The sequence below is a fragment of the Amblyomma americanum genome, chromosome 8 (genome assembly GCF_052857255.1).
Source record: "Amblyomma americanum isolate KBUSLIRL-KWMA chromosome 8, ASM5285725v1, whole genome shotgun sequence".
Lineage (NCBI taxonomy): Eukaryota > Metazoa > Arthropoda > Arachnida > Ixodida > Ixodidae > Amblyomma > Amblyomma americanum.
In genome coordinates, this window is record NC_135504.1 from 86,051,555 (window position 1) to 86,123,643 (window position 72,089).

At 47.9% G+C, this 72,089-nt stretch overlaps 1 protein-coding gene across 1 annotated transcript; it reads left to right on the forward strand.

Annotated features, from left to right (window-relative positions):
* The first annotated feature begins 26,933 nt into the window (after positions 1-26,933).
* Positions 26,934-33,916, forward strand: LOC144102581 (uncharacterized). The gene is made up of 3 exons (XM_077635814.1): positions 26,934-27,075; positions 27,719-28,148; positions 33,901-33,916. The coding sequence occupies exons 1-3, from the start codon at positions 26,934-26,936 to the stop codon at positions 33,914-33,916; spliced, it is 588 nt and encodes a 195-aa protein (XP_077491940.1).
* The last annotated feature ends 38,173 nt before the right edge of the window (positions 33,917-72,089 follow it).

Below are 72,089 nucleotides of genomic sequence, written 5' to 3' on the forward strand. Positions count from 1 at the left end.
GAAGCTGCTCCTCCTTCTGTGGTAATCAATTCCGCTCCGGGCCAAAAACAATATGAGCAACACAATACCTCTCAGGCCTCTCCTCCGAACAACGTTATGGACGCATCCTCTATGAACTGTGTGGATATGGAGTCTGATCTCCGCGTCCAGAAACGAAGTGGGTCTCCTTTGAATGTTGCCGGTCCATCTTGTCCACAGTCGAAGACAAAGAAAAGTGACGCTGGTCAAAATCCTAAGGCTAGGATTCTAGAAGATAGGGTTCTTAGAAGATAGGGTTTCTAGAAGATAGGGTTCTTAAGTGTACTGCACTGGAATATTCGACCTATATTCTCAGCTTCAACGGATTTAAATTGCCTATGCAATCAGCTTCTACCAAATTTAAATGCATTACAGGAGACAAGGCTAACTGCAAATTTCATTATCATCTCAAGAACTACCGTCCGTTCCGACTTGACCGGTCATCACGAGGGGGAGGGTTGTTAGTGCTCATCTCTACAAAGTTTTGCCACAGGCCATGCATTTCTTTCCAATATGCGGACAATGAATATGAAATCCTTTTGGTTAACCTTAGTGTCTGAGGTCAACCGCCCTTTACGGTAGCTAATGCATATTTCCCGTCTGGTGTGCATGACACGCGGCCCCTTGACTCACTCATGTCTAGTAGCCAATCTCAGGTTTTATTATTTGGAGACTTCAATTCTAACCATGTGACGGGGGCGTTTAAAACAGACAGCTTTGGTTCTAGACTATTTTATTGGGCTTTTGACAGCAACTTGATCTGCAACAATTCCGGATTGCCTACGTTTGTTTGGAGTCAATGCCGTTCTGCCTTGTATTTAACTTTTTTCTCCTCATGAGTCTCTGTTATGTCTTAGGCGCCTGTTGACTGTGCAACAGTGATCATATGCCGATTAGCTTAAAGTTTGCGTGCAAATTAACTCTTTCTGAACGACATCAGCGCATGTTAATAAATTACAGTTCCTTTAAAGACACGCTAAAATCAGCTCTACAAATCACTTCAGACCCTTACGCTGAGACAAGTGCCGAAAGCAAGGCTACACATCTATGTTCAGTACTGGACCATGCAAGGCAAACGTCTGAATTTTTTGTTAAGGAAACCAAGGGTGAAATCGCGAACAATTGGTGGAATGCTGAGTGCACACGTTTATATAGACGACGGAAAGCAGCTTGGAAGAAACTTCTTATCAATCAATGCCCAAAACATTGCTTGCATTATAAGTATGTTGCAGCAACATTCAAACGCACTGTCGCCCGTGCAAAGAAGGAGTATAATACAAATCATTATGATTTCCATTCGCAATCAGGAAATAAACGAGCTTTGTTTAATTTCATGAGGCGCAACAAGGTGAGTCCACCTGCTGTCAACATTGAATCCTCGTTCAGTCCCCTGCTGAGATCGCAAAGGCATTAGAAGACATTTCGTGTGGCCTAAAGCTTCACTTTACATCTGCTCTACCTTCTCCAGCTATATTCACATGCACCTCAAGTGATTTCACTGAGGTCTCTGTGCCTGAGCTGCCGCAAATTGTTCTGCGCATATCGCCAGCGGCTCCTGGCCACGATAAGGTCAATTCTTCTATGATCAAAATTTTGTTCAATGAATCTCCTGAAGACCTGTTGGCTCCAGTTAAGCATTCCAATAAAAGTCCCTGGATACCTCATGAGTGGCGTTTCGCTGAAACAGTTCCATTGCTTAAAAAGCAAGGGGAGGGCTTTACTTTAGGCAACATACGCCTTATTTCATTAATGTCGAACGTAGTGAACATGGTGGAAAGGCTCCTTTTCAGCCGTGTCATGTTATTAATTTCGGAAAATGATCTCGTGAATCCGTGTAAATATGAGTTCTGGCCGAGTTGTTCAATTTAGTGCGCTCATACTGACCTAGAGAGTCGTATTAAATTAGTTCGCAAAAGAAAACAGTTGGCTGCGCTTGTCACTTTGGATGTCAGTAAAGCATACGACAGCGTTGAGCACTACACTCTGTTACTCAGATTACAGGAACTCAACTTCCCAAGCTGTTTTGTAGCCTGGATTTCTGCTTTTTTGGAAAATAGAGAATTTTATGCTGCCAAAATGGTGTTTCCTCAATGAGATTTCAGCAGACAAGAGGTGTACCTCAAAGATCATTTCTCTCACCTGTTCTTTTTAACAATTCCCTAAGCTCAATTTCTGCATTCTGAATGTGAAAAATTATGTGTACGCCGACAATATTGCATTTTTTGCATCAGCAGGTGACATTCACACTCTTTATCGAACCCAGCAAAATTACCTCAACGTTCTTGACAACTGGTTCGGAAGAATTCATCGGTCCCTCGATGTGAAGAATGCGCATTGTTAGTATTTCCGGTGTCCGTTCTTGTAAATACCTGCCTGGCCTACAGAAATAACATAAATCCCCAGGTTTAGACGGTGAAGAATCTTGGAGTAAAATACGACTCTACTCTATCCTGGCGGCCACACATTGAGCAAGTTTCTGCGAAAGGAGTTCGGTCGATTGGCATCCTGCGCAGGCTTTGTAGTGCTAGGTTAGGCATGAGAAGGCATACACTTTTGATGATTTATAAAATGTACATCCGCCTAATTTTGATGTTCGGCTGTGTTTTATTCTCAGGACCTCCTGCTTATAAACTTCGCCCTCTCGTACTCTTGGAGCGTAAGGCGTTGCGCCTCTGTCTGGGGCTTCCAGAATATGTCACCAATGCTGTTCTGGACCTTGCAGCGCGAATCCCGTCGTTATCAGCTAGGTTTCGCCTTTTAACAGTTCAGACATCTTTAAAAATGTGCGACTCACCTCTTCAAGCCTCCAGTATATTATTTTTTAGTCAACCTTCCGCCTTTTTTAGTGCCGCCTGGTTTAGTTTTCATACTCCGCAGATATGTTTCGTGTAGTCCCTCCTTGATCCCATAAACATTCATTTCTCAGACATCCGCAAAATGTATAACAACTCATCTTCTGTCGAGATTGAATTCGATGACATTTTCCCATAGAATGCAAAGCTGCAGCCCTTTCGTCTTTTTCAGGGTTTGTTGCGGGACCACCTAAGGTCCTTCCCTCTCATGTTCTTATTGCTACCGATGCCTCGCAGGATCGCGAAAAGGCCGGTGTGGGAGTTTTTTCGCCTTCACTGGGTTGGTCTTTTTGTGTCCGTATTCCTGACTTAACTCCAATTTGTGTGGCAGAATTATTAGCAGTAATATTAGCTTTACGAAAATTAGAAACTACCGTTACGCAGGTCGTGGTTATGACGGACTCTCTGTCCATTTGGTCTTCATTATCCTCACCCACTGAGTCTCGGGCATTACGCCTCTAAGTTCCTGATTCCGCTCCATCTAAATGCGGTAAGGTTGCTTTGGGTACCAGGTAACATGGGCTTTCACTTAAATGAGGTTGCATATTCCTTAGCAAGGGCCTCTTTCTGCGGCCCAATTATTGTTGTCCTGCCAACTTGTGCATATACAGCTGCGTTGAGGTTTCGCAGCTACACAATATTTCAGGAATTTGCTGCCTCGGCTCTTACATCACATCTAGAATATCAGCATCTTCTGCATCCTTGGAGTAGCAGAAACTGGCGCTCGCGCAGACTAGAGGTCGCGTTGCCGGGTTCCCCTTATAAATTTCTACCTTCGCAGATCTGGCCTGGCGGTTTTCCCATTGTGCTCTTTTTGTGCCGAACCTGAGACAATAGATCACTTCCTGCTGTTCTGCCGCCGCTTCTCTCATTTGAGGAAGCGTCTTTTGCAAATTCCATTTCATCAACTGGGTTTGACTGTGTCCTCTGCGGTTGTTCTTTCCATTGGCTCTTCTTTGCTTGCACGAAGCGACAGGAGTGTGCGCTGTGCTGTGCAAAATTTTCTTCAGGAAACCTCGCAGCGACTCCCATTCTAATTTCTTTTTCCCGCTCTCACTCACTACGGCATTCAAACAGTACAGGCATTGTATACTGTTATGCACATTAAGCCAATGTCCCGTCTTCGATCTCCAAGTTAACAGACCCCTGTCCTTCCGTCTTCCAATCTGCCAGACTACGTACTATTACCACTCCTTTTCCCGTCAAAACTCTCCTGTATCCAGCAATCAACCGCCTGTGTCTTGGCCGCTCCCCCACAGTGGGTATGTGCCAGCATTGTTTGAGGCCTACCTAACTAGCTACACGTGGCTCGCAGATAACTCTTGTTTTTCCTCTTCCACTGAGATGATACTTTGACGCTTGCGCTGTTCTCACTTTCTTGTCTCTTAATGGTACTGCCTTCTGAACAGCCCATGACGCATTCTGCAGAAATTCCAATCCACATTGCGAAAGGAAGTAGGCGAGGATCCTTGAGCTTTTTAATAAATTATATGAAAAGGTGACGGACGAGCAAGCCCAACTCGTAAAAGACAATAAATACCAAATCCGAAAGCACACGTAACTGGCTCAAGCAGTGTCCGAATCGGAGCCATACTCCCGAATCAAAAATGTAGAAGTCAAAGGGGTCCCTCAGGGCGAGAATTGTGTCGGCATCATTGGAAAAGTTGGACAAAAAAAATTGAGTGCCCTCTCACCACTGATGACATTGATGTTGCCCACCGTGTTCAAGCTAAACAAGATAAGAACATTATCGTTCGATTTTTCTCCTGCAGAATGAAAATCGAGTTTGTTAAGAAGGCGAAAAAGCATGCATTACGACAAGTTCCATAGGATTCACAGCACCGATTCTTGACAAGTCCGTTTACGTTAAACACAACCTGACTCCGGAAAACAAGCGCCTGTTTGCAAAATCACTGGCTCTATAGAAGGAAAAAGGTTGTAAATTCATTTGTGTTGATAACTGCTGTATCAAGGCTCGCGAGACCAATGACAGCCGCGTGTACTTAATCTCTGGAGTCGATGACCTCGCTATAGTCACAAAATGTAATTTTCATTGCACGCGGGTCTCGCTCCTCATTGCAATGTATTACGATCTTGAGCAGTTGGAGTACCTTCTTTTAAACTCAGTATCGTAGCACAGATCTATCATTCATTTCAGCTCTCGCAGCCTGCCGAAGCACTATGACGATATGATAAAATTTCTAGCCGTCGTCAACCATACCTTCTTCCTTATTTGTTTGTCGGAAACATAACTGTCAGCGTCACATGACAAAATGTTTTCGAAAGCAAATTATCAAGCTGAATACTACCACCGTTCACCAGACCGCCATGGCAGTTCGGCAATGTTGATATCAAACGCCATCTCGCACAAACGTCGATTTGACAGCAGTTTTAGCACTGGTGCGAGTGAGTTTGAATTGAATTGGATAGAAATTTTTTTCTGTTTCGAGAACACTATCATTGCTTCCATTTATCGTTCACCGTCCTCATCTTACACCGACTTTTGCAGAGAACTGGACAGCATTCAAAATTCTTTAAACAAAGAAAACAAAGAAATAATCATTGTAGGGGACATGAACATAAACATTATTGATACCACTGATAATGCTTGCTCTGAATATATAAACATTCTTCTCGGTCATGGCACTGAATCATTATTAGACGTACCAACTCGCTGTGCATCTGATTCCCATGGTACGCTCATTGATCATGTATTATCTAACGTCCTTTTACATCAAAATTCTGGAGTCAGTAGATTCAATATAACTGATCACTACTCGGTACTCTTGCTTATTGACAGCTCAAATGAAAGCACACCGAAAAATCAAATAAATACTCACTCAGCCAAAATGAATTTATTGAATTGATAGCTTATGTTGACTGGACAGATGTGTTACAAGAAAACTGCGCTTACGCTTCGTGCATTAGTTTTTTTGAAGAAATAAATCGATGTAGTTGACGCATGCACAACAGTAACGTCATTGGTAAAATGTTATTCCCCACCGCGATATCCATGGATGACTAACGGAACACTACTACGCTCTATTAAAGAAGAAGTAATCTTCACAACAAAGTGAAAGCGCCATCATTAAACCTCGGTTTAAAACAAAGGTTCAAAATTTACACAAGTACGCTATTTTCGCTAATTAAACATCGTAAACAGAGTTACAATAAAAACTTAATGCTTAAATTGGAAACAACTCTCATAAGAATTGGCAATTATTTAGGAGTTTTTAAATCGATTGGACCAGAACTGTAATATTACAGAAATTAATGATGGTACGCGAAGTTTAATTAACCCTGCGAACATAGCAAATGCGTTTAACACATTTTTTTCAGTTTTACAAAACGCCTACGGCTGAATTCTCGCGGCCTACTCGTTGTCCTTACTCTTTCTATTTGCGTCCGACATCCCCGGAAGAAGTTATAAACGCAATAACCAGCTTAAAAATACCGGGTGTGGCTTAGATTCTATCATTCTATCTTAAATCAAACTTGTTGCACTCGGACTGTCGCCCGTTCTCACTAATGTTATCAGTCAAATGTTTGAGTCTGGTGATTTTCCAGATGAACTTAAAAACGGCACAGTTATTCCTATATATAAGTGAGGTAATAAATACAGTTTGGATAAATATCCTCCGATAACTATTCTTCTATTTCTCAGCAAAATAATCGAAAAGCTCATTGTTAACATTCTAATGAGCTACCTTTCTAAAATTCAGCCTTTTGATACCTCATCAATTTCGTTTTCACCCAAAATATTCCACTGAGCTCGCTTTGACACAATCTACTGACAGAAATTTACACTTCATTGATAACGGATTTTGGGCGGCAGCTGCATTCATTGATTTTACGAAAGCATTTGATACAATCAATCATCTCTTATTCCTTTCAAAACTAGAAGCACTGGGAATTTGGGGGCCTACTCATAGTTTACTACGTAATTACCTCGCTAACAGAACTCAGTTTGTCCAAATATCGAATACTTTATCCCAACGAATTGCAATCAATCAAGGAGTTCCGCAAGGATCTGTTTTAGGCTCCTTTCTGTTTTTAATTTACATTAATGGTCTACAAAAATGCCTCAACAACACTGCATTTTATATGCTAATGACACTACCATATTTTTCTCTAGTGATAACTTAAGTGACCTAACATCAAAAGATAATTCCGACCATAAAAATGTAATGGACTGCTGCCGCATCAATCTTTTACAAATAAACCCAATTAAAACACAGCAAATGATATTTCACTCAGAAAGCAAACGACTTGTCAGCGGCGTTCATGATGTATATCTAGATATCCACGTCATTCTCCCAACATGTATTGTAACATTTCTTGGTGTGACACTTTATGCACATTTAAAATTTAACCTTCACGCTAAATCTATTAGCAAAAACGTCTTATTTGATATACGAGTACTAATTAGAACGCGTTATTATTTCCAACAGCATATTCTTCGCTCATTTTATTATGCATTCATTCATAGCCACCTCATTTACTGTTTATCATCGTAGGGTAACACTTATTATAGCCATCATTTTTCTTTATGTCACCTTCAAAACCAATCTGTTAGAATTATGACATTCAGCTCATACACCGCATACAGCGCTCCCATTTACCGCTGGCTCAATATCTTACCTCTCCTTTGTTCACTCCAACTGAACCTAGGTTTATTGATTTATCGCGCAAGTTACTATAGCGCCACTATCCCTATCTTTACAGCTTCCTGTTTGTCTAACGTCAATAATGCTAGATTGGTAGAACAACATAATCTCTTGCTTCCAAAAGACAAAACTAAAAATGGCAGAGTCTGCTTTATTTTCAGCAATCACTGTCTGTAACTCGCTACCCGCAATCATCAAATCATTCCGCACCGAAGCAAAATTCCATAAAAAACTTGAAAAGTATGTACTGTGTAATTGCTTTCAATTCCCACGTCAATGAAACCCGTTATTATTGTGTACGACTTCTATTTCCCGAGTGCTTGTACTATGCTCTATTTTTATGTTTGTAAAATGTGTTTTTTAAAATTTAGCATTCTTAAACTGTTTTTTGTGATTATTCATTTCCAATGTACCTGTTTTACGCCATGTGGTTGATATCTGCTATATTTTTTATCTTACTTTATATGTTCAATTAATAACAGGAGGCCTTTCTGACAGTTTGCACTTTGGGACCTCCTTCTGTAATAAATAATTTATGTAAAGCCTTGGTCAAAGGCCTTAAGGCCAATAACTTTTCGCTCCACACTCATAACAGAGCCTTTAAGGCACTAATAAAGACCCAGTCACCTTTAAATGCTAGCAGAAGGTTCCTTCTGGCGGTAGAGAAGCTTCCTGTCTGGCTTGTCTTTTGAATTATTCGCTACACGGAGCAATCTAGGAACACTCATTTCGCTACAACTGAACGCTGTGGCATTAAGACTTTTGACCAAGACTGTACCTCATACCTGTGCTTCTTTTTGCAATAAAACCGTTCAAACCGTTCAAACCAGCTATAGTCACGGCTATTGTTTTGTTACACTCAAGGCTCCTGCAGTATGCAGAGCGGTGTTTCAAGCATTTGTGCGTCCTATTCACTCGATCTATGAAAGAAGGTGTTTTACCGTGTGATTGGAAAACTGCTAGAATTAAACCTTTGAATAAATGTGGAGAGAGGACGCCTATTGAAAATTATCGCGCTATTTCATTAACTTCGACAACGTGCAAAATATTAGAACATATCATGCATAAGCATCTAACTAATTTCCTCGACGAACATAATGCACTGGCAGACATTCAACATGGGTTCAGACGAGGGTATCAAACATGCACTCAGCTGGTCGAAACAATCCATGATTTTGCAACAGCAATCAACGAAGGAAAACAAGCAGATATTATCTTCATGGACTTTAGAAAATCTTTCGATAAGGTTTCACACAAGAAACTACTCCATAAACTTAGTATCGTTATAAATAATAAGCAGATATTAACCTGGATACGATCGTACCTATCTGATAGCCGCCATTCTGTCGAACTACATAAAACTTGTTCCAATCACATTCTTGATTCTGGCGTTCCCCAGGGTTCCGTCCTCGGCAACCTAGTGCTTTTTAATATTTATTAATGATTAATGTCCTGACAATGCGTATTAGGTTTTTCCATACGACTGCGTGCTGTATGATAAAATATGTTTAACTGATGATCAAATCAGGCTGAATAGGGATTTTTTTCATAAATGGTTTCTTGGGGTGAGAGGTGGCAAATCCCAATAATTAAAAAAACGTACTTATGTAAATCTTAGAAAAAAATCCTTCCATATCACTGCACTGCTAGCAATAATTTTCGTCATGAAGATATAGAATATAAGTATCTGCGCATATGGATTTCTGATAACCTCTCTTGGACCAAGCATGTCGACTATGTTTCAACAAACGCTCTCCGAAAGCTTTCTTTCTTATGACACTCGCTTTAAGTTAGCGACCCCTGGTACACGCCTCCTATACTACAACACTATTATTAGACCAATCTCAGAATATGCTGCAATTATCTGGGACCCTTTTACAAAGGTAAATACATACAAATTTGAAAGGATGCAAAAGAAAGCACTAAGGTTTATATCTGACACTTACGGGCGAGCATCAGTCAGTAACCTCCTCAAATAAAGCGGCTTACTTTCTATTCTTAATAGAAATCGCATATCCCGCTTAAATACATTATTTCAGTTAATCAATAGTAATTTCAAAGATGACAACTCAAATATCCATACTTATTCCTCAGGGTACCAAACAAGAAATCGCCATTCTCTTTCCATAACCTCATTAAACTCGCGAGTTAATTGCTTTAAATATTCTTTTTTTCAAAGGACCATCACTGATTGGGATAACCTCACATATGATGTTGTCAGGCAGATATCATTGCATTTGGTTGAAGAGCACTTGAAATGATTGCTGTTGATGACCTTGCCGCAGTAATTTCTTGCTGACTTTCTATGTGCAATTCTGTTCTGTTTCTACGTGTCAGTACTTTCCTATCTTAACACAATGTTACCCACTTACTATGATCATGTGCACAAGATCGCAGTATCCACAAATAAATACAGGTAGACCCATCGCGCTATTCCAAGCAGACAAGGGGAGTGACGGGAGATACAACCGCGAGGGGCGAGGAGGGACATGGCTGTAGGGCCATCATCTTTGCAGCAGCTTATGTCACCCCAGGATGAAGTTTGCAGTGGAAAGGTGGACAAATTGAGATGGGGGGGGGGGGGGGGGGGGGCATGAGCAGGGAGACGCATAGCTGTGGGCCAGGGAAAACGAATCAGGGAAAAACGTACATCTCTTGGAGGGGCTAGCACTCTTAGAATAAGGGCACGGCCGGGATGACAACTAGGCGGGTAGATATGAGAACTGAAAAACAGGGAGTTGGAATTCTTGGAGAATGCATCATGGGCAGTTCAGTTCATTTAGAGACAAGGAAGTAAGAAACGAGCAAGGGTGAAACATTATCCCAGTGTAAGAGGAAATGCAAGAGTTTTTTCCGAGCCACATGATCGGCGCCCGAAACATTTGAAGCGAAAAACGGTGAGCATGGCCATCGATTTCTACAAAATGGTTTCAAATATTGCCGCAATGTGAGGCGCCGTGTTACATGGTTGAGATGGCATAAAAATGTTTCCTTAAATATAACAGAGATATAAAACGAGAATACATTACGCATGCATTATGTATTATTCGCAGACTACGGAAGGCCCCAGATCGAGCGGGCATGTCTTCTGGCACCACCATACTGGCCACAGGCAATACCCGTATGCTCAAGAGAACAGACGAACTTCGTTTGTTTGTTCGATATGTGCGGTTTTTGCACCAGTTAGCGAACTATTTTCAGAATGGAGCACCAGCTATATCCCCCGTTATTGCCTTGTTAGACACAGAACTTGCATAAAGACCCTTTGCGCTATACCACTTGATTTGCTGGAATTCCACAGAAAAGTGCTTTAATTGCGTCACAGTCGCAAATGAAACAATATGCAGTGAATGCATCCTGAGGCCAGTCTGCAAGCATCACTGTACTGCATTTCCACACAAAATCAGCAATCAAGAAAATAACGGAAGTGTTGTAAATGACTGTGTAACATGAGCGTGCTATCGCCGCAGCTGTGGCCTAGTGGTTTGGCCGTTCGCCTTGGCTGCGGGAGGTGGCAGGTGCGAAACCCACCGTCGGCAACCCACTGCACGGGTACAGGCGGCCCCCAACCTAGCGATCGATTTGTTCATGGGGTGCAGTCCTGGGAGAGGCTCCTATGATCCCGCTATGCCGTCGATATGTCGGTGCTGTCAATTGGAGAGATAGAGGAAAGGCATTTGTCCTTCAGTTACCTGCTGCTGCATGATGATGATGATGATGTTGATGCTCTGCAAGAGCTATATGTTGAGCCCTGTCTGGGCGGATGCCCCATGCCATTAACGGTGGACAGAAGTGGGTGGCTACCGGTTAATGAGTGGTGGGGGTATTGGTCACCCCAGTGGAGCCTCTTTTTGTTTCCCCTTTTTTTAAAACCCAAAGCTCTGAAATGAACGAGACTCAGGAACATGACAGCTTCACATGGTTCAAAGACAAAAAACATTTTCTTCGAAAGAGCCTGATTCATATGAATCCAAAATAGCGTCTGACGATAACCTCCTGAAAAATTTCTGGCATCTAACAAGACAAAATCTCAGCAGTTGTGGCTTCTTCTTGCACTGAACAGAAATACTACAATCGGTATCTTTTCGTCTGCTCTTAGAGAGAATTGGTGCGGTTGTCGCCAACAAATTATCCTTTTCGCATTTTTTGCTGTAATTTTATGAAACAAGAATGAGGTTCTGATAGACTTTTTCAGTACCTTAAAACATAGCTTCGACGTAATTACATCCTCGGAAAAAAAGGTTTAAAGCTGATAGTGACATGATCTGAGTTCCTGGTTATTAGTGTGTTTTCCTTCATCTCGAGAGGGGACGTCGACGTGTCGTGCAACTTTATTCTGCAACAAATGTGATCAGTGCAGTACTCCACGAATTTCCTCTTTGTTTGTTAATGAACGTCTTTTTTTCGCACTGGTGTATTGTCCTCCATCTGCAGCTGCATGCGAGTTTCTGAATTTTCTAGATACCTAGCTGCATTTTGTGAAAGCTGCAGACCAGTGGTTGGTGCTCCAGAGTGACTTAAACGTAGTCCTTCTCTCACGTAGTGAATACAGTAGCAATATATCTCACTTGTTCCATCTTCTTGGCTTACATAACGTCATAACATACCTGTGACTGTAGTCGTTAACTTAGCCGTCCACGTTCGTTATTGTAGTCCTTGTTGCAGGTGCCCTCCGATGTATAAGGCAACAAAAATTCTGGCAAAGAGCACCAACCAACTCACTCGGGAGATAACTGAGACAGGTTTCATTAACAAGCAACAAGATGTCTGCGTCAGTCCACCCTCAATAGCCCTCTTGAAAAAGTGTTTCTCTTCGATTCACTTTAAACTCTTGGCGCCGTGGTTCCTTACGCGGCTACATTTCACAACCCATTCTTGTCGCCACTGCTCTCTTTATATATTTTAGGGACGCTACTTCTATTCTTTTCTTCTAGTTCTCATTTCCCTCTTAGCTTTAGCCATCATTGCGCTTTTAGGTCGGTTTTATGGTTAGCCCTCATACCCCCTTTTAAGCCGAGTTCATTGTTGGCTAGCATCGCATCATTTTAGGCCGTGTTCGTCGTTGGCTTTCATCGCTCCCTTTTAGGTTGTCAATTGTTTTCCCATTCCAACCACCGTTTCACTTCATTCTCATTATGCATGTCTTCACGCCGCTTTCCGAGATTTTAATTTCTATTTTGCGTCTTTGCCTTTTGCATTTTATTGGTTTTGTCTTTTTATCCCTGTCATCGCCGGCCCCACAGGTCTGCGTTGCGTGTAGGTATTTATTTTTGCCAAGAGTTATTGCACCCTTTCCCCAGCCCCTTCGCTGCAACGTCTTGTATTCGGCGTGAATGAAGGTGTGATTGATGCCTGGCCAACCGGAGTGGGTCGGACCCCTTTGTGTCTTTTGTTTCTGAATGGTGTGGGTTCAAAATGCGCCTGCGCACTGCCCCTGCTTTCTCGACTTTTTTTTTTTGCTTTGAATTGCGCATGTGCCCTGTAATCACTGACTAATCTTGGGTTACTGTATAAAAACGTGCAGGTCGCCCTCCTTTGGTACTAAAGATGTTAGTTCAGCGCATTGTATGTCTCGTGCTCTCTTCGTCTGTCGTCTGCCAGCGCTTCAGTGTTCAGAAGAGTTTCTTGTGCGCCAAGGTTTGCGCACTGCTCATTTGACGTAAGTTGCTGTGCAGCAACGCCGTTGTACTCCCTAGTGGGCCTCAACGCTGTTGCACTGACTCCCTCCATCCGATCCAGCTGCGGTTTGATCTTCCACTGTGAGCGCAATAAATACTTCGTCTACCCTTTCTTAAGAAACGATTACCAGCACGCGCTATTTTAACACACCATGGAAAATATTGAATGATCTAGGCACGTTTATCTGCGTCATAAACGCCGAACAGTCCGGGCATGCCTAGTCGCTAACACTCTTGAATCTCTGGGCAGTATCGTCTCTACGCCCATACACCATACAGATCCTGTTCGCCAGGAACAAAGCGACGATAAGTTTGTGCAATGTCCGCGACGGAAGATTGTACCTGATCTAAAACAGACACAACAAAGCTCATTGGTGTATAATTTCACTCTTTAATAGAATGAGGAATGAAATGGAGGCACACGCGGTAAAGCAGTACAAACAGTTCACACTGCAAAACCACCTCGGCATAGCTCGAGAGAGCTCCCAAATCTGTTGGCGAGAAAATGCAGTACAGCGTTAACGCATGCCAGCTCAGCACATGAAACTACGCAAAGAATGGAAAGAAGAAACGAGATCGTATGCACTCCGGAGGAATAAGCCCCCTTCGTCAAAAGCTAAAATTACAAGAGCTTTAGTTAGCATATATGGTAAAAGCCAAGTATGACAGAAATGTGCCCGGCGATGTTTAACCACCAGGGCCAAATCTGGATAAGGTCCCGAGACGTGACATGCAATAAATGAGGGAAACATGGTACAGCCACTAGCTCAGTCTGAAAGATGCTGACGCTGACGATCCAACCACACTTCGTACAAAATGAACGCAATAAAATCCGAACGGCGCTGGCAACTGAAATCGCGCATGCGACGAGCGAAGGTGAAGGCATATTGGAATCCCTGCTGTCATGTCTCGTCAGCGATGTAAAGTTGTGCCGAAAGTCAAGAGCAGGGATGTTCACTCTTACATGCAGAATAGTGCTACCTATGCAAACCTGCATGATACTGCTGTACATGTAGTTCAATCCGTTTTTCCCACTGCACGGCTGCAAATTCAATGTGTGGTTTTTTTTTTAGTGACGCGGCTTTTTCAATCCGATGAACGTCGTCATAAGGCAATCTGATGAGCAAGGTGCATTTCGAACAAAGGTACCGTTCTCCATACCACCCCTTTCAGCCGGGCAGCCGAGTCGCCAACTTCGAATCCAAGTTACACGGTGCTCACACTGATCTTCAACCATGTAGTGCGCATGGACAGTTTCTAGCAGCGGTAGTTGCCTTGACAGCTCAGAAATCGATTCCCGAGCGCAGTCACTTGCTTCGACGCCGGAAACGATGCACAGTGTCCGTAGACGGAACACGCCTGTACAGCCGAGTTCGCTGCAAATCGCACTGAGGGCTACCTTATTAGCGCACAGGGTTAGAGAACGCAAGTTTTCACTCGAACTAAACCACGTGATGAACGATCGTCGACCGCAGCTAGTGATGCTTCTCTCAGGCCAGGACAGACGCAGATGCACGAAGTCGCACTCAGTCAAGAATCTGTAGCTCCGGAGACCGTAGACAGAAAACAGAGTAAGCCTCTGCAGCCTTGTTTCACCGTGCAAAGCGGAGACTGTGACTCTGTTTATAGCAGTAAAGGGCAGAGTATGCACAGGGCATTCCGAACAAGCCGAGCCGCGCACGTCAAGCTCTTCCAGCATAGGACAAGAATCGGCGAGGTGTCGCAGAGACGCGTTCGTCTGCAGGCTGCACTGCGGAAGGGCGATGGCTCTCAGTAGAGAGAGGGCTTGTGATGGGAATATCTGGCACAACTCCGTTCCACGCTCGAAATGAACCAAGCTGAGGTTGAGCTCGGTCAGGTTGTTGCATGACCGGAGAAACATGTTCAAAGACGAAGAACACGCCGGGCTGACGTAATGGCTCCGACGGCCAACACATGTCGACCCAAAGGGGGGTAGCAAGACGAGCGTTAGCGACCGCAGCCGCTGCAGCCACGGTCTGTCGGCCACTCCGGCCAGCTGCGTTGGCGCGTAGGGGCAACATTCGGCGCAGAAGATCAGCTCCTCCTCCGGAATTGCTAGCTCTGCCGAATCGATGACGTCTTTCAGGTGTACGAACGTGCAAGAGACAACCGGGTGGACGCGATAAGTGACGTTGCCGAAAACGGCAGATGTGAGGCACAGGCGCGGCAGTGGCGCTCGAAGCTCCAGCGTCATCGCGAGTAACCATTCGCCCTTTTCCGAGAACCCCTGGGCAGTGTAGGTGAAGCTTTCCAGCGTACAGTCGGGATTATTCAGGCTCCAGCAGGCGGATAGCGCATTATACTGGTCAGGGTGGATTGCGTGGACGTGTAGGTGTTTCAGGCTCGCGCAGCGTTTCTGGAATCTCTTTAGCAGGTCACAGCTTGCAGAATCGTCATCGACTTCCACGTACTTGTGGCGTAATTTCGGTACGACGTGATTCTCCGAGGTGCCGATATCGTCGAAGCTTTCTCCGTAGGTTTCCTCATGAAAAAGCGACCATTCCAGTCGGATCAGCCTGGACGTCGATATGTGAAGGATGTAGAAAATGCGCCGGGGACTTACAATGCAGTTCACGCAGTACAGTTCCACCAGATGTTCACATACAGATACTGCCTGGAATACCTTTCGAGGGACAGCCATCAAGCAACCGGTGAGACGCAGAGTCCTGACACAACGTGCATCACAACGCTGTAGATGGCGAAGCAGGACGGACGCATCCGAGTGACGGCTCAACGTAACAGTTCGGCTAAGTGCCGGCATGAGCCAAACATCCCGGTGGACCACACCGCTCTCTTCCAGTGCTTGCAGTGACTCAACATCGAGGTAAACCGCAATGCTCAGCCAAACGTCGATGGGAAAGAAGAAGTATTCCGTCTCGGACGAAGACATGTTTACCCAGAAGCAGCCCGTCAAACGCTGAAGCTATCAGGATGGCCGACCGGATCTCGAACTGGGTCCGCAGCTGGCTAGGGAAACAGGTGCGCTGAGCTTCGACTGCGGGGTGATTCTCAGACAGCAATAGTGCAACACAGGTATTTACGGCCGCGACGACAGCGCCTAGCCTCAGTTGCAGATAATGCGTAGAAGGCAGTGGCCTCTTAATCTGGCAATGATAATTTTTCACTCACATGAAGATACCTCGCCCTACTTGCGAATGAATCTGGTTGTAGCAGCCTTGATAACGTTAACTGACGGCGCTTGCTTAATGGATGCATGCATGACGAAAATAAATCTCAATGACCGCACATTTTGAAAGCAAATGCCACAGTTCGCAAGCATGCTTCAACGCACGGCGGGAGCTGTTGCTCATGCTGACTAACGTCGTTTTCTGTATGTATGTCACACGGTTTCTAGGTGGAGCATGAACACGTGTGCGCTTAAAGCCACACTTGCCGTCCAGCGCTAGCCAACATGCTTTACGGGAACTTTTCCAGGATCCGCTCATACAATACCATGAACTCGCAGCACTTTACAAAGCATTAAGAAGAACACTCCCATCAACCCATAAAAACACTAACCAGACAGCAAAAGGTCATGTGAATGATAGGATAGGACAAACTTTATTTGCTCTAATTACAAGGTCATTCAGCAGTCCGACAGAGTTCTTCCATCTCCCTGATGGTAATGTCTTCTGTCTGGAAGGGTTCGTGCCTCTATTGCAGGTCTCCACTGAGGGTGGCTGCTCGTCGGGCATGCTGTATGGGCACCCGCTGTATACAAGAGTCGCCGCTGGAGAGCACCCTTTCCCACTGTTCTGCACTCGGGTTTTCTATTCTATGGAATGCTATGTTTTTGCTGCATTCCCATGTAATGTGATAAAGGGTGGGCTTTGCGCCACACCATGGGCATGTGTCCCTATGTTGCCCAGGGAACATTTTTCTTAGTATGTTTAAGTTTGGGAAAGTTCTGGTTGGCAGTTTCCGCCAGTGTACTGCGTCATGTTGGTTTAGTATGTTGTGGGGTTGCGAGTATCTTATCCTCGTTCCTCTATGATAATTTAGTAGATCTGAATACGTCGACGTCACCGTCATGTAGTCCTCGGGGGCTCCATCCTAGCCAGCTCGGTTTCCATGCTCTCGAGCGGTCTTGTAGACCCTTTGGTTGCCTTCAATGTCGGTGTGTCCCGGTATCCAAAACAGGGTGTGTCTGACTCGATTTTTGTTCTGGCCAGCGTGGAGGAGGATCTGGAGCGCTTTGCAGCCAATTCTGCCATCTGTATAATTACGGCATGCTTGCTTAGAATCTGTTAGGATTACGAGGAATGTGTGTGCTGTAGCCTTCCGCGGCCGCTAGTCCCGTTCGTCTCTGTCCTTTGTGTTTTTTGTCGCGCTACAAGCATCCCCTCGAGCAAAATGAACCAACTCGCCCAGCAAAATGTTTTAGAGAGCAACAGCAATCCCTTCCCCTTCGGCTACCGTACAATCCCGTGTCGACGCGCAAGTGGTCTCCTTAAAATCCCAGGCTATCACTGTCGCTAAGACCTTTTGCTCTTTCGTTCCTCGTTTCCAAGGATAAACCGCGGCGTGCGTATAGACCATGTTCGCCTTGGTTGCTAGGTATTTCTCTACATATTTTCGTCGGCCTGGCGTTTCGCCTGGCCGTATGTAAATATGGGTCCACGTTTTTTGGTAGCGGTCCTGCTTTGATAGAGCTGCGGAACTCATCCGGTAGGTTCGCCGTTCTTTGCACCCCTCTGATTGATTCCTGATAGCCCAGTCCGGCTAGGACCTTTCTGCCGGTGGCAGTCTGCTGGAGCCTGAGTAGCCGTGATCTCAGTTGCGCCTCCTTCAACTCCTCGAACGTATTGTGTAGCCCGAGGGCCAGCAGTTTTTCCGTTGAGGCATTGTTTGGGCGGTGTAGCGCCGTCTTGTATGCTTTGCGTATGATGGCGTCGATCTGTTCTCTTTCGCCTTTGCTGTTGTTGTAGTAGGGAAAGGAGTACGTGATTCGGCGGATTACGAGGCTTCGAACCAGCTTGAGCGTAGCTTCCTCTCTCATGCCGCTTCGTTTCTGCGACACGCGGGTGACCATGCGAGCCACCTGCGTGGTCGCTTGCTTCAGAAGTTTGATGGTGTGTGTGCATCGCTGGTTGCTTTGCACCCACATTCCCAAGGTTCTGATGACTTCCTTCTCTGGTGTCCGTTGACCCACTAGGGTAACGTTGAAGGTTTCTTCGTTTCGCTTTCCTCGCCTGACTCACAAGAGCTCGGAGTTCTCCGTCGAGCAGGCGAGACCTTTTGCCTTGACATAATCTTCCACGCATTTTCCTGCAGCTTGGAGTTGATCTTCTTTGTGGCCGAGGGAGCCGTGGTCGGTCCAGACGGTGATATCGTCGGCATAGATGGCGTGTTGTATGCCTTCGATCTTCTCCAGCTTCTGGGCCAATTCAATCATTGCTATGTTAAATAGGATTGCTGAGATTACGGATCCCTGCGGTGTTCTTTTGTTGGATGTGTGGAACTTTTCGGAGCGTAGGTCTCCTAATCCCACCGTGGCTGTTCTGTTGAACAGGAACGCTTTTACGTAGCCGTGAATTCGCCGTGAATTCGCCGTTCACAGTCCAGGTTGTCCATTCCTGTGAAGATGGCCGCATGGCTAACGTCGTCAAACGCTCGTTTTATATCCAAAGTCATTATTATGTTTTCTCTGTTGTATGGGATCTTGCCGAGTACTTCTTCTTTGATTTGTAGTAGTATGTCTTGGGTTGATTGTTTGGTGCGGAATCCGAACATGCTGTGGGAGTACAGGTTACCGTCTTCCATATGTTCTGTAGCCTACTTGTCACGACTCGTTCTTTTTAACTTGCCCATGCACGAGGTGAGTGATATCGGTCGCAGGTTTTAAACTTGTAGCTTCTTTCCTGGCTTGGGAATCACCACTACTTCCGCGGGCTTCCACTCCTTCGGCACTGTGACCGCTTCCCAGTGTTTATTGAGGAAGTCTCTCAGCTGCGTGACTGCCTCATCACTCAGGTTGCGGAGTGGTGCCCTCTTGATTTTATCCGCGCCTGCCGCCGTGTTCCGGGCTGCTACCTCGATTGCTGCGAAAACTTCGTCCCTGGTGATGTGTCTGTCCAAGTGTGGGTTTTCCTTGCCTCAGTATCTTCCCGTGTACGCCTCGGGTTAGCCTTGCCCATATCACTTTATGCGGACTTTTTCTAACAGTTCCTCATCTGTTCCTTCGAATTGGTGTAGCAGTTTTTTTATGGCCTTGTTACTTTCTGATTTTGTCTTTGTTGGATCCATCAGGGCCTTGAGAATGCGCCAGGTTTTTGCAGTGCTGAGAGTCACATTTAGCGAGTCGCTAAATTGCTGCCAGCTCTGCCTTGCTAGTTGGGTCGCGTACTCCTCTGCCTCCTTGGTTATCTCTGCTATCTTCTTCTTTAGTTTCTTGTTTAGTTTCTGCTTCTTCCACCTTTCAGTGAGGCCCCATCTTGCCTCCCTAGCTTGAGGAGCCGTGAATCCACTTCCGATGTCTGCTCTGTTCTTTCCACCTGTTTGGTGTATTGCTGCAGAATGTTTTTGAGGTGCCTGCTTCATTCTTCTATGGAGGCTATCACCCCCGCCCCCTCCATTTGCTTGAATTTCTTCCGGAAGGCGCTCCAGTCTGTTATTCGGGCTACTCCTATCTTGCGTGGGATGTTTTCTGCTGACACTTGCGTTTTATTATGTTGTGATCGCTACCCAGGTTCTTAAGCAGGTTCTCCCGCACGACTTGCCTCCCTGCTTTGACGTATGTCAGGTCTGGGCATGTATCGGGGCAAACGCTATTTACTAGGCGCCTCGGTTGGTTTTCGTCTGTCAGGAGGGTGCTGCTGTGTTTTCCGCTGCATTGCTGACCTGCATTCCCATCTTATTGTCTTCTTTGTAACCCCAGCCCTGGCCGCGGGCGTTGAAGTCGCCTACGATTTGTAGGGTGTTGGATTTGGCTAATTTGCTGGCGCCAGTGAATAATTTCTGGAAGTTCCCGTTTTCTTTGTCTTGGCGTGCTGTATAGATTTACTATGAAAATACTTTTCTCTTTCCTTTGCTTTTCTGGCATTATTTCTGTCACGACGTGCTCTGTTCGCGTATCCGGAATTTCGTCGTGTGCTATGGCGACTAATTTTTTTTACTGATTAAGGTAGCCGTGCGTCCTTTTTCTTGGCACGTGTATCGCTTGAGCGTCAGCACGGTGTTTGTCTCCTGAAGCGCGATTATGTCAGGAGAGTTTTACTGTGTGTTTATGAATTGCTGCAGTGGGCCTTGTTTGTTTACGATAGCCTCTGCAGTTCCATTGCCAAACCTCTAGTGTGTCGTGTCTAGCCATGATAATTGGTCATTGGTTTGTATCGTACTTTGGTTTTCTGTACCGAATCTTTTTTCGTGATAGGAGTCTATCTCTATCCTTGTTTCTTATCTTTTGCGTATTTTGATTTTGATGTAACTGAGAAATCTCTGGTCTTGCATTGTCATTCGCTGTTGCATTAGCTTCATTTGTTCCTGTACCTTTTTGCCTGAAGGATTGCATTTGAATTTCAAAGAAACATCGAGAACATACTACGTAGCCTGTAGGCTAGGCTACGTAATGTGACCAGTTTTCCTCGTGCAGGGCTTCAAGAAACTGGAGTGCTGTTTGAGCTCGTTCAAAACTCCGGCAGTAATCATTGTTGTTCAGCGCCATATGCAAGACATGAATGAGACACTTAATCAACAATCTTTTGAGTCCAATATTAAGTTGCTGTCTATGAAGAAGCAGCTGTGTGTCAAGAGGCTGCTTCCTTGGTGCACATCGGAAATCGCACAAGGGCGTCACTTATGACGATGAGTGGATCGTCGAGTGCATTATGATAAGGATGCAGAGTCCCAAGCTCTATGAGCACCTCCGCAACGAAAATATCGTGGTCTTGCCGGGCCGTACTTGACTCCAGAAATATGCGCGGCGCTTCAAAGGTGGCTTCGCCTCGGGCCGAAAATATTCTCTGCTCAAAGCTAGAAGGCGAAGACCATGAACGCCTTCAACCGCCAGGAGGCCTTGTTTTGGATGATATAAAGCTCTCGGAACATCTGCACATGAAAACAGCTACTGAGTGGAAAACGCTGCCACAGCTTGGCAGCACAGAGCATGAAAGAGCTACCTTGTCACAAATGGTGAAGTTTTATGTGCTACTTAAGTTTCGGTTCTTTTCAAACGGCACAAACAAAGAAAGGGACGCTCAGGAGCAGCGGCAGAAATTGAGTATCAAGTTACGCCACTGCCAGTGACTAGCCGCCTCGCGGAGTTGAAACATTGCCTTCGCGATGTGTCCTAAGCCTGCTTTACTTATGTAAATATTAAATATCATTTTCTTCTTTTGTCAACTCTGCTTCTCATTTTTGCCCATTTCGTTATTACTCCATGTGCAAGAAAGCCGCGAACTTTGTTATGCCCAAGAAAAGTAATTTAATTCTTTCACTGGCGGTCTATCGTGATTCCTTCGTCAATTAAAAAAACGTTTAGTAAATTCCGCGGCTGACGACTGGAATCTGCCATCCCATGTATGTGAAATAGCAAGCAGCGCTCGAGGTGAGCTCTTTTTATCCGATAAGCGTGCCGCATGTTTCAGCAAATTTGTGTTCTTTAAGGCACTTTTAATTATAAAACGAAAGCACAAGAGGAAACAAAGAAAGTCAGCAGTTATGATTACGGCTCTGGAGACAGCGAGCAAGGCTCGATTAAAAACTGCTACAGGCCAACACCCTCTAGCATGGCAGCGCCCCGCGCGGCAGCCATCGGCATTCATTGCTTGCGAAGCCTCTCGAGCGCTCGCGAACGACACAGTAGGAAGAAACCTTCTAGGCATTACACCGTTATCGTGACGTCCTCGGGTGTGACGTCACCCTCTCCCGTCGCTTTATCGACGTCCGCGCTATATGGCAGCATTTGGTTATTTTATTTGTTTTCTCGCTTACAATTGGCTATAATTAATTATCTAATCACTATACAGTCATGTAAATCGGCCGTGAGGGTTAAACTACGTCCCCTTTATCTGATGCTACTACTTATTTTCTCCTATCCTGAGTAGTTACTGCGTTATTCTTGGAAGACAGCATTACACCGGACGCACGAGTATGAGCTATTAAAGGTTTTCTCCTTTAAAAAATTCAGAGAAGATTACGTTAGTGGGGAACGCGAGATTTGAGTGTAGCGCTTCTCACGCCACCTGCCACCGCTGGCAGCTGGCCTGTTACGCCGCTGGCCACCCTCACGGATCTTCGCGTGGAAGCCAACTTCCAGGTGGCGCTTAAGTCTCTCTGCTACTTGGGCAACCGGTTACGTCGACACCGCCAGTGACGGCGCGGAATGCTGAACAGACGCTGAAGAGCTGCGCTCAAAAAAGAGATTTCAGTTTTTGTACTTACACCAGAGTAAGGAACTAGGAATCAGTGTATTCTCATGCTGTTAAGTAAAAAGAGCGAAATCGAGTCAAGGGAAAGAAATCGCAAAAATGTTTATATTTTTCTCTTGCAAGCTGTCACTATCACGGAGCTTGTAGCGCCCTCACGCCGCGCTTGGCTCGCAGGGCATGGCACGCGGCGCATGACAAGAAAAAGAAAGTTGGGCTAGGCCACCGCAGCGCGCGAAGTGCAAATAAACAGTTCGAACCTCAACGCTCTTGGAGCTGGTTCTCCCTCGTCTTAACTCCGATATATTTGGCGACCCGGCTTCGAACACGCAAACCCATCCTCCTACATGGATTCCGCTGGCTCGTCCGCCCTGCCTACCGGCGGCGACACGCCCTAGAACGCTCAGCCTCTCGGTGCTTCGGTGGCCGCGTTCCAGACAGTCAGCCTGCCGCCATTTTGGCCAATAGCCCCCGCGCCTGGCTCCTACAGGTTAAGGAGCATTTCCAGCTCCAACGTACAAACTTTGTCGGCAAAATTCCAAGACTGAGTCCATTTAAGAAAATGCGTTTAACATTGAAATCTTTTGCGCAGCACCCTTTCGAAATAGTCTCCCTTACAGTCTATACACAGCTTCCAACGCTTCGTGAGGTATTGGAAACAGTTGAAAAACGCTTCTTTTGACAGGGCTGTCAGCTCCTTTGTCGTGGCATCTTGAATGGCCTCCACACTCCCCATCCAGCGACCTTTTAGGCTCTCTTCACACGAGGAAACGGGACCAAATCGCATGGGGAGGGGTCAGGCGAGTATGGCGGATTGGAAATACAGTAATGATCTACTTTCCAGAAATTTTGTCACGCTGAGAGCTGTGTGCGGCCTTGCGTTATCGTGAAGAAGACTTCATTGTCCAGATGCCATCAGTAAGGGCGATGCGTCGCAGTTCTTCACGCTTGTGGTGCAGCACGTGGATACAAAACTCCTTATTGACCGTCTGCCCTCGTGGGACGAACTCGGGGTGTATGACACCTCTAGCATCGAAAAAAACTATAAGCATCGCTTTGTTTTGCTCTTCTGTCGCCGCAGCTTTCTCCAAAACGGGCAGCTTGTGGACCGCCATTCGGCGCTCTGCCTCTTTGAGAATCGTATTGAAAACACCATGTTTCGTATTCAGCAATGATGCTGTCGACGAAGGCATCATCGCTTCTCTGGCTCGCAGAGTAAATCAGCGCTCACTGATGCCCGCGTGTCCTACTGATCGTGTGTGAGGGAATGCGGTACAAGTCTGGCATTCAGCTTTCGTTTCCCAAAGTTCTCACGCAAAATTTGGTGGCATGTTGTCTTACTAATGTCAAGAGCATCTGACAGCATGCGGACTGTAATGGTGCGGTCTTGCTGTACGATTTGCCTGATCCGAGCCACGTTGTTTTCATTCCGTGAGGTTGAAGGGCGCCCTTGCCTTGTGTCGTCTTCCGCCGACGTTCTCTCTGAAACGAACCTATTGTGTCACTCGAAATCTTGCGCCCGCGATAATGTCTCGTTGGCGTAAGTGTCACAAAGGAGCTCAAACGTCTGTGTGGCTCTCCTGCTAAGCTTCGCACAGAATTTTATGTTTACACGCTGTTCGAGGTGGAAGTCCATCTCTCCACATTCACTCACCGTAGAATGCGCAGACGACTAGTGACAACGTATTTTTCTTCATGTAGTTCCCTCTATCGACTGCTACAGTGATTAAAATAAATAGCCCAGGTTAGCCCGAAAAGATGGCGCTACACATACGCATCAATATTTGTTTTGGTAATCATTTTTAGAGAAGAAAATAAATCAGTCTCGAAACTTTACCGACAAAGGTTGTATCACCAGCCAAGGGACCAAGTTCCTCCACCTGGCGTCCACCGTGCCTCCTGACGTCGCTGAGGAGTTAGTGGACGGCATCAGCTCGCCGGACACGGCTAGGCCCCTTCGACACGTTGAAGTCAGCTCTCATCGACCGCAAGTCCGCGTCCGAGCGCACCAAACTCCAGCAGCTCCTCAGCGCTACAGAACTTGGTGACACCGCCCTTCACAACTCCTCCGTCGCATGCGCCAGCTCCTCGGAGACTCCGCTCCTCAACTCGACTCCCTTCTGCGTGAGTTGTTCATTCAGCGTCCTTCCTCAGAGCATGGTACTCGTCCTCGCGGCTGCGGGTGATACCTCATTGGGCAAGCTCTGGGAACTCGCTGACCGTGTTGCGGACTACTCACAGCACCCCAACGTCAGCTCTGTGACCACTCCCCCCTCCAATTACTACCGCCGACTCCAAGCTGGCGAGCATATAAAGCCGACTGGATGCTCTTGCCAGGCGGCTCGAGGTCCTCGTGTCTCTGCCACGCCGTTCTCTGCCGATGTTCAGGCCACGATGCCGCTCTCCGGCCCCTTCGCGATCCCTGGAATCCCAATCATCCTACGCGCTACCAGCCACGTCGCCCTCGGCTGTCTGCTGGTACCACCGTATTTTCGCCAGCTCTGCCCGCAAGTGCACTCACCCGTGCTCCTGGTCGGGAAACACTGCGACCGGCCACTGACGGCGGCAACTGGTGCTGGTGTACTGACATGCCGCCTCTTTTACGTCTCGGACAAGATCACTGGCACCCATTTTCTGGTCCACACGGGAGCACAAGTCAGCTTCATAGCGGCCTCTTGGCGGATCGCCCTCGCAGCGAACAGACCTCCCCGCTACATGCGATCGACAACTCCGCCATTCGCACGTACGGCCAACGGTCCCTGACGCTTAACCTCGGATTGCGCCGCACTTTTCACTGGATCTTCATTATCGCTGACGTCTCGCAAGCTGTTCTCGGCACGGACTTCCTCAGTTTCTTCAACCTAGCCGTCGACATGCAAGCTCATCGCCTCATGGACCTCAGCACGCACCTCTTCGTCAACAGAGTACTCTCCACCACTGCGGCGACGGGGCTTCGCGCTCTCGCCCCTGTTTCGCAGTATGCGAAAGTTCTGTCTCATTTTCCCAACCTTACAAAGACGCATACCAGACAGTCACCAGTGAAGCACTCGATCACTCACCGCATCGTGACTTCGGGACCTCCGGTGTTTGCTCGCCCTCGCTGTTTGTCGGGGAGAACGCCTCTCTGTCGCTCGCTGTGAGTTCCAACACATGCTGGAACTCGGCATAGTACGCCCTTCCTCCAGCAACTGAGCATCGCCACTTCACATGGTGCCAAAGAAAGATCCGTGCGACTGGAGACCATGTGGAGATTTACTGCCCCTCAATGCTCACACTTTACCAGACCGCTATCCACTTCCTCAAATACAGGACTTCACATCAAAGCTGGCTGGGTGCATGATCTCGAAAATTGACTTAGTGAAGGATTATCATCAAATTCCTGTGGAACCCACTGATATTCCGAAGACGGCCATTACCACAACTTTCGGCCTCTGAGCATGTGCGGATGCCTTTTGGCTCGCGCAACGCCACACAGACTTCGGCGAGCTATCAGCGAGGTTACGCGAGGCCTCGACTTTGGGTTCACTTACATCGATGACCTCCTCGTAGCGAGTTCTCTAGCTCTGAGCATGAAGCACATCTGCATGCCCTCTTTCCCCGACTGGATGAATATAGGCTCGTCATCAACCCGAAAAAGTGCCTCTTTGGCCTAGCTACAATAGAGTTTCTCGACCATCTTGTCACTCCACAGGGCATTCGGCCGCTCGACAGCAGTCAAAGCCATTCAAGATTTTCCCGCCTCCACGTCACTCAAAAAGCTTAGAAAATTCTTGGGCCTCCTGAACCTTCATCGCCGTTTTCTTCGAATTGCGCCTTTTTGCTGAAGCCTCTGACCGATCTTCTGGCTACGAAAAAAGATTCTGCTGCGCCACTTGGGTGGACTGAGGACGCAGCCGCTGCATTTGCTGCTGCCAGAAGGCGCACGCAGACGCCACTTTGCTCATACACCCAGTTGCTGATGCTCCACTGCGCCTCGTCACTGACGCTCCACCACTGCCGTCGGCGCAGTTCTCGGGCAGCACATCTCTAGTTGGCAGCCCTCGATTTTTTCTCCCTAAAGCTGAAGCCACCTGAGACTATATACAGCACCTTCGGTCGAGAATTGCTCGCTCTGTACCTCGCCATCAAGCACTCTCGCAATTTGCTTGAGGGCCGGGACTTTTACGTCATCACGGATCACAAGCCCTTGACGTTTGCCTTCCAAAGAAACCACAGCACCTACAGTGCACGCAAGATCCGCCAACTGTGTTTTATCTTCGAGTTTACAGTGGATCTCCGCCACGTCCATGCGCGGAGGATGCTACTGCTGATGCGCTTTCGCGTGTAAGTGTCATGGCGTCCGAATCGCCAGTGGACATGGAGGAGCTAGCGGCTGCACAGCGCAATGACCTAGAGCTGCAACGTCTTCGCTCCTCACCCACGTCCCTCTCCTTCGCCGAGTGTCCACTGCCGCTTTCCTCCCAGTTCATTACGTGTGAGACACCCGCTGGCGTCTCGCGCCCCTGCGTACCTTTGGCTTTCCGTCGCACCATTTTTGAAAAACTGCGCTGTCTGAGCCACCCTGGTATTCGTGCTACGCAGAAGCTGGTCACATCTCGTTTCATTTGGCCAAACATCAACGCCGGCGTCTGCCACTGGGCACGAACCTGCCTTCATTGCCAGCGCGTCAAAGTTCACCGACATTCAGTCACACCTGCCTCTCCTTTTTGGCCGCTCGACGCGCGGGATTTCCTACGTTCACATAGACATTGTTGGACTGCTCACGTTATCACGTTGGGCCTGTAATCTGCTCACGTGTGTGGAACGTTTCACCCGCTGGCCCGAGGCATTGCCAATTGCGGACACTACGGCCAAGACCATTGTTTCGGCCTTCATGGCCGTCTGGGTCTCTCGCTTCGGCTGCCCGTCTGTTGTCAGCACTGACTGTGGCCGCTAGTTTCAATCGGCCCTGTTTACTGCCCTTGCCAATATTCTGATCATTCGCCACATCCATACGATCGCCTACCATCCTTCGGCCAATGGCATAGTGGAACGTCTGCATCGGCAACTGAAGGCTGCCCTTACCACTTATCAGCCAAGGGAACGCTGGTCCAACCACCTTCCCCTCATCCTCTTAGGCATTCGCTCGGCACTGAAGGCTGATCTCGGCAGCTTTTCTGCTGAGCTAGTCTACGGCGTTCCCCTGCGTCTCCCTGGGGGATTCTTCTCATCTTCTTCCCCTCCGTTAATCCATGACGCTTCCACCTACATCCGAGACCTGCGCAACACATTTCGGCACATTACCCCTGTCATCCCTGCCGCCCGTCATCCTCAGTCCGTGTTCATCGGCCAAGACCTGGCCTCCTACGCCGATGCTTTCATCCGCCTTGACGACATCCGTCCGCCCATCACGCCCGCCTACGATGGACTGTTTCGTGTCCTCCATCGGGCGCAGAAGACGTTCACGTTAGATGTCAACGGCCGTGAAGACGTCGCGAAATCGGCCTACATTGACACTCCTCTGCCCGTCGTCCCTACACTCGCTCTCGCTTCAACTGCGCCGCCATTGTGCGAAGCTTCCTCCAAGCACATCCGCTGGGCGAATCCTGTGGTTTCGCTCTACGGGGGGGGGGGGGGGGGGGGGGGGGGGGAAGCCCTGTAGCGCCCCTCGCGCCGCGCTCGGCTCGCAGGCCATGGCACGCTGCGCCGGACAAGAAAGAGGAAGTTGGGCTAGGCCGCCGCTGCGTGAGCAGCGCAAGTAAACAGTTCGAATCTTAACGCTGTCGGAGCTGGTTCTTCGTCGCCTTCGCTCCGAGAAGCCTTTTCCTCATCTAGCACGCCCCGAAGTACATCGTCAACTGATGTTCTTTCGGTGCCAGAGTTATGCTCTCATGTTTACCACACTGCTCCCTCCCCACAAATACGGGAATTACAATCACGCTTCAAAAGGCTCGCAGAGTGTCTGTGCAGCGAGAGTTCTGGTCGTGGCCGTTGATAGGAAACAAACATCACGCGGTGACAACAGTTGGGAATGCGGTTCTATATGGTATGAAAAAATTGGCAGTGGCTTAGCTCGGCTATGCCAGGATATACGTAGCGAAAGCTAAGGCATAGCTTGGTTAATCTTTATTGCAAGTCCAAGTTAGTCTGCTTGTCTGGTCACGTGGTTCATCACGCGGTTGGTCACGTGGTGCGGTGCGACCACGGTGGGACTGCGAGCACCGCGAAGCTGCGAGTTCGTGTCCAACGTAACTTTCGCTACGAACTAGCACCAATAACTCTCTGAAACACGGGACTCAAACACCGAAGCGCAATCGGCTATCCAGTGTTTACTTTAAACAAACTATACCTTTCTGCCGCTCCCCAAGTTTTCCACAGCAAACTAAATCCTCCAGTACTCTGCTCTTTCCGCTAAGAGCACTGCATTGCTATAGCGACGGCAGAGCATCAAAACTTGCATTCAGGCTTGGGGCTTCAGTATCGGTAAATATGAAAGCTGTCGCAAAAGCATCGATTTTGCATTGGCCACGATCCAGAGCACACTTTGCATGGACATACTGAAAGCCTTTTCAAAAGTGATTGCAGTTTCGATATTTGTGCGGACGAAGCCGACGCGGCAAACAAGGAAGTACGCCATGGCACTAACGGAACATTGTGCGATGCTCGCTCTGCGGAGCAGAGGCACCGTGCGCATCCAACACCGGAGCGACGTGCGTGCCTCAAGCGGCGGCGAGTGCGTCCAGAGTAGGATGGCGACGGCATGCGGGGCAGTTAGTTGAGCAGCATCATGAGGCTCGTTGTCGAGTTTTTTCATGCATCTAATGATCCTAAAATGAATAATGCTGACTACTTTGTTGTTAATCACCGAGCACTTATCGAAATTCACTGGAGACCAAGTTCTACTGCTTCCACACCACTCGAAATTGAGAGCAGAAATGGCGCATTAAAACTTCAGAAGTAAGCTCTGGTTATATCTCGGTATGCGCGTTTCTTGCTGTCTTAAAAGAACTGTAAAAACGCTGTCTTCTTGTTACAAGTGCCCTTTGGAGGGGCACAGTATAATAAATCGCAATACTACCCTCACTGTCCCTTTGCCGCGTATCGTTTGCCATCGGCCTGTGGAAGACGGCGCCGCGCTACTTCACTCCCATCTTCAGTCACAAGTTCCCTCACATCGCGGACCTGGCCGAATTAAAAAAGGGCTTTGGTCAGAATTCCACTTCAAAAAAAAAACTTTTCGGGGCATTGACCGACCGAAACTCCGCTGCGTCTACAAACATAGAGATGAAATACAAAATTAACAGCGCACTTAATCACTGATTACTTGTGACAATGCAATCATAGCATACACTGAACTAACATTGCACATATTTCATTTCATAGTCGCCCGTGCATCTATTGCTTGACGGCTCGACTCCCGATGGATATCTGGCTCAAGTTGCAGCTAGCAGTTCTGTGCTAAATATCACGCAGATTCGAACTCAGTCAGTTCCGCACTTGTGCTACAATTTGAGGGCCTACAATCTTTGCGCTAGAAACCCTTCATTGGGTATATGGTACGTCTTTATTCGGGGCATATTTATACAGTTGTTAAACCTCTCTCCAAACCATTTCCAGTTCCAATGTTTCAATAATAATTGGTTTTTTGGGGAAATGAAATGGCGCAGTATCTGTCTCATATATCGTTGGACACGTGAACCGCGCCCTAAGGGAAGGGATAAAGGAGGGAGTGAAAGAAGAAAGGAAGAAAGAGGTGCCGTAGTGGAGGGCTCCGGAATAATTTCGACCACCTGGGGATTTAACGTGCACTGAAATCGCACAGCACACGGGCGCCCTAGCGTTTTTCCTCCATAAAAACGCAGCCGCCGCAGACGGGTTCGAACCCGGGTACTCCGGATCAGTAGTCGAGCGCCCTAACCACTGAGCCACCGCGGCGGGTCCCAATGTTTCAAAAATATTCTTTTTCACACCATGACAGATGACGTGGGATGACGACAACGGCGGACCCCGGGTTTTTGCCCTAAAAAGACTTTCAAGACTTCTTCTGTAGACAAGCCACCCTTGTCCTGTGCGATGTCAGCGAACATTTAGAACCCCCGGTTGGTCTAAATCAACCTGGAGCTCTTCACTGGGGCTCTTGTCGTAGCCCCGATAGGTCGCTTCGGGATATAGGATATAACCAGACATAAACGGTACATAGCCTACTCCTATATGCGTGCAGGAATTTACTGCTGAGCGCGAGGACGTGAGTTCGGTCGAGACTGCGGCAGCCACGTTTATATAGAGGCGAAAAGCAAGGCGTCGATATACTGTGCAATGTCATCATCATCATCATCATCATCATCAGCCCTACTACACCCACTGCAGGGCAAAGGCCTCTCCCATGTCTCTCCAATTAACCCTATCCTTTGCCAGCTGCATCCACCCTTTGCCTGCAAACTTCTTAATCTCATCCGCCCATCTAACCTTCTGCCGCCACCTGCTACGCTTACTTTCTCTTGGAACCCACTCCGTTACCCTTAAAGACCAGCGGTTATCTTGCCTTCGCATTACATGCCCTGCCCAAGCCCATTTCTTTCTCTTGATTTCGACTAGGATGTCATTAACCCGTGTTTGTTCCCTCACCCACTCTGCCCGCTTCCGATCTCTTAACGTTACACCTATCATTTTTCTTTCCATGGCTCGCTGCGTTGTCCTTAACCTAAGCTGAACTCTTTTCGTTAGCCTCCACGTTTCTGCCCCGTAGGTGAGTACCGGTAAGATTATGCTGTTGTACACTTTCCTCTTGAGGGAAATTGGTAAACTGCCACTCATGATCTGCGAGAATTTGCCATATGCGCTCCACCCCATTCTTATCCTTCTAGTTATCTCCCTCTCATGATCCGGATCAGCTGTCACTACCTGCCCTAAGTAGACGTATTCCGGCACAATTTCTAGGCTCTCGCTGCCAATTGTGAACTGTTGTTCCCTTGCTAGGCTGTTGAATATTACCTTGGTTTTCTGCATGTTAATTTTTAGACCCATCGATCTGCTCTGCCTGTCTAACTCGTTGATCATGATTTGCAGTTCACTTCCTGAGTGACTCAGCAAGGCAATGTCATCAGCAAATCTCAGATTATTTAGGTATTCTCCATTTATTCTTATTCCCAACTGTTCCCAATTGAGGCCTCGAAATACCTCCTGCAAACATGCGGTGAACAGCATTGGCGAGATCGTGTCTCCTTGCCTGACGCCCTTCCTTATTGGAATTTTATTGCTGACTTTATGGAGCACTATAGTAGCTGTGCAGTTGCTATATATATCTTCCAGTATTTTGACATAAGGCTCTTCTACCCCCTGATTACGCAATGCCTGTATGACTGCTGAGGTTTCCACCGAGTCGAATGCTTTCTCGTAATCAATGAAAGCTATATATAGAGGTTGGTTATATTCTGCGCATTTCTCTATCACCTGATTGATAGCGTGAATATGATCTATTGTAGAATATCCTTTACGAAAGCCTGCCTGATCATTTGGTTGATTAAAGTCTAACGTTGCCCTGACTCTATTAGCGATTACCTTAGTAAATACTTTGTAGGCAACGGATAGTAAGCTGATCGGCCTGTAATTTTTCAAGTCCTTGGCGTCTCCCTTCTTATGAATTAGGATAATGTTTGCATGTCAGTGCAATGTCAGTGCACGTTAATAAACGCCAGGGGGTGAAAATTAATCCGGAGCCCTCCACTACGGCGTCCATCATAGCCGACGTTCCTTTAGGATGTTAAACGTTGTTTACCATACCATGCCATGCTATGCCATGCCATACGGTCACGTAGTAGTGACGGCAGTCCAGGCAGTGAGGAAGACAGCCGAATTTTTAAAAGAAAACTGTTTATTGACCTGCCCTGCGCCCACAATGGACTGAATGTCTCGGCAGCGGCGAAAGCAAGAAGCAGCACCTGTTGACACACGCGTGTCACCAGCGAGCTAGGACGGCTAGATCGATGCTGACATGCACGGGAATACCTCATACCCATGTCACTACTTTAAAACGCATAAAATCAACTTAAATGTTTGAAATATTGAGTTATACTTTAAATGTTTGCAAGCCGCCGCGGTGGCCGAGTAGTTACGGCGCTCGGATGTTGGCCCAAAAGACGCGGGTTCGATCCCGGCCGCGGCGGTCGAATGTCGATGGAGGCGAAATTCTAGAGGCCCGTGCTACTGTGCGATGTCAGTGCACGTTAAAAAACCCCAGGTGGTCGAAATTTCCGGAGCCCTTCACTACGGCGTCTCTCATAGCCTGAGTCGCTTTGGGACGTTAAACCCCCATAAACCTTAAATATTTGCGTAAAGAATTAGATTTAATTGTTTTGTTGCTCTATTTAGTTGATTTTTTAAGAAACGCATTGGCATATATAGGAGGTTATGGGTTTGAGGGTACTTGAGGCGAAGCGGCTATAGATGGAGCCGGGATTCTCGCAGTCGATTTCTCGCGGCGGCATAAATGAATTTCGTCCGGACCTTCGGTTCGAAAGCAGAAGGCCAGAATGAGATTACGCGTCGGAACCTGAGGCTCAATTTCAATACGGTGGTGTTTTGGTATCTGGGAGTGGAGGTAAACGCTGAAAATCTATGTACAGTACTCACAGCGGCGCAACTGAATTTCTGAAGCAAGGCTGAATGGTGATCCAGTTGGTATGACATGTCGAAGAATAATTTTTACGAGCCGAAAAAAGATGAGGGTCACAAGGAGAACCTACACAGGACAAGGCTGGACTAACAACTGAGTCTTTATTGTGCACATTCCTTCGAGTAACCGTCACGCATGCGCCAAGCCAAAACAAACAACCTACGTTTAATCGCTTAAGAATTCAATTTCTTTCGTTGTCAGCCCAATCGACGGGGTACTGACGCAAGCTTCACCATGTTTAACTATAAGATAGGCCTCAAGAATTTCACGTGCTTTCGTTGTTTCTCCGTGGACTAAAATGATTACATGATTGAATTAAGAGGAACACTTCCCGGAGCATCTACTACAATGCAAGGCTTGATTACCATCTTCACTACTACCAATTTTTGTTCGGTGCTTGCTCAGCCTTTCATTAATACAATCACTAGTCTGTCCTATCTAACACTTTCCACATGTCAGCGGGATCTTATATACGACTTCTGTTTAGCACCTGGCAAACATTGTTCTATGCTTGGTACTGCAGTGGTCCTTCTTATCGTCAAGCATTATTCGTGCGCAGGGACCTGAAAGCTTAACAGAGGCAGAAAAAACCACGTTAACGCCTTGGCGCTTGGCGACTTTTTTCACATTGTGCGCCACTTTGTGCAGGTACGGCACCACTTGAACGTTCTTCGTTTCTTCTGCAGTAGCCTTATTTTCTATCTTGGCGCTGCCATTCAATTCCTTCAACACAGACTCAGCTCCTCCTCTCATGATTTCTGTTGGGAAGCCTGCACCAGAGATTCGATTAGCCTGCGTCATGACACTAGCTGAGACAGTGTGGCAGCAACTTCTTTTTACATCGCTTGAAAAATAAGCGTTAGCAATACTGCGCTTGACTAATTTAGAGTGGTTAAAGTCGTACGGCAAGAGTCCTTTTTGAGTTCTAGGTGAGTACATCCAGCACACATGGCTTTCTCCTGAGAAGGTTAGCAGCAAGTCTGGAATACGAATGGAGTTCTGTGCGGCTAGTTCGTGAGTGAATTTTAAATGTGGTGAACGCTACCTAAAGGTACTCATGATGTGTTCTACTAGCAGTCGGTAGGAGTCGTTAGGTTCGCAGTTTAAAAGCACTAGAAAAGCATCTACATATCTTACAGTTCGCACAACACGTACGTCGTCCAGAACTCTTAAAAACGAGCGGTGAAACTTAGCGAGGAGAATGTTACAAAGCACTGGGGCTACACTCGCTCCTAAACAAATCCCATTCTTTTGGATATAAAAACAGTTATTAAACTTCACAAGAGTCTAGGACAGGTAAAACTCATGGAGCTACATAAAATTCTCAATTTGAATCCCGCAACTACTTTGAACGGCCAAAACACCAGTCGTCAATAAGTTCTCTCACCACATGAAACAGATCGTCGTGAGGGATAGAGTAGAAGAGGTCTTCGATGTCCACTTAGAATGCCGAGTTAGTTCTTAACACTTCTTGCTGAAGTTCCTCAATGAGTGCTACAGAGTTCTCCATCCCGAAATGGTTGTCAGGTATAAGGCTACTCAGATGGCGTTGAAGGTAACCACCAACCACCTTTTGCCACGATTCCTCTTCTGTAATGATGGTCCTCGACGGTACCGACGGCTTAGTGTATTGGCTGAGAACATTTTCAGGGCATTCTCGGAGCATTTTTGTACTGATTTGAGCACATGGTATAAATTCAATACTTCAAGGAGCTTTTCTGCAGCGGATTTCACTTTTGTCGGCTTCTTCCGTGTGCGCGTAAAATGCTTTTCCATGGCTTCAGCGGCTTTTTGTTAAACCGTCCCATAGGCAGCACCACAAACCGACCTTCCTTGTCAGACTGTACTAGAGCCAACTTTGAGTCACGGAAAAACTTTACCATCTTTCGGAGGCATTGCTCCTTTCTTGACCCTACGCACATGACGCAGTCATCAAAACATGCGTTGAAATGTCTGGAATAATAAGATGGCCTAGGGAGTCTGAGTTTTATTTGGAAGTTTGGTAGTATGCCTTTAATGCTAAGAGAATAAAAATAGGGTGTTTCACAGTTGTCAATTAAGCTATGAAAACCAGGTAACCAGTGTTCATCAAGAAGGCATCATCTTGCTTGCACTCGCTGATGAGGCAGAAACTTTGAGGATGAAAAAGGGGGTGGAATTCGAATGGAGGACATTGCACTGAAGTATGGAAAGTAAAATGACGGGGTAACGGTAAACGGTATGATGAGATCCTAATCGGTCAGGGAACAAATAGGAGTTAAGGATACGCTAGCTGAAATCAAGGAAATGTGCACAGCATGTAATGTGGAGAAAATATAACTGATGGTCCATTATGCTAAAGGAATGTATTCCAAAGCAAAACACGCATAGCAGGAAGTCAGGTGGGATGATAAGATCAGGAAGATTGAAGGGATAAGGTGGCCACATCTAGAGCAAGAGGACTTGGTTAACAGGAGGGATATTGGAGAGGTATTCGTCTTGCAATGAATGGGGTTCTGCTAATGATATGATTTCAAATGCTTCCAATGATCAAAGTTGTATGCCTAGAGAAGACATGCTCTCTTGAGCTAGCTTTACTTTTTGACAAGGGAGACTCTGGAAAGCAGATGATTGCAAGCATCAGCATTTTAATGGCACAAATATAACATCTATCATAAACAAGCCAAATTCGACATTTAAAGGGCTACTGCATAGGTTTTAGAAATCGACGAGCTTAAAGAGGTCGAACGTATGAAGCTTGAAGGCAAAGAATGCGAATTCCGTTCGGGCTAGCATTCGAAATGCTGACGTAATCGCTGTCTAAAATCCCGACGGCCTTCAAGCTTCTCCGCAGCGCACAGCACGAAGCGGGGTCCCGTCATGACGTCATCAAAGCTACCGGTATATTTCCAACGCATAAACGCTTTCTTTCAATGAAAAAAATACGATTCCATCAAAGGCAAAGCCCTCCGAGAGTTGTTTGGTGGCATCCAACGAGGCATGGCAGGGTGCGGTCGACAACAGCGAAAATTTGAAATCCTACCTTCCGTGACCTCCCACCAAGCTTCTTTGCACTACTTTGGTGTTTGGTTTAGTTTATGGGGATTTAACGTCCTAAAGCGACTCAGGCTATGAGAGACGCCGTAGAGAAGGGCTCCGGAAATTTCGAACACCTGGGTTTCATTAACGTGCACTGACATCGCACGCTATACGGGCCTCTAGAATTTCGCCTCCATCGAAATTCGACCGCCGCGGCTGGAATCGAAACCGCGTCTTTCGGGCCAGCAGCCGAGCGCCATAACCGCTCAGCCACCGCGGCGGCTTACTTTGGCGTTTTGAGTAGAGGTCTAAAATTTAGTCGTCGATTATGTCCCTATTTTAAATGCTAGCACCAAAACTCTTGGCATCCTAATTACCTACAGCCAAAATAGATTCGAATCCTTGAATAGCGCAGAATTGTCAAAAAGTGGTGCTGTCGGCATTTAATACTATATATATATACATATATATATATATATATATATATATATATATATATATCTATATATGTATATATATATATATATATATATATATATATATATATATATATATATATATATGCGTGCGTGCGTGTGTGTGTGTGTGTGTGTGTGTGTGTGTGTGTGTGTGTGTGTGTGTGTGTGTGTGTGTGTGTGTGTGTGTGTGTGTGTGTGTGTGTGTGTGTGTGTGTGTGTGTGTGTGTGTGTGTGTGTGTGTGTGTGTGTGTGTGTGTGTGTGTGTGTGTGTGTGTGTGTGTGTGTGTGTGTGTGTGTGTGTGTGTGTGTGTGTGTGTGTGTGTGTGTGTGTGTGTGTGTTCGGATTCAGGTAGCGTGACTGGGCCGGAGAAGAGACGAGGACGATCGGAGGAAGAAAACTTGGAAAACTTTATACAAGGACTTTATGTACAAGTACGGGAAACGAGACTGCTTCTCAGTAAAGAGAGCTTCTTAGCAGTCGGGAGTCTTGGTATCTCTCAAGAAGGGGCTCTCTCCTGGTACCAAACCAGCAGCTCCTTAAATACTCTTCGTATCCCCCAGATCTCTAGCGGGGGAATACAGTTCGAAGAATGATGTCCAATCACACGATGGCACTGATGGTACCACCCACAGCAGGGCATTCCTGATTTTTCCTCGCAGCTCGGTCGAGGGAAAGGGAACAGGACCCGGTCACATTGTAGTCCACGCGCCCTCCAGGTGGGCACGCACGTGTGTCCGGACCACGCCCATGTTGACCCGGAAGGCGCCTGCATGACACAGGAATGCAGGCTGTCTCCCAGCAGGGGTTGAAAGATCTTGCACAGGTGACCGGAACGCGGAGGCTCTGTCGAAGGTGCGGCACTCGGGCAATTGTTCAACCCCAGCGTGACCGAAGGGGACCACACTGATACCGCACTTCCTCGTCAGAGGACCGGAACGAATACGCTTATGGTCGTCGCTGCTTCCGGCATTCCTGATCGAACACGTGGGGACGCTATTGTCTCTGCACCCGATCTTCCTGCAGCCACGTTTCTTCCAGAGGGCTCACCCACCCTCGCGGTGGTCCTCAGGAAATCCTCCCCATGCCCAACTTCGCCGAACTCCACGGCAGGAAGGAAGCGCGGGCACAACAGCACCCCCGCCGCCAGATATTGCGCCCGGAAGATGAACTGCTCGCACGTAGCTCGGCTGACTGGGCGTGCCAGGAACCAGATGCTCTCTGGGAGTCTTCTGATGACCTTCAGTGCCGAAGCTCGGCATCGCCTCCCCTCGTCAGATGGCCGTCTTGGGAAATTTTCTGCAATGCTAGCCAAAAGGGATCACAGATGCCAAACCACACCTGACAAAAGCAAGTGCCCTCAGAACACACTCATCCCGCCAGACCAAAACTCAGGGCCAAAACTGCACTCAGCAAAAAAACAACTAAAACTTGAAGAGATCAAATGTTTTGCTTGAATGAACACATGGTGTCTCCCAACGAGTACTTTTGACAGGGCACCGGTCCAAGGCGTGTGCTCCCGCTCGAGGCGCACTCGGAAGGCAAAAAAATTTCGCTAAATGAAATCAGGTTGGTGCTTAGAGGGCACGCGGTTCGGGAATAGGTGACTTGATTTGGCCGACGTGGCGGTCAATTTTTCCCGCCCCAATTCCTAGAGTCAAGGTACGTTACACCACTCGCTCCTACTTATACTTGGCCGAAATAAGGAAAACGTACTCCTAGGTATGTTACCTGATTATTAACAACATTGCTGCAAAAACGTGGGAGATATACGCGCTCTATTAGAAAGAGAATATGAAATAAACCTCCAAAACTACAAATTTGGGGGACATCCTCTTTTGGTAAAACCTCTACTAGCTAAAAGGCTCGTCTTAGCCCGTCGGCATTTCTGTGGAGCTTGCCTTTCTTGTAGCGAACCTCGAAGCTGTGGTGCTGGAGTGCCAGGCTCCACCTCAGTAGACGACCATTTTTGGGCGACATATTGTGCAGCCAAGTCAAAGGACAATGGTCCGTTCCTACTGTGAAACGGGACCCGGAGACGTAGCATGCAAGTTTGTCTATCGCCCAAACGAGGCATGCGCATTCTTTTCCAGGCGTGCTATACGCCTCTCCCCGCGTGCTGAGCTTGCGGCTCAAGTATAGGACTGCCCGTGTGTGCTTGCCATCGCTTTCCTGGCAAAGAATAGCGCCTTCCCCCGGTCGCTCGCATCACATTGTCTGATAAATGGTTTCGAGAAATCTGGCGCAGCCAGTTTTGGGCGCTCGCTTAGGGCCGTTTTCAGACTCTGAAATGCCTTCTCTTTCTTTTGGTCCCAAGAAAGATTGGCAGGCTCACTTTTTCTCACCGCGTCGGTCAGGGGGCTGGCTAAATCAGAGTAGCCCTTTACGTAATGGTGATAATAGCCTGCTAGGCAAAGAAAAGCCGTGAGTTCCGGTTTTGTGGTTGGGCGACGGTACTCCACCACGGCAGCCACTTTAAGTACTGCAGGTCTGCGTTGGCCTCGTCCAACCACGTGCCCAAGATAGTTCACTTCGGCGCACCCCAGGTGGCATTATCCAGCCCTTACCGTTAAACCGGCCTCAAGGAGTCGGCTCAACACAATACGCAGGCGTTCAATGTGCTCCTCCCAGTTTTGTGAGAAAACGGCCACGTCGTCAAGGTAGGGGAGAGCGAAATGTGCAAGTCCCCGCACCACTTGGTTCATTAACTTTGAAAAACAGTAGGGAGCATTTTTCAAGCCGAAGCTCAACATTACAGGGCGAAATTTGCGCGCGGGTGACACGAATGCTGCGTACCTGCTGGCGCGCTCAGTGAGTGGAACCTGCCAGTAACCACGAACTTAATCCAGTGTGGATATATATTCTGATTTAGCGACTGTTTCAACCCTCTCCTCGATGTTCGGAATACGGTAGGTCTGGTCCACTGTGATTGAATTCAGTCTCCGGTAGCCCACGCAAGGTCTCGGATCCTTGTCTGGAACCTGTACAATAATGATTGGTGGCGTATAGTCACTTTCGCAGGACACTATGACGTTAATTCGCACATACGGTGGATCTACGTCTCTATGATTTCTTTTTGTCTTGGAGAGACACGGTACGGATTGCTCCTGATCGGCTGTTCGCTGGACAGCTGAATGTCGTGTTCGACAAGGGTTGTTTTTCCTGGCTTGTTTAAAAACACCGCCTCAATGTCGCGGACGACGTTTTTCATGTCTCCTCTTTGACTTTCCGTCAAACGCGGCTCTCTGTCGATTGGATTTAGCAGCTCATTCGCTGCCTGCTCGTCCTCATGTATGACATAAGCTATGTCTGAGATCTCTTCCTTTGGCATGTTCAGCACCATGTTACCCATGGCCTGACGCTGCACGTAAGGTTTCATCAAATTACTGTGGATGATCCGATTATGTTTGTTCTTAAATTTGACCTCATAGTTGGGGTCCGAAAGCTTGGACACCACCTTAACTGGCCCTTCGCATTGCATCTCCAGCTTGTTCCTTTTTGACGTACGCAGCAACATCGATCTGGTCGCCAGGTTGAAAGGTGCGCTTGCGTGCCGATTTGTCGTAGTACACTTTAGACAGTGACTGCGCTGCTCTGACATTTGCTTCCACGAGGTCTCTGGTTTTCGCAAGTCTTTCCAGTAGCTTCAGGACGTATTCCACTACACAGGGATCCTCTACGTAACCCTCCCATGACTCCCTTAGCATGCGCAGTGGGGTCCTCAAGTCACGCCCGTTGACTAGTTCAGCGGGGCTAAATCCTGTGCTTTCGTGGGGGACGGATCTCATTTCAAAGAGTGCTGCTGGAATGCAGCCTTCCCAGTCTCCTTTATGCTCAAAACACAGAGACCTAAGTATCCGCTTTAGCACTGAGTGCATACACTCGACTGGATTTGACTGAGGGTGGTGAATGGAACTGCGGATTATTTTAATCCCACACCGTTCAAAGAACAATGTTGTCAAGCAGCTTGTGAACACGCTCCCGCTTTCGCTTTGTATCTCTACAGGGAACCCCACGCGAGAGAATATTGACAAAAGGGGGTCTACAGCACATGCGGAACTTATCTCCTTCAAGGAAATGGCCTCGGGAAATTTTGTTGCCACGCACAGTGTGGTCAAAATGTAGCGACAGCCAGAGTTGGACGCTGGCAGTGGGCCGACAGTATCTATTACAAGACGCCGAAAGAGCTCTGTAATTATGGGAACTAATGTCATGGGTGCTTTCCATTTATCCGTCGGCTTACCGACCCAATGGCAGGTGTCGCAAGATCTAACAAACTGTTCCACATCTTTCCAGCAGCGAGGTCAGTAATATTCGAGGGCTAATCTAGCTTTTGTTTTCTTTATTCGCAGGTGGCCCGCCCATGCATTTTCGTGTGCGAGCTCTAGAAGCAGCCGCCGGTACTTCTCAGGCACTAGGAGTTGCTCATATGCGCGTCCCTTTGAGTCGCAGTATTTCCTGTACTGAAGGCCTGATTTCTCATGAAAGCTGATCTTCTTTCTGGTGACTCCCTCGCTCACCTTATTGCTTAGAGCTCTTAATGATGGGTCGCTTTTCTGCTCTGCAATAAGTGCTTTCCTATCAACCTTAGTCAACTCCTCCCAACAAGTCTAAGCAGGTGTTAATGTCGAACCCTTCGCGTTGGTTCCTGTTGCCCCATTCTCTACGGAATCGGCAGTTCCTTGGATTTTATGAGCTACCGCTGCTTCGGGAACACCTTCATGGTCATGCTCATGCGGTTTAGACGGATTAGTTTTTCTGCAAGTATCTCTGGGCTGGTTGGGAGAGTAGTTCGGTGCCTGCTCATTTATCGGAGCGCAGTCGAGTTTCTTTGCGAGCTCTCGCGCTCAAGAGCGTGTTAGCGCCATGCAAGCCAAGCCCAAGGTGAGAGACCTTTCTCTTTCAGCAGTTGCTCGGATTTGTTCGAAAACAGGTAGGGCAAGTGTGGCGGCAAGTTTGCGCTAACTGCCGCTTCTGTGTCTAGCCTGCCAAAAGTCTCCTGTAGGGTCAACTTCGCTATAGGCAAGCGTGCACTCTGTTCTTCGGCGACCTGCTTAATCCAGGCGCATTCGCCGGTGTAGTCCGCGGAGGAAACACAGGACGGGTGAGCAATATCCATGGTAGCCGCTGAATCCCGCAGTGCACTGAATTTCTTGCTATTTATAACCACGTCCTGCATTTATGGCTCCAGCAATTTAAGGTTTTCCTCCAACTCTCGCATGCACGCGAACGCCATCTTTTGCTGTTTGCAGTTAACTGAGGTGTGACCCTCCTTGTGGCAATTATAGCAGACAATGGGCTTTCGCGCTTCAAACGCGCGAGCTCCAGGTGCCTGCTGTTTCGGCGAATCGGCATATTTGGGTGACTCCATCTTGTTTTCGCTACCTCCTCCTTTTGATCCCGCTTCCTCTGTTCGGCGATCTCGGCGTGCTGGTGGCACCCTTCGGTCGGGGATCCTCTTTAAATAGGTTTCTCCCTTTCCTAGCCTGTATTCGTACCCTGCCTTGCTTTGGAGGTTTAGGCGAACGTAATACGTAATAATACGATGGAGGGGACATCGTGCTAGAAAAACTAGCCGCCCTGTATACGCAATGCCTTATGACCTCGACTGTACCAGAAGCTAGGAAGAATGCAAACATTATCTTAATTCATAAGAAGGGAGACGCCAAGGACTTGAAAAATTACAGGCCGATCAGCTTACTATCCGTTGCCTACAAAGTATTTACTAAGGTAATCGCTAATAGAGTCAGGGCAACTTTAGACTTTAATCAACCAAATGATCAGGCAGGCTTTCGTAAAGGATATTCTACAATAGATCATATTCACACCATCAATCAGGTGATAGAGAAATGCGCAGAATATAACCAACCTCTATATATAGCTTTCATTGATTACGAGAAAGCATTCGACTCAGTGGAAACCTCAGCAGTCATACAGGCATTGCGTAATCAGGGGGTAGAAGAGCCTTATGTCAAAATACTGGAAGATATATATAGCAACTGCACAGCTACTATAGTCCTCCATAAATTCAGCAATAAAATTCCAATAAGGAAGGGCGTCAGGCAAGGAGACACGATCTCGCCAATGCTGTTCACCGCATGTTTGCAGGAGATATTTCGAGGCCTGAATTGGGAACAGTTGGGAATAAGAATAAATGGAGAATACCTAAATAATCTGAGATTTGCTGATGACATTGCCTTGCTGAGTCACTCAGGAGGTGAACTGCAAATCATGATCAACGAGTTAGACAGGCAGAGCAGATCGATGGGTCTAAAAATTAACATGCAGAAAACCAAGGTAATGTTCAACAGCCTAGCAAGGGAACAACAGTTCACAATTGGCAGCGAGAGCCTAGAAATTGTGCCGGAATACGTCTACTTAGGGCAGGTAGTGACAGCTGATCCGGATCATGAGAGGGAGATAACTAGAAGGATAAGAATGGGGTGGAGCGCATATGGCAAATTCTCGCAGATCATGAGTGGCAGTTTACCAATTTCCCTCAATAGGAAAGTGTACAACAGCATAATCTTACCGGTACTCACCTACGGGGCAGAAACGTGGAGGCTAACGAAAAGAGTTCAGCTTAAGTTAAGGACAGCGCAGCGAGCCATGGAAAGAAAAATGATAGGTGTAACGTTAAGAGATCGGAAGCGGGCAGAGTGGGTGAGGGAACAAACACGGGTTAATGACATCCTAGTCGAAATCAAGAGAAAGAAATGGGCTTGGGCAGGGCATGTAATGCGAAGGCAAGATAACCGCTGGTATTTAAGGGTAACGGAGTGGGTTCCAAGAGAAAGTAAGCGTAGCAGGGGGCGGCAGAAAGTTAGATGGGCGGATGAGATTAAGAAGTTTGCAGGCAAAGGGTGGATGCAGCTGGCAAAGGATAGGGTTAATTGGAGAGACATGGGAGAGGCCTTTGCCCTGCAGTGGGTGGAGTAGGGCTGATGATGATGATGATGATGATGAATACTCGTCTGCGAGCTGTGCTGCTCTGTCTAGGTCTATATCTGTTAGCCTATCTTGCAGCCATATCCTCAGATCTTCTGGAATCGCGCTATAGTACTGCTCTAGTGCGATGCACTCCAGTACCTTGTCATGACTCCCGTGCACCTCAGCGATCTTAAGCCACTCGTTTAAGTTGACTTTAAGCCGGTACGCGAAGTCAGTATGTGACTCTACGCCTTTCTTTGCCTGCCTGAATCGCTACCTAAAGGCTTCAGCAGAAAGCCGATACTTTCTAAGCAGTGCGCTTTTTACCTTCTCGTAGTAATCACACTATTCCAGTGAGAGGCGACCCACCACTTCGGCTGCCTCGCACGGAAGGAGAGGAAGTAACTTCTCCGACCAAGCGCTCCTGTCAATGTGCACCTTCCCGCATGCACGTTCGAAATTTACCAAAAAGAGTGCAATATCGCCTCCCACACGGTATGGTGAGACGAGGTCCTGCAATCTCTGCCTCCCTTGCTCCTCTACCGAAGCTACAGGCCTAAGACGCGCCATATTGCCTCCGTTCGACGCGATTTCGACCTCCTTCATTTTTCGAGCATGTTCACGGACTTCCAGTCTCTCTTGAGCCAACCGAAGCTCTTCTTTTTTTTCTGTCCGCACAACTCCCGTCTTTTCTGCTCTTCTTTGCGTCCAACAATCGTTTCCCAAGCCTCGTCGACCTCCTCAGTAGTCACCTAGCTCCTCCTGCCGCATAACCTCGAGAATTTTTTTTTCGCAGAACGTAGCGAAATCCCCAGCTCCTGGCAAATTTCGAGCAGCTTATGCACTTTTAACTTCTCCATCATGAGTTCCACCATGCGTTAGCAAGCCCACTAAAACAAAAGCCCTAGCTTGAAGTGGACAAACGTTTCCCTTAAACAATTTCCCAGCCTACAGGAATCCGCACCTAGCATCTGCCTGTGCTAGTACGGTCTGGTGAAATGAACGGAAAACATTGGGCACTCACCCAACCAAGGTATAGCTGACGCCCGTCAGTCCCGTAGCGTCCGAGGTCCGTTGGAGCCGGTAACTTCACGTGGACGTCCCACAGCTGCCATCCAGTTAGGATTCAGGTAGCGTGGCAGGGCCGGAGAAAAGACGAGGACGATCGGAGGAAGAGAACTTGGAAAACTTTATACAAGGACTATTACATTATGTACAAGTACAGGCAACGAGAGTGCTTCTCAGTAAAGACAGCTTCTTAGCAGTCAGGAGTCTCTCGAATCTCTCAAGAAGTAACAGTAGCTTGGTTTGGGCTAGTTGGTAACAGTTCTTAGAAAACATAGCGCAAAAAGGACACGGACGACACAGAAGTGGACAGGACAGGACTAGCGCCTGTCCTGTCCACTTCTGTGTCGTCCGTGTCCTTTTTGCGCTATGTTTTCTAAGAACTCTCAAGAAGGGGCTCTCTCCTGGTACGAAACCAGCAGCTCCTTAAATACTCTTCGTATTCCCCAGATCCCTAGCTGGGGAATACAGTTCGATGAATAATGTCCAATCACACAATGGCACTGATGGTATCACTCACGGCAGGGCGGTCCTGATGTTCTCTCGCAGCTCGGTCGAGGGAAAAGGAACAGGACCCGGTCACGTTGTCGTCCACGCGCCCTCCAGGTGGGCACGCACGTGTGTCCGGACCGCGCCCATGTTGACCCGGAAGGCGCCTGCATGAAACAGGAATGCAGGCTGTCTCCCAGCAGGGGTTGAAAGATCATGTGCTGGTGACCGGAACGCGGAGGCTGTGTCGAAGGTGCGGCATTCGGGCAATTGTTCAACCCCAGCGTGAGTGAAGGGGACCAAACTGATACCGCACTTCGTCGTCTGAGGACCGGAACGAATACGCTTATGGTCGTCGCTGCTTCGAGCATTCCTGATCGAACACGTGGGGACGCTATTGTCTCTGCACCCGATGTTCCTGATGCCACGTTTCTTCCAGAGGGCTCACCCACCCTCGCGGCGGTCCTCAGGGAATCCTCCCCATGCCAGGAAGGAAGCGCGGGCACAACAGAGAGTGAGTGAGTGAGTGAGTGAGTGAGTGAGTGAGTGAGTGAGTGAGTGAGTGAGTGAGTGAGTGAGTGAGTGAGTGAGTGAGCGAGCGAGCGAGCGAGCGAGCGAGCGAGCGTGCGTGCGTGCGTGCGCGCGTGCGTGCGTGTGTGTGTGTGTGTGTGTGTGTGTGTGTGTGTGTGTGTGTGTGTGTGTGTGTGTGTGTGTGTGTGTGTGTGTGTGTGTGTGTGTGTGTGTGTGTGTGCGCGTGTGTGTGTGTGTGTGTGTGTGTGTGTGTGTGTGTGTGTGTGTGTGTGTGTGTGTGTGTGTGTGTGCGTGTGTGTGTGTGTGTGTGTGTGTGTGTGTGTGTGTGTGTGTGTGTGTGTGTGTGTGTGTGTGTGTGTGTCAAGCACAGTTATGAGTGTACTCTAAACACAATGTGAATTCTACGCTTATAAATTATTCTATATATTTCTTTGTTTGGTCAGCCTGTCAGAATGCTTTAAAATTTCGTATGAATCATACCAGAGCTCTGTATAGGTCTGATGAAAGTCAGTATTGGCAGCATGTGCTGTATTAGTTGATAAGACTACTAAGCCATCTGTATCAGGCGTGTTGCGTTACGGTAGGACAATTAACCCGAGTTAGACTTCGTTACATATCACAATGATATGGGGAGGGCATCAGCAAGTGCAAGCAGTAAAAGAAAAAAATTACAGAGCACGAAGCAGAAGAGAGAAACAAAAGTGTCAGATGCGACCACCTATGGTAAACGTTCACGAATGTTCATTAAAACGCATAGCACGCTTCCCTACCAAAGGACACGTGCAAACCGTAATTCACGGATCAAATGTTAAAACTGGGAAAATACAAAGGCGCTTACAGTAAATATTCTTATATATATTGTTCACAGACTAGATTTTTGTGCTGAAAAACCTATTGAATTTAGTTTATTAATCATGGAACTGCTTTACGTATCATTTGTATGCCAATTTCTGTAAGTTTGAAGCGAAGGTACCAGTATACTTGTTTTCAAAATTTATATATGGTGTCGAGGTTGGCTTCAGAACGACAGTTGAAAGATATATGGTCACGGTGAGAAAATTAGTTTTTTCTATATTTGATTCCTCTGTTATATATAAGGTAAACCAACATTAGCTATGTAATGTACAGCTTACTACTGCAGCATGTAAATTTTATTTTGGGTAGGTTAGCTTGAATATTACTCCCCAAGGCAAAGGAACAGTAGTTTTCCTGTCTGAAAACATTGAAAAAAGGGCCACAACCAGGTTTTATCGCACAAAGCAGATTTAATTTTTTGGAGAGTGGAATCAATCACCGGCCTGCTGAAGAAATTTTCTGGTCAGACTCTTTTCCAAGTCATTTAGCGACCTATAAAAGCTGAGAACAAGGCCTGTGAAAAGCTGGTGCCCACCCAGCAGCACTGGGTATTGAACCCAGCACCGTCCGCATGCAAGGCGCATACTCAAATTTCTAGGCTACTGCCTGACAATTACTAGGTAGTCTTACAATTTTATCTGCTAGGGCAATTGGTAACCCAAGCAATGTCTATTCCTGTGTTCGTTCCTTCGCGCCATTCAGCTTTATGAAGAGCCAACTAGCCCAACAGCAAGCACTTCTGCAACGCGTTTCTTTTACTCTGGGCTCTTCTATGTGTTCACCTCTCTTACATACGCATGTGATCTCTTGCACGAACCTTATCGCAGTTTCCACTTGTGATGCCAGGATCTTTACCTACTGCATAAAGCATCGGATCATTTTACCTGAGCATCACGGCATCTTGGGTGGTGTGCAACCTTCGTGGGGCCAAGCCCGAAGGACCTATAATATCTTTATGTCAGAAAGGTGGAGACAAATTCGTGTTTTGCAAGACTGGTTGCTTGTCCTAGTGCAAGACGCCCGGAACCATCAAGGCACCGAGGAAAAGATACAGGCTTTCAAAAAACAAGCGCATATCATAACGGAGTTCCTCTGGCAGCAGGCAAGACACCTTCCCAAGAGGCAGGCGCCCTTTCTGTCTCTGTGTCTTCCTGTGTTTGTTCCTTTGCGCCATTCAACTTCATGATGAACCTACTAGCCCAACAGCAAGTATTTCTGCAACACATTTCACCTTTTGTCAAAGATATGTAGACATGCAGATGTTGTGGCAGTAGTGGCGGTGTTTTAAGGGGCAGGCAAGATTGGCCTGGAGTTGAAAATTGCAGAATTGGCGCATCTGTATGGAAAAGTCTACAAACAAAATATACTTCAAGCCCTGCTGTATCATAGAAAGAACTATGAGATTACGCTTGTGTAAATGTCAAGAACAGCCCTGTCACATTACATTATTATTTACTTCTCTTCCTCTGAAATCAAATACTCATTGATACATTAGAAATGACACAGAGCATTTCAAGTGCTGCATGGGACCCTTGTTTTGCGGAAAGGGAATTCACGACACTATTGTTCATCTTTAGGAAGTATGTAACGAAACAAGTGAGAAATTAACATGATAACGTAAGAGCTTTTTCACAACTGAGTTTTGTTATTGAAAAATACAGTTTTGCACATCAAGAACAGAGCAAGACAATAATAAGAAAGCAAGAAGTACAACGAAGCTAAAAATGCATAATATACTTATAAAATTAAAATTACAGAAGTCAAGATCATTAAAAATGAGAAAAAACCCTTGCTCATGCCGTAGATGCAAGGTAGTTGGGCTCTTTGCGGCACCATTTAATGAAGGGCTGAACGATAGAAATGACAGAACTTCCATGCTATATAGAAGGCTTCGATTTCAAAGCCGCACTAATTACTGTCTATATGAAATGCTTGCCGCTAAGAAAATTGGTTGAAAATTTACATTTTGGCAATACACTGACATGAAAGTGATGGCCTGAAAGCTGGCAGTGATCTATGATGTTCTCTTACTTTCACATTAAAGCAATGCCATGTATGACTAAAATTACGTTCACCACATTTCAAGGGTATATGATATATGGCTGCAATTTGCAAGGCACAAGCTTGTGCTCGGGCTTAATTTTGCATTCTTTGCTGTTTTTTTCTTTCTGCATTATTAGTTGTGATCTCGCAAGTCTACAGGCCGTAGAAAGCTTAATCGAGAAAGATAACAGTGCGTCCACATATACCATCTTGTCACATTACTATTGGAATCTGAAACCTGGCATAAATATTGCATAAAGACATGTTTCATGCTGTCAAGTAGCCACGTTGTCATGTAGACGAGCGCCCTTTATGTGTTGTGTTAGGTTTTACAAGTGACTGTGGCTATTATGTGCCAAACACGAAGCTAGAAGTCTGTTTCTTTATATAATTGAAGAAAAGTTCCCAATTTATTTTTGTTTAAAAGATTTGCTTCCTTTAAAAACCTAAAAATGCAGAACAAATCAACAAGACTGCCTTCGCCTAAAAGCAATGCTGGATGAAACGGTACGTGTTCATTGAAAAACATAGCAAACTGTTTTTTCCCTAGTGTTCCCAGTTTCTCGCACGAAAATGTAAGATGGTTTACTGTTAGCTTATTGCCGTATGATTCACATAGAGGTTTGTCTTGTTTAGTCAGTATGAATTTATGAGTAACTGCGTGTGTCCCCATTACGAAGCCGGCAGAAAATCATTTCCTTGAAACGTTGCTGGTGTGTGCAAGACCTCCATTCACCTAAACTGTCTTTAGCAAGTGTAGTTCGTTATTTTACTGTTACAAGTGCACTGCCATTTTTTTTCCTAATTTACGGTGTACTAAAATCATGCGGTCCTTAAAAGGCATATTTACTTTTTTCATCTGCAATTACCACAAGCTTGAGCAGCGCACAAGTCTGCTCTCTTGTCTTTTATTCCCACATTACTCGGGACTCAACAAAGTGTTATAATTTGTCCTTGAGCTGTGGCCTTGTAATGTTGTGTAGGATGTTACCAAGCAGCGAAGTGATGGCATTTCTAGAGTGAAGAGCTGTAAGTGCCGTTAGCGAGTCTGTAAATAAAACTGTTGTAGAGATTCTCGTTTACTGTTTTTCCATGGTGACACAGATGGCGTACCATTCAACAGTGAAGGCGGATGCACACTGCGGAAGTCGTACTGTTTCCTCCCAGTTCCCACGTACCACTGTGCCTCCAACATAATTAAACATCTCTTTTCAACCATCAGTATTAAAATCCATGAAGCCACCATATTTCTCTTCGAGTAGAAGGAATTCTGGCATGATATGTTGTCGTATAGTTTGTTTTTTGCAGAACTTTGTAAGCGTGAAATCGCAGATGCAAAAAAAATGTTCTACTGAGGTAGTGGATCTCTTACGGTGTACTAAAATCATGCGGTCCATAAAAGGCATATTTACTTTTTTCATCTGCAATTACCACAAGCTTGAGCAGCGCACAAGTCTGCTCTCTTGTCTTTTATTCCCACATTACTCGGGACTCAACAAAGTGTTATAATTTGTCCTTGAGCTGTGGCCTTGTATTATTGTGTAGGATGTTACCAAGCAGCGAAGTGATGGCATTTCTAGAGTGAAGAGCTGTAAGTGCCGTTAGCGAGCCTGTAAATAAAACTGTTGTAGAGATTCTCGTTTACTGTTTTTTTCCATGGTGACACAGATGGCGTACCATTCAACAGTCAAGGCGGATGCACGCTGCAGAAGTCGTACTGTTTCCTCCCAGTTCCCACGTACCACTGTGCCTCCAACATAATTAAAGATCTCTTTTCAACCATCAGTATTAAAACCCATGAAGCCACCATATTTCTCTTGGAGTAGAAGGAATTCTGGCATGATATGTTGTCGTAGAGTTTGTTTTTTGCAGAACTTTGTAAGCGTGAAATCACAGATGCAAAAAAAATGTTCTATTGAGGTAGTGGATCTCTTTGCACAGTGTCTGATAATGTGTCTAGTAGGCTTAGATTCTGGCACATCTCTTTATGCTGCAAGAGCAATTGCCTGGTAGCTCAAGCTTTGTTGTGTAATATTATTCTAGAAGGACACTTCGTTACTGCTGGTTATAGCATATGTGTTTTGGTAGCGTCCTCACTTTGAGGCTGTATGCACAAAGGAGAGCGGTTCTTCTGATTTCAAGCTGGGGTTCAATTGTTTCTACATAGAGGCTGAATATGGTAAATGTTTTGTATGCAATGGAAGAAAGGTGCAAGCCAGAGTTTTGTACTGCATCCAATTTTTTTAGGTATGGTGGTCTTGCTGAACCATGCATAATGTAGTGTGGAACCCGTACAAGCAATTCGAAATTAACATGTTAGAAGCAGTCCAAAAGAAAGCTGTGCGTTTTATATGTCATCGTTATGATCGCGATTTCTCACCCTCTTCTACACTTCTCTCATTGAATTTAACCACGCTGTCTGTCCGTCGCCACAATGAATCATTAAAATTCTTACATCGTGTCGTCAATTCCTCAGTAAGGCTGTCAGCTAACCACTACATTAACTTTGCACCATTATCATCTACAAGAAGTCATCACGAGCTTAATTTGATACCGTATTTTGCGCATGCTAATTTGTTCAAATTCAGTTTTTTCCCCGTTCAATAGAAGCCTGGAATTCTCTACCCGGGTCCATTCGTTCTTGTACATTTCAAAACTTTGTAACTGCCGTTGAAGACGCATAATAGCTGTGTATTCTTGCCCTGTCGTTAACAGTTCCTTTCTTGTTTGATATTTCATTTGTGATTTTAACTTTTTGTAGTGCTCACTTTGTACATTTTGCTGCATTTTGTTTCCTTGCATTTTTGTGTTTTCCCACTCCTGCCATAGCGCATATAATTGCGCTGCAGTATGTATAAATAAATAAATAAATAAATCTAAAGAGGACTGTACCATCGTTCTCTACTTAGCTTCATCAAATCAGCCAACCTTTTTCCATTAATTTAATCACTACTACATCCTTCGTCACACCTTAACCCATCATTGATGTCTTAAGGCAATAAACCTCGCTTAAAAAGAATGTACCAAAGAACAATAGATGTGGAGAAAGCATGTTATATCAGGCCCCTAATACTTGTATGAGAGCACTTTTAGTGTGTTTAGAGATTCGAAGGCTTTCTTTTCTATTGTGTTTATGTGTGGCAGGAACGTCAGTTTTTTCTCGAATGTTATACCCAGAAATTTATGTTCTTGTTTTATTGGTAGTATGGTTTTAGGTGTAGGGCTGGGTCATCCTCCCTCTTCTGAGCGAGAAAAAAACTGCTACTTTCTGTCTGCTCAAATCGCTAGTCTGTTTAATGTGAGTTGCATCTGTCTCTCACAGGTTGATAAGCTGCAGGATATGCATGAAATTTGAAGGTTACCACTATAGACTGAGTACATGAGATACTCGGGAAGTGTTGCAGCTACGGAATTCATTTCCACATCAAAATCTGTAGTACTTAAAATATACCCTTGCGGCACACGATTTTCCTGACTGAAGTTCCTCGAAAGAGTTGAACCACAGCTTATATGAAATGACCGGTTATACAAAAAAAAATCTTTTAAACAGTGCAGCATTCTTTTGCGGCTAACTAACCCTGCTAGGTTATAGAGAATCCTAAACCTCCGAGTTGTACCTAAACCTTTTCCACATGAAAGAAAACTGCTAGACAGAGTTGTTTTGTATGAATGCTTATCGTACTGGTTTCAAGGCGGGCAAAATGATCATTTGCTGAACATGCTTTCTTGAATCCACATTAGTGGCTGTCAAGAAGGTCACAGGTTTCGAGGACAAACATTAACCTAATATTCACAGTTTCTAAAGATTGTGCGAGACTAGTGGCCGCTATCAGTTTAAACTACCAGGACAGGTTGGCGGCTTTCCAGCTCTCAGGAATGAAACGATAAGTTATTTTTCTCCAAGCTTCCGGTAATTGTTACATTTCTCAAGTTTTTTTGAATTGCTAAAGGGCCTCTGCTACAGCTTTGGAGAGGTGGGCCAGCATTTCTTAATGTTTTTGATCAAGGTGGGGGCTGGCCGTTTAGCGGGCGACAGTACTTTATGGATTTGTTGAAGTGTATATAATAGTTATTATAAGGCTCGTTCGAACTGCAGGTGATGAAATGCCAGTGTCCAGTGCATATCTTTAGGGGGCCACCTGTTTGTAAATTCCGGAGCGAACTCCTCACAGCACGTGACAGAGCGACCAGGCACTCGGCCTATATCACGCCGTAGGAAGGAGCTGGGCGTTCTGTGCGAGTGAGTGGCAATGAGAGCGATGGAACGAAGTGGGATAAGTGCTCTGATGCGTTACTCGCATATCTGGTGAGGACACGAACAGTTTACCTTCCAGGCAAGCAGTACCCTTGCGGTAGGAAAACTCGATAGTCAAGAGGTCGAGATAGCCTGCCCACGCCGGCGTCTGCCCACCAGGCACGGCTGTGTTCGCCCTCACACAGTGTGTTGGCACTGTGTTCGCCTGTGCGTTCTGCTTGATGCTCGTGCCATGTGCTGCGTTGGGATATGCTACTCGTGAGTTATTTTCGCTCTCCTGTGTGAAAAACATGTGAGCAAAGTTCGTCGCTACGTTAATTGAGATGACGCACATTTGCTTGCTTTTTGTTCGTTTCTTGTCCGAGTTAATCTCATATTAGGCAGTCAAAGATTGTTTTTTAATCTGGCTTGCGGGTGCGGCTCTTAGACCTCTTTTGTGCATGCTATCTGAACGTCCCTCGCAATGGGCATGTCTGCAAAAACGACGTAGTGGCAGTAACGAAAGAGGTGTTCTTTGTTAATGAAAAAAAAATCGCAGTGGCTTAGCTCGGCTATGCCAGGATATACGAAGCGAAAGCTAAGGCATAGCATGGTAAGTCTTGGTTAATCTTGACTGCAAGTCCAGGTCAGTCTGGTTGTCTGGCTAGTTCTTGTCACGTGGTTCATCACGCGGTTGGTCACGTGACCAGTCACGTGGTTGGTCACGTGGTGCGGTGAGACCACGGTGGGAATGCGAGCACGGCGAAACTGCGAGTTCGTGGCAAATGTAGCTTTCGCTACGATAAATTGATGCTTCTGGTGAGACAAGGGCTGATAGTTTATATATTGGTCCTGAAAAACTCGTATGCGTGCTTTCTGAAGACATTTTACAGTTGCATAGTCTCTAGTGTAAGTATCCTTTTATAGTTGCATAGTCTCTAGTGTAAGTATCCTTTTATAGCAGGTTTTTGCCTTCTGAATCTAAGAAACGCGGTAGGGCGTTGTTAATTCTATTAGTCATGTGCTATGTCACTGCATTGTGTTAAAAACAGAAGTAGAAGAGCTTTTTTTTCGCACGTCTTTTTTTGTTGTGTGTTCTTTCGTATACATTTCAGTTCGCTCAACAAAACTTGTGCGCGTGAACTCCAACGCGTAAGACCGGAATGTCGCAAACTACGCCCTTCTGGCATCGTTCACGAGTCTCAGTTTTGAAGCGGTAGCTTCACTACTAGAGGTGTACGGCTGATATGATGATAAATCCAGGCGCTCACAAACAACGACACAGAGCCTGTTGTACAGCTGAGATCACCGTGTACTTCCCATGACCTTCAAGGCTCAGCCAAGCTTTAGCCTTCAATAAGTTTGGAGAAGCAGTGAATGGTCAATGGTCGGACCAATGGTCAAGCAATTGCGAAGGTCAAGGTCAACGGTCTAGGTTTTTTACGGTCAAGTCATGGTCATCACGGGTGTCAAAACCAGTTGAAGATCAAGTCAAGGTTAACCAAAATAAGGTCCCGTGATCGACCATTGGCTCACCGAGGAGCCGAAACGCGGCGTTTACGTGATAGGGCGAGACGTTGCACCCTTCTTAACCGAATGCATAGGAGAAGGAGCGCCGGCGCGCCAGGCACGAAGTCTGCATGTGGTGTTCACGCTCTAGGCCATGACGTCACGGCGTATGCTTCGCGTCTTTACCGGTTGTGGGTTGGGTGTACGTTCTTGGGTAGTGAACGGTGGTTTAGCTTTGGTTAAACCGAGGGAGAAGCGGTAGTAGCTTCACGATGGTTTAGCCTGGCAAAGACCAAAGAAACGAACAAAGCATAGCATAACAAGACTTTGCCAGGTTAAACCATCGTAAATTTACCGCTTTTCCCTCTGTTTAAGCAAAGCTAAACAACCGCTGCTTTTTTGGAGCAGCTGTCTTCATGCGATGAGAACCATTGACTTGTTTGGAAACTCTATCAAGCTTGCGCAGGGTGTTGTTGCCTTGTGCCTTGTTTCAAGACGACGACCTTAAATGGGCAGCCATCCTTCTCTGTCTTCACTGCAAAAAGTCTCATAAGCACAAATCACGGCTGTCTTTCAAGGCTGAAGCCAGTTTTGCCAAACCGTTCATCATCAACCTGATTACACCCACTAGGGCAAATGACTCTCTCATGTCTCTCCAATTAACCCTCTCTTTTGCCAGCTGCGCCCACCCTATGCCTGCAAACTTCCTTACTTCATCCGCCCACCTAACCTTCTACCGCCCCTGTTACGCTTGCCTTCTCTTGAAATCCTCTCCGTTACCCTTAAGCACGAGCGGTAATCTTCCTTCGCATTACATGTTCTGCCCAAGCCCATTTCTTCCCATCAATTTTGACTAGGATGTCATTGACAGTCGTTTGTTCCCTCAACACTGTTCATGCTTCCAGTCTCTAAACGTTACACCTATCATTTCTCTTTCCATGGCTCACTGTGTTGTCCCTAACTTAAGCTGAACCCTTTTCGTTAGCCTCCACGTTTCTGCCCCGTAGGTGAGCACTGGTAAGATACATGTTGTACACTTTTCTCTTGGGGGATATTGGTAACCTGTTTTTCATTATATCAGAGTACCTGTCATATGCGCTCCAACCCATTCTCATCCTTCTAGTTATTTCCCTCTCATGATCTGGATTAGCTGTCACTACCTGTCCTAAGTATTCCTTTACCACTTCCATCGCCTCGCTGCAATTGTGAACTGCTGTTTCCTTGCTAGACTGTTGAATATTACTTTGGTTTTCTGCATGTTAATTTTTAGACCCACCGTTCTGCTCTGTCCAACTCATTGATCATGATTGGCAGTTCATCTCCCGAGTGACTCAGGAAGGCAATGTCATCAGCGAATCGCACACTATTTGTGTATTCTCCATTAACTCTTATCCCAAGCTGTTCCCAAATCAGGCCTCAGAATACCTCCTGTAAACAGGCGGTGAAGAGCATTGGCGAGATCGTGTCTTCTTGCTTGCCGCACTTCCTTACTGGAATTTTATTGCTGACTGAGGGTTATGGCAGCTGTACAGTTCCTATTGTAAGGAAGACGACGAGCATACGCGCGAGCCGCATTGTCATCGCCTGGTGCACGCTCCTGTCTGGACTAGCTGACCTCGGACTGCTGTTGGCCCTGCTCCCGTTAAGAAGCTTCTCAAAATAAGCCCCACCTTACATTTGTTGGTGATCAATGAGTTAGACAGGCAGAGCAGATCGATGGGTCTAAAAATTAACATGCAGAAAACCAAGGTAATGTTCAAAAGCCTAGCAAGGAAACAACAGTTCACAGTTGGCAGCTAGAGCCTAGAAGTTGTTACGGAATACGTCTACTTAGGGCAGGTAGTGACAGCTGATCCGGATCATGAGAGGGAGATAACTAGAAGGATAAGAATGGGGTGGAGCGCATATGGCAAATTCTCGCAGATCATGAGTGGCAGTTTACCAATTTCCCTCAAGAGGAAAGTGTACAACAGCTTAATCTTACCGGTACTCACCTACGGGGCAGAAACGTGGAGGCTAACGAAAACAGTTCAGCTTAAGTTAAGGACAACGCAGCGAGCCATGGAAAGAAAAATGATAGGTGTAACGTTAAGAGACCGGAAGCGGGCAGAGGGGGTGAGGGAACAAACACGGGTTAATGACATCCTAGTCGAAATCAAGAGAAAGAAATGGGCTTGGGCAGGGCACGTAATGCGAAGGCAAGATAACTTCTGGTCCTTAAGAGCAACGGAGTGGATTCCAAGAAAAAGTAAGCGCAGCAGGGGGCGGCAGAAGGTTAGGTGGGCGGATGAGATTAAGAAGTTTGCAGGCAAAGGGTGGATGCAGGTGGCAAAGGATAGGGTTAATTGGAGAGACATGGGAGAGGCCTTTGCCCTGCAGTGGGTGTAGTAAGGCTGATGATGATGATGATGATGATGACATTTGTTGGAGGTGCGGGGTAACGTCCTATCGCCCTGGACCTCCGCAGCCGAGCGCTACCCCCTACCGCGATGCCTAATCACCAAGCCGCACAAGTGAGCCCGGCCGCCGTCGTCTGTGCTGGTTCTCTCCGCCAGCGAGACCCCGCTATGTGGCACGGACAACCATGATGTGGAAGATTGGCTCACATCGTATGCGCGGGTGAGCGCATACAACAAGTGTGACACGGAAACCAAACTGAAAAATGTGATTTTCTATCTAACGGGCGTGGCGAATCTGTGTTATCGGAACCACGAGGCAGACATTACATTATGGTCTGTTTTCAAAGCAAACTTCTCAGAGGTATTCGGCCGCCCGGCAGTCAGAAAACTCCGGGCCGAACAGCGTTTGCGTGCGCGGTCACAGCAGGTAGGCGAGAACTTCACAAGTTACATCGAGGATGCCGTCGATCTGAGCAAAAGGGTGAACGCTCAGATGTCTAAAGCCGACAAGATCAGGCATATTCTCAAGGGCATTGATGACGACGCCTTTCAGATGTCGGCGCGAGACCTGCGCACCGTCGCGGAAGTCGCGACCTTGTGTCAGAGCTTCGACGAACTACGCAACCAGAGGGCTCTGACACGCGAACACACCACGAACGTCGACTCGCTTTCTGGCCTGAACGATGCAAGAGACCTGTCATCGCTCCTACCGCACATCAAGAGCTTCATCTGGGAAGTTGCTCGCCAGCTCTCGCTCATTTCACGCCATCAAGAGCTATCACCACACAACTCCGAATTTGCGGCACATCATTCAAGAACAGGTCGCTGAAGCTCTCCCGCAGGCCCCTCAGCCCACACCTCTTGCGGCCCCGCTGACATATGCGGACGTTGTTGCGCGACCTCGTCCACCTACCTATGCTCCGCCCCCTGGTCTTGTTCGAGAGCCCGCTGCTTTTATTCCGCCGCCTGCTCATCTGCGAACCTCCTGGGGCACGCCTGATAATAATCGACCGCCTGCTCATCTGGGAAACTCCTGGCGCACGCCTGGCGCACGCCGATATGCTACTTCTGCGGCTTGCCAGGTCATGTGGCGCGGCTTTGCCATCGACGCATGAACGTCTTCCGAACACCTCCTGAAGTTTCGGGTTACTGGTTCCAGCGTCAGTACTCACCTCCTGCTAAGGCGCCCCTAAGCCGCTCTCCGTCTCCTGAGCGCATCTCCTCTGGACGCCGTTCGCCTTCTCCACGTCGGCGTTCCATCTCCGATGCGACGGCGTCCCTCGACCACTCAAGAGGAAAACTAGTTTCCGCAATTCCTGAGGCGAGAACTGCGCAGTCGTCGAAATTTGAAAGGCCTCGTTTGTCTGCCGCCAATTTAATTGATGTTTTTGTAGAGGGCGTATCCGTGATGGTGCTTGTCGACACCGGTGCTGCAGTTTCTGTCATGGATGCAGCGCTTTGCCGATCTTTGAGGAAAGTGAAGACGCCCCTTTCTGGCCTGTCGTTACGAACTGCAAGTGTGCACCTGTTCCAGATATTAGCAGTGTGTACAGCTCGGGTAGTCATAGCAGACATTCCATAATTGGTTGAGTTCATCTTTCTGCCGTCACGTTCGCATTCGATCATCTTGGGTTGGGACTTCCTATCGCTTCATGACGCGGTCATCGACTGTGCTCGGGCTCAAGTAGCGCTTTCTACGTTGCCGAATCCTGTGCCAGAGACTGAAATTTGCGATGCCCCTGTTCCTGCCAAAGCTTTTGTCGCCGACAGTACCGATATTCTTAAGTGCTCTTCCGCGATTGTGCCTCTCTCCTGTGTTTGTGTTCGCAATGCCAGTGTCCTGTTCACGCCGTCTTCTACTTTTCTGCCGCTGCTTTATGCCCTGCTCACTTTCTCCGCCGGCCTCACCGCACTGTGTGTCTTCAACCCGTTTTCAAGCCCCTTCATTTTGCGTCGTGGAGAATGCGTCGGCACCGTGCAGCTCTTTGATTCTGTTTTCAACCATCCCGACAATGCCGCAGAATCACCGCCGGTCGCCATGGACGCCTTCAGCTCACCTACTCCTACGCCCGTTCCGTTGTTGACCGACCTATTCCTTCGCTCTATTGACTCCACTCTACCTCCAACTCAGCGAACCCAGCTTCTTGTGCTTCTTGAGGAGTGTCGCTCCTCCTTCGATTGCCACCAACGCGTTTTGGGGCACACGTTGACTGTCGAGCATCGCATTGAAACCGGCGCCCATGCCCCTCTGCGACAGCGCCCATATCGTGTTTCCGCCACTGAACGACGAGTTATTGAAGAACAGGTAGGCGCCATACTTCAGAGCGGAGTTATTCAGCCTTCCACTAGCCTCTGGGCCTCCCTGGTTGTTCTCGTCAAGAAGAAGGATGGCTCCGTTCAGTTTTGCGTCGATTACTGCCGCATTAATAAGATAACACGCAAAGACGTCTACCCTCTGCCCCGTATTGATGACGCTCTGGACTGTCTACAAGGCGCGGAGCTCTTTTCTTCCCTTGATTTTCGCTCTGGTTATTGGCAGGTCCCAATGACAACTGCATATCGTTCCAAAACCGCGTTCATGACCCCTGACGGCCTCTGCGAGTTTACCGTCATGCTTTTTCGGCCTATGTAGCGCTCCTGCAACTTTCGAGCGAATGATGAATACCGTTTTACATGACCTCAAGTGGAGTACGTGCCTGTGCTACCTGGATGATATCGTTATCTTTTCACGCCACTTTCAAACGCATCTACCTCGCCTGCTGGACTTCTTGACATGCCTCACAAACGCAGCCCTGCAGCTAAACTTAAAAAAATTAACCTTTGCACCCCGTGAACTGGCAATTTTAGGTCACGTTGTGTCGAAAGACGATGTATGCCCTGACCCCGCGAAACTTCGTGCCGTGACTGAATTTTCCAAACCTTCCACCACTAAGGAACTTCGCAGCTTCCTGGGGCTCTGCTCTTATTTTAGGCGTTTCATTCGCAGCTTTGCCTCAATTGCTGCCCCTTTGACTCTGCTGCTCGGCGCCAATGTCGATTTTTCGGCTTGGTCACCCGCCTGCGACGACGCCTACAACACCTTACGTCGTCTTCGCACGGCACCTCCGTCTTGCGCCATTTCGACCCGGCGGCCCCGACTGAAGTTCACACGGATGCCAGTGGTATTGGTCTCGGTGCAGTGCTCGCTCAGCGAAAATATGGATACGACGAATACGTCGTTCCCTATGCCAGCCGCACACTTACCAAGGCTGAGTCTCGCTACTCTGTTAGTGAAAAAGAGTGCCTCGCTATTGTGTGGGCCTCAGGCAAGTTTCGCCCTTATGTGTACGGCCGTCCTTTCGACGTCGTTACGGATCATCACGCCCTTTGTTAGCTTTTTTCTTTGAAAGATCCTTCCGGCCGCCTGGCGCTATGGGCGCTGCGTCTTCAAGAATTTATTGTTTGAGTCGTCTACCGGTCGGGCTGCAAACATCAGGACGCCGACGCCTTGTCCCGCTCCCAGCCGAACTTGCCCGCCTCTGCGAAATTGCAGCCCGTACACCGTCTCCCACCGTCAGTGACATGTCTTCTGAACAGCACAAGGATCCCTGGATTCGCGAAGTGCAGACACAGATCGGAGTTACCACATGGCCACCAGGTGTCCGGATCTGCGGCCCAGATCAACGGGTCAGAACCTTTCTCAGGGCCGTGGCTAACCATCTGCTCATTACAGAAAAATCAGCGCCGGTATCCACCAGTGCGGTAACGTCGTGGTTGTCGGCGGAAACCAGTCGGTCGTAGCGCGTCGTCGAGGTCGTTGGGTCAGGTCGTCGTCGGTCGGAGCGTCGCGGAGAATCGTCGGGTGGAGGCTCTTGACTCGGTTCAGTTGCGGCGGCAATTACCCCCGGAGAACGCCATCTTCAGTTTTCCCGACGTGGGGACGTACCTCTGAACTGACCAGAGGACGACGGCCGGCCAGGCGAAGAGAACCGCCTTGGGGATGGCGATCGGGACTGGCGTCGCTGCGAGGTCGAGAACTCCACGCTATCAGCCAGGTACTGTTCGATATCCCTTGGTCGTTCACCGTAGCCCGCACGAGGCGCGTCAGGTGAAAACCCCCTTAAACCCATTCTGCGATAGGGGCAGAAGCGGAGGATGTGGCCGGGCTCCCCGCAGTGGTAACAGAGCGGCCGATTGTTTGGCGCACGCCACACGTGCGCTATGCTAATGGGGGGGGGGGGGGGGGGGGCGCTGGGGGGGGGGGGCTGGAATCGGAGAGTACGGAGGGTACTTTTGCGATTGTGTACTGCAGAGGTGGCACAGGAGCGACGGGGGAAAAGGCTCGCACCGCTGGCCCGGGACTTCGTAGCGCGTCGCTGTACGTCATAACGGAGGGCGCCGGGTGTGGAGCTGAGGGTGGCTGCACATCTCGTTGATTTATTCACGAAGCCGTCCGTTATGACAGCGACGCTGACCTGTGGAGCTTCAAAGCGAAGTTTCGTCAGCTCCTTGCGCACAAGGCTTCTCACAAGCTCCCGAAGGTCCTCGGCGGGCAGCGACGTATGCGTGTTCTGGGAAGCGGCTGCTACAGTATCTTGACGTCCGTAGTTGGAGCCCCGCTCATGCAGAGAGCGCTCGATACACGTTGCCTCCTTGGTGAAGTCGGACACGGTTCTTAGCGGGTAACGGACCAGTCCGGCAAACAGCTGCTCTTTTACGCCGCGCATTAAGTGACGTACCTTCTTGGCTTCGGGCATAGCAGGGTCGGCCCGATTAAACAGTCGCGTCATGTCCTCTATGAACATCGCGACACTCTCGTTCGGCTGCTGCGACCTCGAGTGCAGGGTGATTTCAGCTTTCTCTTTTCTTTGGCTGCTGGTAAATGTTGCTAGCATCTTTCGACGAAAAGCCTCCCAGGTGGTAAAGGAAGCTTCATTGTTTTCAAACCAAGTTATGGCCGAGTCCTGCTGCGCAAAGTAGACGTTGCGCAATTTGCACTCGCCGTCCCGCTCACTGAAACCCGCCACTCGGTCAAGTCTGGCCAACCAGTCTTCGTCGTCCTCAAACCTATCTCCGTGGAACGGTGGCGGCGACCGAGGTGCGCGAAGGACGAAAGGCAGGGCATTTCCACAATTCTGAGTCCTCTGGCTAGCCGCGCTGGATGTCATGGCCCTTACCGGCGCTGTCAGTCGGCCGAACTCCGGTTGTAGGCCTCGCAGACGGCGGCTCGCCTTGTGGACGGGTGTTGAGTCCACGCGTGGAGAACAGGCGTCAAAAGTGTCCTCGTAGTCAGAATACATGAGACGCTACCCAGCGGCTCCACCAAATATGTCACCGATAAAAGGTCGAAGCACACAGACCAGGTGTAAATAGACATGCTGGGCGAGAAAGACAGCAGGGCGCTCGAGCGAGGAAGATTACAATCCTCTGGCCCCTCGAATGCGCAAGACATGGCAAGTCGTAGCTAAAACAGTTCGGCTGCGGAATGGTGCCACCGAATGGATTGGTACTATGGCAATATGGTCTATTGTGAAATATCCTTTACGAAAGCCTGTCTGATCATGTGGTTGATTAAAGTTTAAGGTTGCCCTACCTCTATTAGCGATTACTTCAGTAAATACGTTGTAGGCAACGGACAATAAGCTGATCGGTCTGTAATTTTTGAAGTCCTTGGTAATTTGTTAAGTGCAAACCTCTGCACTCACTCAACTTGATGGCATTCTTCTACGTGACAGTGTATACAGCTCCTTCGGTCGAAAAACCGTCTGCGTAGTTGTAGTCAAGCGCACCGCACGTCGTAAATGTTCTGCGGCTGCGTAAAAATCCACGCACACTCAAGGAATAAAAACCTAAAACCGAGGTCTAAGCCGGGAATCGAATCCGGTCCTCTGGAGTTCGAGATGGGGAAGGGGACGCTTCCACTCTGCTATGACGGTTCGACGTTTCAACGTGAATAAAGGCGCGTCTAATTAATGCATGGGTTTACAATAAGAGAGCAATTACTCACTCACATCCACCCGAACGCAGCCATACGGCTCCAAAGGAAAGCTGTACAGCTTTCTCTGAAACTTCGTAGTTAAAGAAAAATGGATGTAAATGAGTAATTACTCCCATAATACAAATCTACTCCAACTTGAGAAATTCCCCTAAAACATTTGACTAATGCACGGGTTTCTTAGAAACGTTGTCTTAGAGATCTGTACTGAGGAGTACATGAGTAATTATGAGAAATTACATGCCGGAATTGAGCGAGTACCATGTGATTCCGGTAAATTTCCACCGTGCTTGGCGTGCAGTCGTAGCGCCATCGTGTGGCACCCACTGAAACCGCCTTCGCCATGCACGGCGCTGGCCCGAGAGATGGCAAGCGCGTAAGCGTAGGTACGAAGTGGTAAGAGGGATCTGGAAAGGAGTGATGGTTCCTAGCCTGAATTTCGGTATTGCTGTCCTGTGCATGAGATCAGATGTTCAAGCAAGGTTAGAAATCAAAGAACGCGGCGTAGGGAGCCTAGCTTTGGGAGCACATGGCAATGCACCAAATCAGGGGGTGCAGGGTGATATGGGATGGGCGTCGTTTGAGAGCAGAGAAGCTAGCAGTAAGATAGAATTTGAGGAGCGATTTGGAAAAATGGGGGAAAAGCAGTTGGCTAGGAAAGTTTTCAGATACCTGTAGATAAGGAATGTTGACACGAAAGGGAAAAAGCAAACTGTAAAATTGACAAGCAAATATCTGTACAGCAATAGGGGGCAAATCAGCAATTATTGGTTAAGAAAAAGGTTAAAGAAACAGAGAGAGCTCTATGGAAAACAGGGATGCTGACGAAATCGGCACTGGGAACATAGACGATATTTAAGCAGGAAATTGCTAAAGAAAATATCTATGATAATTGTAGGGGAAGCTCTTTTTTTGTTTGCGGCCACGACGGGAGTTTTGCGGACTAAGACATATAGAGTCAGGCCCGACGAGATAGCCACGTTGGGCGTTGCGTGCGAGAGGGGGAGGAAACGGCTGAACACTTGATACTTTTCTCTAAAGGGCTTCACCCTACAGCGAAAAGCAGTGGGGCTGATTTTTCCAAGGCATTGGATTTTAAGGACAGTGAAGGGAAAGTAGATTTTAAGCGGGTAGAAGTAACCAAGCGCATGCGAGGCGGATGCTCAACCACTTGGCCACCGCTGCGGTTATATAATGAGAAGCCATCCTTTCTGTACTACCAAATCATTTGCTGCACTCTACGATGTTTTGCAAATTTATGCAAAACTTTGGAACTTCCACTTCCACTTCCACTTCACCGGTGGGTACCCGGCGGCACTGGGGATCGAAGCCCGCACCTCCCGCATGCGAGGCGGATGCTCAACCACTTGGCCACCGCTGCGGTTATATAATGAGAAGCCATCCTTTCTGTACTACCAAATCATTTGCTGCACTCTACGATGTTTTGCAAATTTATGCAAAACTTTGGAACTTCCACTTCCACTTCCACTTCCACTTCACCGGTGGGTACCCGGCGGCACTGGGGATCGAAGCCCGCACCTCCCGCATGCGAGGCGGATGCTCAACCACTTGGCCACCGCTGCGGTTATATAATGAGAAGCCATCCTTTCTGTACTACCAAATCATTTGCTGCACTCTACGATGTTTTGCAAATTTATGCAAAACTTTGGAACTTCCACTTCCACTTCCACTTCCACTTCACCGGTGGGTACCCGGCGGCACTGGGGATCGAAGCCCGCACCTCCCGCATGCGAGGCGGATGCTCAACCACTTGGCCACCGCTGCGGTTATATAATGAGAAGCCATCCTTTCTGTACTACCAAATCATTTGCTGCACTCTACGATGTTTTGCAAATTTATGCAAAACTTTGGAACTTCCACTTCCACTTCCACTTCACCGGTGGGTACCCGGCGGCACTGGGGATCGAAGCCCGCACCTCCCGCATGCGAGGCGGATGCTCAACCACTTGGCCACCGCTGCGGTTATATAATGAGAAGCCATCCTTTCTGTACTACCAAATCATTTGCTGCACTCTACGATGTTTTGCAAATTTATGCAAAACTTTGGAACTTCCACTTCCACTTCACCGGTGGGTACCCGGCGGCACTGGGGATCGAAGCCCGCACCTCCCGCATGCGAGGCGGATGCTCAACCACTTGGCCACCGCTGCGGTTATATAATGAGAAGCCATCCTTTCTGTACTACCAAATCATTTGCTGCACTCTACGATGTTTTGCAAATTTATGCAAAACTTTGGAACTTCCACTTCCACTTCCACTTCCACTTCACCGGTGGGTACCCGGCGGCACTGGGGATCGAAGCCCGCACCTCCCGCATGCGAGGCGGATGCTCAACCACTTGGCCACCGCTGCGGTTATATAATGAGAAGCCATCCTTTCTGTACTACCAAATCATTTGCTGCACTCTACGATGTTTTGCAAATTTATGCAAAACTTTGGAACTTCCACTTCCACTTCCACTTCCACTTCACCGGTGGGTACCCGGCGGCACTGGGGATCGAAGCCCGCACCTCCCGCATGCGAGGCGGATGCTCAACCACTTGGCCACCGCTGCGGTTATATAATGAGAAGCCATCCTTTCTGTACTACCAAATCATTTGCTGCACTCTACGATGTTTTGCAAATTTATGCAAAACTTTGGAACTTCCACTACCACTTCACCGGTGGGTACCCGGCGGCACTGGGGATCGAACCCCGCACCTCCCGCATGCGAGGCGGATGCTCAACCACTTGGCCACCGCTGCGGTTATATAATGAGAAGCCATCCTTTCTGTACTACCAAATCATTTGCTGCACTCTACGATGTTTTGCAAATTTATGCAAAACTTTGGAACTTCCACTTCACCGGTGGGTACCCGGCGGCACTGGGGATCGAACCCCGCACCTCCCGCATGCGAGGCGGATGCTCAACCACTTGGCCACCGCTGCGGTTATATAATGAGAAGCCATCCTTTCTGTACTACCAAATCATTTGCTGCACTCTACGATGTTTTGCAAATTTATGCAAAACTTTGGAACTTCCACTTCACCGGTGGGTACCCGGCGGCACTGGGGATCGAACCCCGCACCTCCCGCATGCGAGGCGGATGCTCAACCACTTGGCCACCGCTGCGGTTATATAATGAGAAGCCATCCTTTCTGTACTACCAAATTATTTGCTGCACTCTACGATGTTTTGCAAATTTATGCAAAACTTTGGAACTTCCACTTCACCGGTGGGTACCCGGCGGCACTGGGGATCGAACCCCGCACCTCCCGCATGCGAGGCGGATGCTCAACCACTTGGCCACCGCTGCGGTTATATAATGAGAAGCCATCCTTTCTGTACTACCAAATTATTTGCTGCACTCTACGATGTTTTGCAAATTTATGCAAAACTTTGGAACTTCCACTTCACCGGTGGGTACCCGGCGGCACTGGGGATCGAACCCCGCACCTCCCGCATGCGAGGCGGATGCTCAACCACTTGGCCACCGCGGCGGTTATATAATGAGAAGCCATCCTTTCTGTACTACCAAATTATTTGCTGCACTCTACGATGTTTTGCAAATTTATGCAAAACTTTGGAACTTCCACTTCACCGGTGGGTACCCGGCGGCACTGGGGATCGAACCCCGCACCTCCCGCATGCGAGGCGGATGCTCAACCACTTGGCCACCGCTGCGGTTATATAATGAGAAGCCATCCTTTCTGTACTACCAAATTATTTGCTGCACTCTACGATGTTTTGCAAATTTATGCAAAACTTTGGAACTTCCACTTCACCGGTGGGTACCCGGCGGCACTGGGGATCGAACCCCGCACCTCCCGCATGCGAGGCGGATGCTCAACCACTTGGCCACCGCTGCGGTTATATAATGAGAAGCCATCCTTTCTGTACTACCAAATCATTTGCTGCACTCTACGATGTTTTGCAAATTTATGCAAAACTTTGGAACTTCCACTTCACCGGTGGGTACCCGGCGGCACTGGGGATCGAACCCCGCACCTCCCGCATGCGAGGCGGATGCTCAACCACTTGGCCACCGCTGCGGTTATATAATGAGAAGCCATCCTTTCTGTACTACCAAATCATTTGCTGCACTCTACGATGTTTTGCAAATTTATGCAAAACTTTGGAACTTCCACTTCACCGGTGGGTACCCGGCGGCACTGGGGATCGAACCCCGCACCTCCCGCATGCGAGGCGGATGCTCAACCACTTGGCCACCGCTGCGGTTATATAATGAGAAGCCATCCTTTCTGTACTACCAAATCATTTGCTGCACTCTACGATGTTTTGCAAATTTATGCAAAACTTTGGAACTTCCACTTCACCGGTGGGTACCCGGCGGCACTGGGGATCGAACCCCGCACCTCCCGCATGCGAGGCGGATGCTCAACCACTTGGCCACCGCTGCGGTTATATAATGAGAAGCCATCCTTTCTGTACTACCAAATCATTTGCTGCACTCTACGATGTTTTGCAAATTTATGCAAAACTTTGGAACTTCCACTTCACCGGTGGGTACCCGGCGGCACTGGGGATCGAACCCCGCACCTCCCGCATGCGAGGCGGATGCTCAACCACTTGGCCACCGCTGCGGTTATATAATGAGAAGCCATCCTTTCTGTACTACCAAATCATTTGCTGCACTCTACGATGTTTTGCAAATTTATGCAAAACTTTGGAACTTCCACTTCACCGGTGGGTACCCGGCGGCACTGGGGATCGAACCCCGCACCTCCCGCATGCGAGGCGGATGCTCAACCACTTGGCCACCGCTGCGGTTATATAATGAGAAGCCATCCTTTCTGTACTACCAAATCATTTGCTGCACTCTACGATGTTTTGCAAATTTATGCAAAACTTTGGAACTTCCACTTCACCGGTGGGTACCCGGCGGCACTGGGGATCGAACCCCGCACCTCCCGCATGCGAGGCGGATGCTCAACCACTTGGCCACCGCTGCGGTTATATAATGAGAAGCCATCCTTTCTGTACTACCAAATTATTTGCTGCACTCTACGATGTTTTGCAAATTTATGCAAAACTTTGGAACTTCCACTTCACCGGTGGGTACCCGGCGGCACTGGGGATCGAACCCCGCACCTCCCGCATGCGAGGCGGATGCTCAACCACTTGGCCACCGCTGCGGTTATATAATGAGAAGCCATCCTTTCTGTACTACCAAATCATTTGCTGCACTCTACGATGTTTTGCAAATTTATGCAAAACTTTGGAACTTCCACTTCACCGGTGGGTACCCGGCGGCACTGGGGATCGAACCCCGCACCTCCCGCATGCGAGGCGGATGCTCAACCACTTGGCCACCGCTGCGGTTATATAATGAGAAGCCATCCTTTCTGTACTACCAAATCATTTGCTGCACTCTACGATGTTTTGCAAATTTATGCAAAACTTTGGAACTTCCACTTCACCGGTGGGTACCCGGCGGCACTGGGGATCGAACCCCGCACCTCCCGCATGCGAGGCGGATGCTCAACCACTTGGCCACCGCTGCGGTTATATAATGAGAAGCCATCCTTTCTGTACTACCAAATCATTTGCTGCACTCTACGATGTTTTGCAAATTTATGCAAAACTTTGGAACTTCCACTTCACCGGTGGGTACCCGGCGGCACTGGGGATCGAACCCCGCACCTCCCGCATGCGAGGCGGATGCTCAACCACTTGGCCACCGCTGCGGTTATATAATGAGAAGCCATCCTTTCTGTACTACCAAATCATTTGCTGCACTCTACGATGTTTTGCAAATTTATGCAAAACTTTGGAACTTCCACTTCACCGGTGGGTACCCGGCGGCACTGGGGATCGAACCCCGCACCTCCCGCATGCGAGGCGGATGCTCAACCACTTGGCCACCGCTGCGGTTATATAATGAGAAGCCATCCTTTCTGTACTACCAAATCATTTGCTGCACTCTACGATGTTTTGCAAATTTATGCAAAACTTTGGAACTTCCACTTCACCGGTGGGTACCCGGCGGCACTGGGGATCGAACCCCGCACCTCCCGCATGCGAGGCGGATGCTCAACCACTTGGCCACCGCTGCGGTTATATAATGAGAAGCCATCCTTTCTGTACTACCAAATCATTTGCTGCACTCTACGATGTTTTGCAAATTTATGCAAAACTTTGGAACTTCCACTTCACCGGTGGGTACCCGGCGGCACTGGGGATCGAACCCCGCACCTCCCGCATGCGAGGCGGATGCTCAACCACTTGGCCACCGCTGCGGTTATATAATGAGAAGCCATCCTTTCTGTACTACCAAATCATTTGCTGCACTCTACGATGTTTTGCAAATTTATGCAAAACTTTGGAACTTCCACTTCACCGGTGGGTACCCGGCGGCACTGGGGATCGAACCCCGCACCTCCCGCATGCGAGGCGGATGCTCAACCACTTGGCCACCGCTGCGGTTATATAATGAGAAGCCATCCTTTCTGTACTACCAAATCATTTGCTGCACTCTACGATGTTTTGCAAATTTATGCAAAACTTTGGAACTTCCACTTCACCGGTGGGTACCCGGCGGCACTGGGGATCGAACCCCGCACCTCCCGCATGCGAGGCGGATGCTCAACCACTTGGCCACCGCTGCGGTTATATAATGAGAAGCCATCCTTTCTGTACTACCAAATCATTTGCTGCACTCTACGATGTTTTGCAAATTTATGCAAAACTTTGGAACTTCCACTTCACCGGTGGGTACCCGGCGGCACTGGGGATCGAACCCCGCACCTCCCGCATGCGAGGCGGATGCTCAACCACTTGGCCACCGCTGCGGTTATATAATGAGAAGCCATCCTTTCTGTACTACCAAATCATTTGCTGCACTCTACGATGTTTTGCAAATTTATGCAAAACTTTGGAACTTCCACTTCACCGGTGGGTACCCGGCGGCACTGGGGATCGAACCCCGCACCTCCCGCATGCGAGGCGGATGCTCAACCACTTGGCCACCGCTGCGGTTATATAATGAGAAGCCATCCTTTCTGTACTACCAAATCATTTGCTGCACTCTACGATGTTTTGCAAATTTATGCAAAACTTTGGAACTTCCACTTCACCGGTGGGTACCCGGCGGCACTGGGGATCGAACCCCGCACCTCCCGCATGCGAGGCGGATGCTCAACCACTTGGCCACCGCTGCGGTTATATAATGAGAAGCCATCCTTTCTGTACTACCAAATCATTTGCTGCACTCTACGATGTTTTGCAAATTTATGCAAAACTTTGGAACTTCCACTTCACCGGTGGGTACCCGGCGGCACTGGGGATCGAACCCCGCACCTCCCGCATGCGAGGCGGATGCTCAACCACTTGGCCACCGCTGCGGTTATATAATGAGAAGCCATCCTTTCTGTACTACCAAATCATTTGCTGCACTCTACGATGTTTTGCAAATTTATGCAAAACTTTGGAACTTCCACTTCACCGGTGGGTACCCGGCGGCACTGGGGATCGAACCCCGCACCTCCCGCATGCGAGGCGGATGCTCAACCACTTGGCCACCGCTGCGGTTATATAATGAGAAGCCATCCTTTCTGTACTACCAAATCATTTGCTGCACTCTACGATGTTTTGCAAATTTATGCAAAACTTTGGAACTTCCACTTCACCGGTGGGTACCCGGCGGCACTGGGGATCGAACCCCGCACCTCCCGCATGCGAGGCGGATGCTCAACCACTTGGCCACCGCTGCGGTTATATAATGAGAAGCCATCCTTTCTGTACTACCAAATCATTTGCTGCACTCTACGATGTTTTGCAAATTTATGCAAAACTTTGGAACTTCCACTTCACCGGTGGGTACCCGGCGGCACTGGGGATCGAACCCCGCACCTCCCGCATGCGAGGCGGATGCTCAACCACTTGGCCACCGCTGCGGTTATATAATGAGAAGCCATCCTTTCTGTACTACCAAATTATTTGCTGCACTCTACGATGTTTTGCAAATTTATGCAAAACTTTGGAACTTCCACTTCACCGGTGGGTACCCGGCGGCACTGGGGATCGAACCCCGCACCTCCCGCATGCGAGGCGGATGCTCAACCACTTGGCCACCGCTGCGGTTATATAATGAGAAGCCATCCTTTCTGTACTACCAAATCATTTGCTGCACTCTACGATGTTTTGCAAATTTATGCAAAACTTTGGAACTTCCACTTCACCGGTGGGTACCCGGCGGCACTGGGGATCGAACCCCGCACCTCCCGCATGCGAGGCGGATGCTCAACCACTTGGCCACCGCTGCGGTTATATAATGAGAAGCCATCCTTTCTGTACTACCAAATCATTTGCTGCACTCTACGATGTTTTGCAAATTTATGCAAAACTTTGGAACTTCCACTTCACCGGTGGGTACCCGGCGGCACTGGGGATCGAACCCCGCACCTCCCGCATGCGAGGCGGATGCTCAACCACTTGGCCACCGCTGCGGTTATATAATGAGAAGCCATCCTTTCTGTACTACCAAATCATTTGCTGCACTCTACGATGTTTTGCAAATTTATGCAAAACTTTGGAACTTCCACTTCACCGGTGGGTACCCGGCGGCACTGGGGATCGAACCCCGCACCTCCCGCATGCGAGGCGGATGCTCAACCACTTGGCCACCGCTGCGGTTATATAATGAGAAGCCATCCTTTCTGTACTACCAAATTATTTGCTGCACTCTACGATGTTTTGCAAATTTATGCAAAACTTTGGAACTTCCACTTCACCGGTGGGTACCCGGCGGCACTGGGGATCGAACCCCGCACCTCCCGCATGCGAGGCGGATGCTCAACCACTTGGCCACCGCTGCGGTTATATAATGAGAAGCCATCCTTTCTGTACTACCAAATTATTTGCTGCACTCTACGATGTTTTGCAAATTTATGCAAAACTTTGGAACTTCCACTTCACCGGTGGGTACCCGGCGGCACTGGGGATCGAACCCCGCACCTCCCGCATGCGAGGCGGATGCTCAACCACTTGGCCACCGCTGCGGTTATATAATGAGAAGCCATCCTTTCTGTACTACCAAATTATTTGCTGCACTCTACGATGTTTTGCAAATTTATGCAAAACTTTGGAACTTCCACTTCACCGGTGGGTACCCGGCGGCACTGGGGATCGAACCCCGCACCTCCCGCATGCGAGGCGGATGCTCAACCACTTGGCCACCGCTGCGGTTATATAATGAGAAGCCATCCTTTCTGTACTACCAAATTATTTGCTGCACTCTACGATGTTTTGCAAATTTATGCAAAACTTTGGAACTTCCACTTCACCGGTGGGTACCCGGCGGCACTGGGGATC

Coding starts and splice junctions, on each gene's coding strand:
- LOC144102581 (XM_077635814.1), top strand. CDS start 26,934: ATGGCGTCCGAATCGCCAGTGGACATGGAGGAGCTAGCGGCTGCACAG. Junction 27,076..27,718: donor TTCCTCCCAGTTCATTACGT/GTGAGACACCCG, acceptor TCATCCTCTTAG/GCATTCGCTCGGCACTGAAG.